The sequence below is a fragment of the Amblyomma mixtum genome, chromosome 1 (genome assembly GCF_055824585.1).
Source record: "Amblyomma mixtum isolate Tamu chromosome 1, ASM5582458v1, whole genome shotgun sequence".
In the NCBI taxonomy this organism is placed as follows: domain Eukaryota; kingdom Metazoa; phylum Arthropoda; class Arachnida; order Ixodida; family Ixodidae; genus Amblyomma; species Amblyomma mixtum.
The window spans coordinates 260,141,923-260,214,011 of record NC_143012.1 but is presented as its reverse complement, the minus strand read 5'-3'; positions in this window follow the sequence as shown (position 1 = coordinate 260,214,011).

Genomic DNA, 72,089 nt, shown 5'->3' with positions numbered 1-72,089 from the left:
AGCTGGGGATGAGCAATTTGTGTCTCTCAAGCTCATTCGGTGGCTGTCTGAACCAGCTACGCGTCAGGGCCGTGACGCACCGCATAAGTGCTGCACCACTGCGCCAGGAGTAGCATGAACACTCCCCTTGATATGTGAACCTTCGAAAGAGGAGTACTTTTGCGGGATAGATATTAAAGCAGTCGCGTTGCAGTCTTATGGGTAGGCTAGGCAGACCACTAATATTGATATTTATGCGTCTAAAGAAAATACTAGTCTACAAAATATAAGTGGTGATTCGTGTTTTAAGAAATTACAAACTAATTTTGCAATAACACATTTCTTAATGTTACTGCGACGCTTCTGGTTTTCTATACGGCTGGGGTTTTGGAATTCCAACATTTTCCTTTTTCTGCGCGCATATTATGTACAAAAAATTACTCTGATGAGTGGTCGGGAACGAAAAACAAAGTCGGCAGAGACACTGAAACTGCTTACGTGTGAGAAGGAGTAAGCCCGCCTGCTCACTCTGTGAACGAAGTTGCTGAGCGCTGCAGCGTGACGTAATCCTATGCCGCGCAGCTGGCAGTTTTACGTCTCTATGGCTCTACGCAACGGCCACCGCTACAATTCCGCACCCCTTCTTGTCTGCGCGCTAGCTTCTTCGCGACAGTTTGCGCCCTACCGCCACCCGGGCTTCGTCTTAAGGTTATGACGCCGTAAATAATGATCTAATCCCCATATATGCAGTTTTGGTCTTTCTCTACTTCAGGTTCGCCGATCCCTGGGAGTCCTCAGATCACTTCTATGCGTCACTGCCCTGGGATGGCAGGTGCTGCCACCGGGAAAATTTGTGGGACCCAGGTTGCTCTTCCCGAGCAACCTCGCGCGAACAGTCTTTAATTTAACACCCACCTGTCGGGTCGCACGTGGAAGCCACCTTTTATGCTTACCATCTAGCATGACAAAATACGCACTCACACAACACACACACGGATTTTTGTTTAATTGAGTAACTAGTGCTTACACCTTAATAAACCCCGGTTTAGGAAATTCCAACTACCACGCCGGAAACAATAAAATTGCCCCCTTCCTACGTGGCGGATGCAACTGTTGCTTCACACTGCCTATACTACTGTGGGATGAGCTGCGATTCTGGAGTATGCCGGAGTGCACACTGCACAATAAATTCGATGGATGCGACGATGATTGCTTCTTTTATTATTGACGCTAGTTAGTGCTACATTTGGCGAAAAGGAAGTATCACCGAAAACGACATAAGAGGTGTTTCGTGTATTTTAAATATTACGCTATGGCCGCCGCAGTGGCTCGGTGGTTATGGCACTCGGTTGCTTATCCGAAAGACGCGGGTTTGATCCCGGCTTTGGCGGTCGAATTTTGATGGAGGAGAAATTCTAGAGGCCCGTGTGCTGTGCAATGCAAGTGCACGTTAAAGAAACCCAGAGGGTCGAAACTTCCAGAGCCCTTCACTACGGCGTCTCTCATAGCCTGAGTCGCTTTGGGACGTTAAAGCCCAAAAACTAAAACAAGTGATACGCTCTGAGGGGCCTGCTGGCGGTACGAGTTATGCCGTCGACAATCGTGCTTGGTCGGGGATAAGAGAGGCAATTTTTTTCAAATAATTCACACGCATGCACAGCCACCCTGACGAGTTCCACGAAAACCAATGTAGTAGTAATATCATTCGCTATGAAATGGTTCGTAATGTCCTCTTTGTATATTTCGCAATTTTTCTTCGCGCAGAGGTTGGTCTGTCACTCAAACATGACATGCAACATGCCCTTATGATTAGAGCGACCAAGATCCGCCGCAGCCTCACTACACTGCTCCATGTTATTTGCTGACCAGATTTCAAATATGCGAAAACTGCTAACCTCATTAAAAAAAGGGACTCAAGTTAAAAGAGATAGCCGGAAGACTGTAAAAGAAGGTGGAAGTTCGCTTCTAAGATCTTGGTTGATGTGTTACGGTTGGGTTGTCAAGCTGCGTTAACCAGAATAACCGACTATATCACCTAAGCAGATGATGATAGTGACGAAACAGTGCTTAGCTAGAAGGCGGCGAGGAGATTATTCTTCCCTTTCTGGAGAAGAGTGTAAGCTAGGGAGCAATACCTAAAATCGCAAAACTGCGGTGCGTGTTCTCTAATACCCTCTTCGCATCATGTCCCTGGGCTGCATACCTTTCTTTTCAAATTTAAGTGCGTCTAACTAGCAATCACCAGCCTGCTGCCTATTCCTTGGATGTTGAAAATACTGACTTTTTTTCAGTTAAAATCAAATTTCGAACAGTAATTCGGAGTGCTTTTATCGATTTTTTTTTCGATTTAAACCGCAAAGTCAAACCCCTACTTATTAAGTACCTCAACTTTCTTTTCAGCGCAATTCATTTAATTTGTATAGTAAGATCTTGTAATGGCATCTGACTTATGTTCCGACCAAGCAGTCACAATTTATGCAACGTTTTTAACACTTTTCAATTCCGCCTCTGTACGTGTGACTTGACGCCTTATCAACCAATCCGGATTTCGCCACTCAATAACAACGGACACCGGCGGGATGACGCCGCCTTTTACTCTGAACGGTATCCTTAAAGGGGCAATGAAACCCCTTCTGATCAGAGTACTTAGCTCGCTGAACCACTACATTACCTCGTCGTGAAGACCTAAACAAAATAATACTATTCTGCATGGAGCAGAGAACCCATTCTCGCGTGCGAAATTTGCCAAGCCCTTTGCGGAGTCTCTTTCCTGCTCGCGCTCACTCCCGTCCCATGTTCCTGCGTAATTCAGTTCAGAGGTAGCTATTGATTACATACTTTCGATCGTCACGCCACTACCATGGCCACGGCCAGTCAGCAGCGTTGCTGTGGAGGCACGGGAAGCTCCGCCCACCGGAGAATTCCCGCGCTTGTCGACGGTGGGTTCGGCGCAGGAGCGCCGACCTTTCAGCGTGCAATAAGTGACGAAAGAACCGAGAAAGGCGCGAAGATGCTGAAATGCAAAATTTTAACTTTGGGTAACTCAGCTTCTAGAAAACGCTTTAAACAAAAAAACTTGGTGGAGGTTATTCGAGAAGCGGCGTCGTTTAACATCCCAGAAGTACCGCATCTTTACTGAGAGCCCCTTTAAAGCAGTGAGGTTAAAAGCATCAGAAGTTCAAGCCCGTAAACGACCTCCTACATGATGCGCGTCGACACAGAAGTGGGTATGTGTACAAGTTTCATTCACGTGGTGTTCAGTAAAGCAAAGTTTAACTAATGTGCAGGATCAATTTTAAATCCTCAAGTAATGACTTCATTGCGGTGTACGCATCCTGTTAAGCAGTTTTCTTTTCTAGAACAATCAATCTTCAAATTCGCGGACGATTCATAACGCCACATGTAGATTATTCTGTGTTAGAAAGGGCCGACAAGGCAGTCCTAAACGCTCTATCTTTCAGCAAGATATCGATGAGTCTTTTTTTGCGTTATTGAGCTAAACCGCTCAGCAACGCTTTTAAGTACAACGTTCATAATTTCAGAACAAATACTCTAGAACCTCTAAACACGCATATTTTCTCAGGCTCGAGAGCACTCGAGGAGTAAATATCAAGTGAATTGGCCGTAGATTTGAAAAAAAATGAGTCAATCTATCTGCCACCGGTTTCATGAGACCAGTCAGCGAAAGGAAAATTTTGAGCTAATACAAGTACTGAGCTCTTCATATGCCGCTGGTTCGAATTAGTGTCCAGTGATCTTTTTTTAGTTTGTTTAGTTGCTGGCCTTCATAATGCGCTTTCCATTCGCGTCTGCATGGCACTCTGTCTTTCATTATGAAAGCATGGCACTTGCCATACCTAGAAGAAAAAACCAAAGACAACGGTCTTCGGAATAAGTGGAACGTGCATATTTAGTGCTGAATTAAATCATTACTGGTAAACTGTTCCTAAAAAAAGTGATGTCACGTGTCCTAAGATGTGTCCCGCACGTGCTTGTCACTGCTCCCTCATCAGTTCGGAAGTTACTTCACCGGACCTGAAATTGTCACTTCAGGTAAAGGCCCGCACTGCTTTTAATGTTGTCGCATTGCCACCAGGACGTTTATTGATGTGGCCCTTGATATTTATGTTTGTTAACTTATTTCTGTAGTTAATCTGTAACGACGTTGGCATCGATCGCGTTGACATCGTATGTTTAGGAAAGAAAAGGAATGGCAATCATGTCAAGTATACAGCTAGTAAACTGAATCTCGTTCCAGTCACAAGTCCTACTCCTGATGCTTTTGATCTTACGTCGACGACACTGGCACAAATATGTCGCCACACCCGTTCACATCCTAGCACTCGGCCAGAGCTTCCAAACGAGGCTTCCGTATTCATGAAGGACAAGTCGTCCCCGATATCCTAAAAACACCTTGCGCTCATTCACTTCCTGAACACTTTTTTTTGTTTGTTTGAGACAAAGTTCATGGATCCGATGTTGCTGCTTGCTTCACCTCCAGGTCCCACTGGTTATTCCCGATCGGTGCACTCATCTCGGTGTCTTCACAGCAGCTCTCATCTTCGGGGTCAGGCACACGCTTCTTTTCTTACTTCTTAAGCTATCATATGCGCGCGGTAGTAACAGGTCCCGCGGCTTGTCACATACCGCACATGCTCAAGACTTCATTAGTGTGTGCCGCAAGTCCTATCCATCATGCTAGCGGAATGCGTACGCCTCTGCACGACAAGGTCACAGTTGAGCGATGAGGAAATAAGAGGCGCTGGCTGACAGCCAGCTCCAGGCCTAGATAAGAAGAAAAGCTCAGGCACGTGCTGCAGATTTTAAGACACTTGAAGGACAAACGAGAAAGCACGATCCCGTCTACAGCCGAGTTTCAGGCCGTCGGCTTACGGCTTGGATATCTGATCTTAGTAGTGGAAGTAATCGTATACGAATGCTAATGCGTCTGAAGAACCATCGTTCAATTGCAGGGTTGTTCTTGATGTAGTACATGATGTGATTCTATTCGTAAGTACACTTTTCCCAATAGGAAAGGACATTTTAAAGCATTGAATGCATGGAGGTTCGAATTAAAACAAATTCACGTAAAGTATAAAGTGAAGCATAACTATATAGATAAAGCCAATAGTAACATATTTCCCACTATATATATTGCAGTAATATTTTCTCATACTTAGCTCCAGTCAGCACAGCCACGCTTTAAAAAAATGGCAGAGATATAGCGGTGACATTCGGGCTTTTGCGCAGCCTATCAGTCGCTGTTTGGAAGAATCAAATTTCGAGCTAAATGAAATAAAATGTAAGTTTTCACGTAAAAAATTTTTGAGAATTATTTATTGCTAGACGCACACCCCGCAGAAGAGTATATCTTGAATGCCACACTCAAACTTAGCCCCCTGTTCAGAGTGCCACTCTAAATCAATTCAATGTGTGCCTCCCTACAGTACGCAGCTCAGTGCATAAACTGGTTCGCTCGGGTGTATATAGCTGAGGTCACCGTACCTCTGTTAAAACAGTACCGTGCTGTCCAAGATTTCAAAGATAACATCGTAATTTATTTCTCAGAGGCCGCTGTATCTACTCATCGACATAGCCTTTTTACGAGCAAAAAGAAGCTATTACGTTAGGAGAAGGTAAGTGACGCCAACCAAGTAAAATACAGGAAAAACACGACGTTTCGGGACCGGCTCGGCCCCTTCTTCACGGTGTGACTACGGGCGAGCGCAGCTTGGCTTTTTAAGCCCCTGTGTGGAGGACCTGCGGGTCAATGGCCGCAGCCCATGGACGTAGGATGAGGGGAGAGTCCCCAGGGAACGATTAACATTCTCTCGTGTTTGCTGTATGTGCCACGACTCCTGTTTTTCCTGTATTTTACTTGGTTGGCGTCACTTACCTTCTCCTAACATTAAATTTCCCAACCAGACAGACTTCTGTCGAATGTTTTCTTTTGAGAAGCTATTACGTCTATGTTCTGTATGTGTTTTAAGTGGTCTCAGCTGAATTAGTTTTAGTCATCACTATAAGTGCAGGCCAAAGACGTAGGATTCATGGGTAGAACAGGACACGGCACGTGTTTATATGGATGCACTTTGATAAAAAGAAACACGTTGTTAAAACACTATGACACACACTTGCATCCACTACTTCTTTGGCTTCCCCACTTAAGTACAATGGTGAGATCCCTCAGAAATCTATTTTATTGCGAAAGCAATACTGCTCGCAGTTTGAGCCATTCAGCGTCGTCCCGGCGGTGTAACCACGTTTGACCTTTAGCATGACCTCCGCTGTGACGTCACGCCAGACAGAGAGAGAGAGAAAGCACCAACTCGTCTCGTCGCGGTCGTCCCAGTGTAACCACGGTGCGCCGAGCAGCAGCTGCGCGGCGCTGCCGCGAGGAGGCGCTCGCTGTAATGACGTCACGCCAGACAGAGAGAGACTCGTCTCGTCGCTGTCGTCCCAGCGAAACCACGGAGCGCCGAGCAGCAGCTGCGCGCCGCTGCCGCGAGGAGGCGCTCGCTATGATGACGTCAAGCCAGACGGAGATATATCACGCTCCGACCCAGCTCGTCGCAGTCGTCCCGGCGTAACCAGCTGTGCGTTTCAGCTAGGCCATGACGTCCAACATGCACAAGGCAAGGCTGCAACGATTCGCTCAAGCTGGGAAACGACGGCGGGCTGAGGAAACGGATGAAGTTGCTTTCGCAATTTCCTGGCTTAACCAAGCTGAGCCTCTGCCAATTTTTTTTTAATGCGTCATATGTGCTTTTTGCCCCATGCATGGCACCTGATTTGGCCGATCTTGAAGTAAACAAGTTCTAAAATAAGGCAATAACTCCTGAAATGTTACTCCCAAAGCGTCGTTTATGATAGCCTCAGTTCCTCTAATGCAGGCGTACCTTCTCTATTTGTTCTCTTTTTTTTTGAGTTGCATTCACCTCAGCAATAGCTCTCATCTACTCGCACGAAGAATAAAATTGCAGTTGTCCACGTGTCTATCGATCTAAAGGCTACTCAAATATATAAAGTCGCAAACGGAGGCAGTGCGCATCAATGCTTGGTCATTTTAGCGCTCAAGGCAGGTAAAGTTGGGTCAGAGAAACCGAAAAATATGCTGTTACTATGTGGATGGCCCTAACTCCCACAGCATATGCTGGCATTCCACGACTGGCATTAGTGACTTTATGCAGTGGCTCAATTCATTTCTGCTTTTAAGTAATTTGTTAGATATATTTGATTAGACAAGGCACTTGCACAAACAAATTTAGGATTGCTGGCGCGCGCCGCTGATCTGATTTTCAGAACTACAATTCTTCTGTATGCGGACGATATGGTGTTAATGACATGTGCGGCCTTCCACAAAGTTGTGTCCCGTATATTTAAGGCGGCGTTAATTCTATCTCCACGTGGGACGTTAACTGAAGAAACAGAAGGATATTTTTTTTCGAGGTTGAATGACAAGTTTTTTTCATTTGTCGTTATTAAATTGCTTTTTCTTTTTGATGAGAATGTGGTATCAACTCTTTCCCTAGCGTCGAAAATATCTTCGTATTTCTGGGTCTTTCATTAAATTGTGTATATTTGTTTCTATGTGGTAAAAAATATAATGCAATGACTTCAAAGTAAAGCCTAATAAACGCGCGTTTTAAGAAAAATATTGTGACGCCGACCGGCGTTTGCACCTTACGAATTCAGATCCGCGGCGTCACTTTCCCCGGCTGCTTTGCTGTGCTTCCTGAGTGTTCTAAAGACCTGATTCTCGGTCTGGATTTCCTACAGGAATATGGGGCTGTCATCGACTTTAAGGAGCTGATCGTCTCGTTTGCCGCACACCGTACTGTTGGCGACGAGCCGCAGCAACGCAGGACTAAGTTTCGGGTCTGCGATGATAACGTGGTGATTCCGTCGAGAACCACCATGCTAGTAACTGTGGAGTGCGATGACAGCGCCGGCACTCATGGCATCGCCGGAGAGTACGCGTTGACAGGGACTACGAAGTCCGTGGAATCAACGAATGCTCCGGTTAAACTCGACGTGAACCCGAATCTCCTGCCTAGTCAAAAACGCAACCTGCAGACTGTCATTGACTCTTTCCAGGACTGTTTTGCGTCAACCTCCAGAGATAGGCAAACGCCGATAACAAAACATCGAATTATCGTTGATGAAAGCCAAAGACCATTACGCCAGTCGCCGTACCGGATATCTTCAAAGGAACGGGATGCAATTCGAAGGCAAGTTCAAGAAATGCTCCGCGACGACGTGATCCAGCCATCGAAGAGCCCGTGGGCGTCGCCTGTGGTCCTAGTTGCAAAGAAAGATGGGACCCTCCGGTTTTGTGTTGATTACCGACGTCTGAACAAAGTCACTAAGAAAGATGTTTATCCTTTGCCGCGCATTGATGACTCCCTAGACCGTCTGCGCCTCTGGGACCTACCTCTGAATTCGCCAGAGGTCGACGGGCGGCTGGGAGAAGAGAGTCTCCTGGGCGATGGGGATCGAGACTGGCGTCGCGGCACGGTCTGAGCCTGCACGTTGGACGTCAGGTATTGTTCAATCTCCTGGGGTCGCTCGCCGTAGCGTGGTCGAGGAGCGTCTGAAGCGAAACCCCTTAAACCCATCCGACGGTAGGGGCAGTGGCGCAGGATGTGGCCGGGCTCACCGCAGTGGTAGCAGAGTGGCCGGTTCCTCGGCGTTCGCCACATGTCCGCTTTACGCATGGCGGGCCGGAATTCCTGCGGCACGGTGGTGGGCACAGTTGGACGTGGGTACTGCGCAGCCGGCACAGGTGAAAAAGCTTGTGCCACTGCCGCAGGCTGTCGAAGTGCCTCGCTGTAGGTCATGATGTAGGGTTGCGGCTGCAGCTCCGGAACAACTGGTGCTGGCTGCACCACTCGACGGATTTCATCCCGTACCACGTCCGACAGGGCGGCGACGCTGGCCTGTGGAGCTTCGAAGCGGAGTTTCGCGAGTTCTTCGCGAACGATGCTCCTTACAAGGTCTCGAAGATCTTCATGAGGCAGCGTCGTAGGCGTGCAGGTTTGAGCGGCTGCCATACTAGCCTGCCGGCCGTACTGTGCACCGCATTCCTGCAAGGAGCGTTCCATGCTCACTGCCTCCTTCGTAAAATCGGCCACTGTCCTTGGAGGGTCGCGGACAAGTCCAGCAAACAGCTGCTCCTTAACGCCCCGCATCAGGTGCCGCACTTTCTTTGCCTCGGCCATAGCAGGGTCGGCTCGACTGAAGAGGCGCATCATGTCCTCAACGAACATGGTGACGCTCTCATTAGGCTGCTGCGATCTCGAGTGCAGAGCGACTTCCGCCTTCTCTTTTCGTTCACTGCTGCCGAATGTCGCCAGCAGCTCGCGACGAAAAACCTCCCAGGTGGCAAAAGAGGACCCGTGGTTCTCGAACCAGATCTTTGCCGAGTCCTCTAGCGCGAAGTAAACGTTCCTCAGCTTGCGCTCACCGTCCCACTGGTTGAAGGCTGCCACACGGTCGAAACTGGCCAACCAGTCTTCAACATCCTCGAACCTGTCACCGTGGAACGTCGGCGGTGACCTGGGCGCGTGAAGTACGAAGGGAGTGTCAGCTCCAAAATGTTGAGTGGTCTGGCTAGCTGTGGTTGATGTCATATCTCTTGCCGGTTTTGTCAGGCCGCTGAACTCTGGCTGTAGGCCTCGCAGGCGGCGGCTCGCTTTGTGGACGGGGGTTGTGTCCACGCACTGAGGGCTGGCTTCAAAGGTGTCTTCAGAGTCAGTGTACATGGGACGTTACCCCGCACCTCCACCAAATATGTACTCCCGAGCCGAACCCGAAGAAAAGACGACGAAGAAGCCCCGCCCGCCACCATGGCTAAGGCTAGCCAGGATGGCGGTTGAGACAGTTCGGCCAGGAGACGGCGCCACGAGAATGTCCAGGAATGTGGCAATATGCTCCATTAATTGTTTTGCATTTCGCTACCAAATTATATTCATGAAATGAAACTTTTAGACAAAATATCAAGAAAATTTCTAAAGGCATTCTTGTATTCACCCGCCGCGGTGGCTCAGTGGTTAAGGCGCTCGTATATTAGGCGGAGTACACGGGTTTCAACCTTACCGCGGCGGTGGCGTTTCAACAGAGGCGGAACGCAGAAGGCGCCTGTGTGCTGTGCAATGTCAGTGCAGGACAAAGATCCTCAGGGGGTCGATATTATTTCGAAGCCCTCTACTCCGGCACCTGTTTCTTCATTTCTTCTCCGACTCCCTCCTTTATTTCTTCCCTCACGGCGCAGTGCTAGTGTCCGCCGGGATGTGAGACAGATACCGCGCCTCTGCCTTCCTTAAAAAACCAAGGCATTTCTTCTCAAGCGAAAACATTTTTGTGTATTTTAGTATTTCAAAAGCAATTTTTATTTTCAAGCCATGCACAGTGCAGCTTGCATAAATTCCTGCAGTGGTCCAGTGGAGTGTTTTCATCAATACAGTTTCAAATTTCACGGATTTATATGAATTTTAATTAAACTTCAGAACTGCTAACTACTCACATATTTGAGGGTATTGGTTGGTCAAGGCTGCGAAACCAGGCACAATCACCCAATTACCCTCTTCCGGTGTTTTTAACATCAACCTGCTTCGGGAGGCTTTCAGCGTTGCCTATTTTGGAACAAAACTCCTGCATCACGCAGTGGCTAGTTGAATACTGCTAGTGTTGTGAGACGCCGTACATATATGCTGTTGTAAAAGTTTGCCACATGAAAACAAAAATTAGCCCCAACTCCTGAACGGTTTTCGTAATGCCATTCAACTGACTTGCGGTACCGATAATATCTGGAATAGATGCCGTACGGGGGTTTCTATCTTAACAGCGAAACGTTAGGCGCAATAATTTGAAGAAAACATTGGTTAGGCATTCTTTCCAGCTTCAGGGAATTATGAAAAACCATGTTTTGCTTAACCCTAAAACGCCCACTGCGGAAATGCATTGCCTATCAGTATTCAATTGTTCCTGCAATGGGAAAATCGCATGCGCCCAATATAGCCGCAAACTTTCTTATTTCATCTCCACCTCGGTCTCCTGTTGATGTCAGCAGCGGTTCTCAACAATATGAATTCATCTGTTGCCTTCGCAGCGCCACGTTTTAGACGGCGATGTATTTCGGGTACAGTGCAATTTCAACACGTTTTTATCATGACAATTGTTTTGATATTGTAAAAGCCAACCATCACCAAATAAACTTCCTCCTTAAAGTTATATTCAACTATAATGTGAGGTACTCTAAAAAAGTACATTCTGCCCTAGAAAATTTGTCTTAAATGTAGATAAAAACGCGTCGTATTCACTTAATAATATTCCTGGCTATTATGAATCCTAACCCGTTAGATATAACAGGTCCGACAAAACAAAGGTCAATCTGGATACCGTAGAACAGCCTGAGGTGAAACTTTTCACCTCAAAAAGCATATTAGCTCATTATACCGAGTACTGAATAATAGCTCTTTAGGCTGGCTACCCTATATTCATTTCCTACAAGAATGAGCTTGAAGAAAACAACGGACGACAGCACGGTGAAGACGGTGCAAGCGCTGTCACGTTGCGCCTCACCTTACACTCGTCCGTCGTTCCTTTTTTGATGTTCTTCGTCGAAAATCAATCATAATTGAATCACCCCACTTTTTCTTTATTCAACCACCCTTGCTTTGCATCATCTGCGCATGCCGACCCTGATTATCGCAAGATGGAAGCGTGGCTGAAGAACGCCCCACGCTTTTGATAGCTATAGAGTCGATGCGCAAATTCAGCATGTAGAACCAGTAAAAAAAGAAGACAATAAAAGAAGAAAATTCGCTGATATTTTCATGATATGCAATTGCCATTAAAACCTACGTGTTCAATTACAAAGTATGTTATAGCCTTTGACCTAATAATCTTTTCTTGTTAACTCCACTGATTACAAGAAAACATTAAGTAAGCAAATGTATAAAGCACGATACTTGTGAAGTGCAGTGACAAACTCTAAAGAACTGAGAGAAAAAGACCCCAGCGAAAGCACTGGCATGTAGGCACTAAACCGCAGCGCAAGAAAAAAAAATATACGTAAATGAAGTTCGAAAATAGCACAGATCTGACGAAAGAAAAAAAATAAGGAGCGGAATCATGTTCTTGACGCCTTATAATGCTGCCGAAAAATCATTGCAGGACATGAATGGGAAATGAGGAATATGAACTCCAGCACTGAATGGAAGAAATCCGCCACACAATATTACGATCATGGGGAAGGCAGCACTACTCTTCATTCTGACGTTAGGAAGAAAACAAGAACTAAAAACACTATAATTATTCATGAATATTTGGGTAGGTAGGTACGCTGCGACAATTTTTACATTCCCAGGAAAAAGAGTAATGGCAGCGCGTATAGCCGCCTAAATGACAAAGCCACAAAAGCCCGCTGCCTAGATTTGTTAGCACATTCTGTGTTGCTTAATATAGGGAACTACAGGTCCTAGGGTCTATTGTATTGTAATGTATTGTATTGTATTGTAAAGTCTATTGTAAGGTTTATCGTGACCAAAGCGAATAAACTACGAAAAGGCGATTTTCAGAAAGGAGATTTCAGGTCATGTCTCAGTCGGTGTCCTCACGTATGCTGCCATGTCCTTAATGGTCACCGCGTTTTTCCCGCGCAGTGACGCGAAGAGTGTTGGCAACGACCCCGTTGTTGGATGTTCACGCTGCACTATAGGATACTGTGGTGCACAGAAGGGACCGACACTGTTGTCTTCTTTCCTTCGCCAGCTCAAAAGGAATGCCCTGTGATGAAAAGCCTTAATTTTGGTTGCCATTGGTGTTCAATATAATACTCACTGATGCAGCATTCCTACGCTCACATGCCTGCGGATCACTCCGGTATATGTATGACATGTTTATTACGCACGACTCTTGGTTTATAACCATGAAGACGAAGAAAACACGAGCTTAAGCATTCCAACGTCTCAGGAGTGAAAAAAAAATCCGACCGCGATGAAAGGAAAGCCCTTTATGCCATTGTACTTAACCTTTACGCAGGCGCGCGATATAAATGTTTTCACCAACCTAACCCAGTAGCGCCACGAACTTTGTGTTTTGTTGTCCACTAGAGTAGACGCTCCATTTGGCGAACAGAATTAGCCAAAAGGAAATTACAATGTGTGTGTAGTTTAATGTATTTTGTGTCAGTTTCGTTACTATTTTAGCTCCCTCTTATCATGTTTAGAAGGTTCATTGAAGATGTCAGTCATTTGCATATGATCCATAAGACACACTTTCCCATGCGTGCCCGTGCGCTGCAATAGGCCTCGACCGAAGAGGTGAAGCCGGGAGTTCCCTCTCTCTCCATTCACAGCAGTAAAGTTATCTGCCTCCTGCGCCATGTTAACGACCAGAGCGGTTTTTTTAAAAAATATTTTTATCCAAGAGATTTCTAAAAATCCTTACACCAACCTTAAAAAGTCGACAAGGGGCTCTAACAGCAGAGATATATCTGTGAATCTTTCACAATAAAAGTTGCTCGAAGATTAGCGCTTGCCCTTGTCTACTCACCCATCCTTGTCTACTCACCCTTTTTAAATGACTGCTCCCACATCTTTGTCTTCTTCTATAAAATAGCGAACACACTGGAGAAGCCTATCATGCGGTAATGAATGGAATAAATCCTACACATATACTAAAAATCCCACACTTCCCTAGGTTACGGTGTTTCAGACATTCCACAAGTGAATTTGGCCAGGAAACAGATCTTCTACTGGAAGAGAATAAAAACTGGTCGAATGTTTAGGGGAATCCCCCAAGGTGGAGTAGATTTGTAATAAGGGAGTAATTACTCATTGGCATCCACCCGAGCGCAGCCAAACGTCTACAAAGGAAAGCTGACAGCTTTCTCAGAAACTTCGTAGTTAAAGAAAAATTCGTCCTTCCAGAATAACTCCAGAATAAAAACTGTTTTGTACAAGCAACAGCTTCAGAGGTTAAGCTGAGAGGGCTTTCCGAATGACGTGATAACACTGGTTTTCAAGAAAATCCTGAAAAAGTTAATCATTTGGTAAGCATGATCCATATGTATGTTTTCCGTATGTTTTCGAAGAACCATACGGACCTTTCTGTAAAGATATAAGAAGCATGCAGTAATTACGTACGTCCATCAACTTTCCCACTGGCTTAACCAAGTTGGCTATAAATATGGGGTGAATGGTTGTTTTCGACTCCAAATAAGCTAGAAAAAATCTGTGCCCTTTTTTTTTGCGCTGTTCTAATCTGAAGTACGAACCAACACGCCCAGATCGCATCACTATATTGAACCTTATTTCTACTATGTGTTGCTGGTAACATGCCATAAATAAGCATACGCACTATACTCTTCTATTTCTCAGCGAAATGCTGCTACCGAAGACAAGCAGGTTTATGTGATTCATATGACTCACGAAATTTTAAGATCATTTCTTCGACATTCTTAAAGTTATACTGAAAAAATAGCTAACTTGAAAGACTGCATTTTAACAGTTGGTAAATGTTTAACTGTTACTGGTGAGACAACATAAAATATGAATGCGTACTGCGTAAGCAGCTTTATCACCTATGTGTATTTCCTAAAGAAACTACGACTGAGTGTGTTTGTATTGCTAACTTTACCGGTGCAGCTGGTGATATTAAGAATGTTCTCGAGATTGCCTTTCGAGATCTATGTTGGGCGATGGTAGTGTTGGCATATTCTAAAGTGAAAAAAAGACGCAGCGGCCACTTCATTTCACGCTACGGCGAGCATCTCCTGAACAGACAGTGTGGCGCCTAACCACTGAAAGCAAACCTATTTTTGTGATATAAATAGCCGAGCTTCCATGAGGCGGAGTCTGAATCGAGGGAAGTCGCCACCACTCGCATAGCAGGCAGCGAAGACAAATGTTGCTTTGGACCCAAACATGCTCCCGTTCCACTGTGGAATGATAGGGCCATCTCACACCGCCTAATGATCCCACCCGGATTGAGAGAGAACTCCGGAAACGAATGCTAGCTTGGAGTAGAGCACATTTTTCACGTGCACTTTAACTCGCCATGCGTAAGAACATGCAACAGGAATTCGGGTGAAAGCTGGAGGCCTAGCTCAGAATGTCGCCAGCAAATTTGTCGACGAACTATGCTGCGTAAACGCCTTGTTGCGAGAAAAATAAGACTTCCACATTTTAGCTAATTGTAGTTTTCTGTCGAAAACAATCGGTCATTCAGTGAACGTTATATCAGAACAGTTTTTTCCCCATTAGACGTTAGATCTTAAATGATTCCAGTTTAATAGTGCGACTCATTGCCTTGAGGCGAATCTAGATTCTGCCCGAAGAAAAATGAAGACAAAAGCCCCGAAGAATTTTCTCCCGCATTTTCCGTGCATCACACCGATAATAGGCTTTTCCATGATCTAATATGATATATGGGGAATACGTTTCAATCATCTACCGTAACTCTCCATTTTCTAGGGAGAAACGACAAGGCAGATGATGCTGCAGTAACGGATTGCGCAATTCTGGCCGCCACGGTGGCTCAGTAGATATGGTGCTCTGCTGCTGACCCGAATTACACTCGGTCGATCCCGGCGGCAGTGGTCGCATTTCGATGGAGCCCAATTGCTGTCCGATGCCAGTGCATATTGAAATACGCAAAGCGCTGGAAATTATCCGCAGTCCTTCAGTACAGCGTGCCTCATATGGTGAGTCACTTTGTAACGTCAAACCCATTAACCAAAGAAAACCACATTGCATAAAGCCTAATATAGTGCGCAATGTCATGGCTGGCATAATAATTTTTCAGCATTTCATGATGTATGAAAAAATTAAGGGAGCCGAGCACGTAGGAGTAAATTCAGCGTTTTTAGGGTCGTGTATCGTTGATATTGTCACGTTGTAGTGACGGCATCCAGCGGTCAGGAAGACACCGGCGAGACTTGGAAACGAAGCTCTCTATTTGTGCTGACTTAAGCCCGCAAAAGAACTGAATCACTCGGCGGCGGCGTAAGCAACAAACGTGCTCATCACTCGTCGAACTACGTATGCCCGCTGCTCACGCCATTGTTCCATTTAAAGGTGCACTGAAGAGGAATCTGAACTCGTCCTTTTGCCGCGGGAACTCGATCTACACGTTCTGAGCATTCTTAGAAACTTCGATTTACTGCTCTGTGGGGCTGATTTCCCTAACTAAATCGAATTAACGTTCGGCTTCCGCCTTTTCTTTTTAATTATCCCTCGTACGGTGGGCGGAGTCGACCAACGCGTGGAGTGCCTTGCAGCCAGCTCCGTGGAGGCTTTTCTTTCGCTTTATTTTGCTTTTTAGGTTTCCGTGAATAAATAGTTTCATTCGCAGATAATATAGCCGCGAAATAAGCCCGCAGAAATAAAAATACGCACGGACTATTTGCTTCTACGGACTACTACGTATTACTCCGCCGATGGCAGAGCGGCAAGCCGCCGCGGGACTGGCTGAAAGGCACTCCACGCGTTGGTCGACTCCGCCCACCGTACGAGGGAGAATTCAAAAAAAAAAAAAAAAGGCGGGAGCCGGACGTTAAATCGATTTAATTAGGAAAATAAGCCACACAGGGCAATAAATCGAAGTTTCTAAGAATGCTCGGAACGTGCAAATCGAGTTCCCGCGGCAAAAAGACGAGTTCAGATTCCTCTTCAGTGCACCTTTAAAGCCAGCAAGGAAACTTCGAGATAACAAGTCGAGATCATCTAGAGTAATCTGGAAACACGTAGATGCAACTCTTCATGGCTGTGATCAATCCAGATTAGTCCGGTCGCTTCTCGCGTCACGAACAAAAATGATAACAACCCTTTCCTGCGGCTTTGCGCGAACGAACGGGCACTACAATGATACGTGGCACTACCCCCCTCCCAAAGAAGCATCGTCTCGATGCTTTAAAATGAACACGGAGAATGCAAACTTCGAGTCCTTGAGCGTTCATAATATGGCTTCAGGCGTACGACATGTACGACTTCCGGGCGTGTGTGGCGTCGCTGAGATGCTGTCGTGCCGTCGGGGATGACTTCATAGTAGAGGTCACCGATGCGTCGGAGAATCCTGCACGGGCCAAAGTAGCGTCGACGCAACTTTTCTCTCAATCCACGGCGGCGAGCTGGCGTCCATATCCAAACACGATCACCTGGCTTGTAATACGTGTGTCGTTGGCGCAGATTGTAGCGTCGGGCGTCGGTGTGCTGCTGGTCTTCAATGCGAAGCCAAGCAAGTCTTCGGGCCTCCTCGGCGCGATGACGGTAGGCGGCGACGTCGAGGTTGTCTTCGTCGGAAACGTGCGGAGCATTGCGTCGAGTGTTGTCGTGGGCTTCCTGCCGTATACCAGCTAGAATGGGGTAAGCCTGGTTGTCTCCTGGATGGCAGTATTATAGGCGAAGATCACGTAGGGCAGAATCGAGTCCCACGTCTTGTGTTCAGCGTTGATGTACATGGAGAGCATGTCTGCGATGGTCTTGTTCAGACGCTCTGTGAGTCCGATTGGTTTGCGGATGATAGGCAGTTGTCCTCCGATGGCTTGTCTGGCTGTAGTTTAAAATGGCTTTCGTCAGCTCCGCTGTAAATGCCGTTCTTTTGTCCGTGATGAGCACTTCGGAGGCGCCGTGTCGCAAGAGAATTTGTGGGACAAAAAATTTTGCGACTTCTGTTGCGGTACCACTAAGCAACGCTTTTGCTTCGGCGTAGCGGGTCATGTAGTCGGTGGCCACGATGATCCACTTGTTACCTGATGATGTAGTCGGAAAGGTGCCGAGGAGGTCCATCTCTATTTGCTGAAAGGGCTTAGTTGGAGGTAGTATGGGGTTAAGAGTCCGGCTGGTATAATCGGAGGCGTTTTGCGTCGCTGACACTCACGGAACGTTTTCACGTAATCGGAAACGTCGGTAGCTAGCCGTGGCGAATAGTACCTCCACTGGATGCGGTGCAACGTGCGAGCAATCCCGAGATGCCCTGCAGTCGGCTCATCATGACATGCCTGCATAATTTCTTGCCTGAAATTTTTGGGCACGATAAGAAGATGCACTGTCCTGTTGGGCGCGAAGTTCTTCTTCAGGCATGTAATGTCTTCTTCAGGCAGTCCAGCGGTCAGGAAGACACCACAGAGACTTTCAAACGAAGCTGTTTATTTGGGCTGACTTGCGCCCGCAAAAGAACTGAATCACTCGGCGGCGGCGTAAGCAACAAACGTGCTCGTCAGTCGTCGAACTACGAATGCCCACTGCTCGCGGCATCGTTTAATTTAAAGCCGGCAAGGAAACTTCGAGATAACAGGTCGAGATCATCTAGAGTAATCTGGAAACTCGCAGATGCAGCTCTTCATGGCTGTGATCAATCGAGATTAGTCCGGTCGCTTCTCGCGTCACGAACAAAAATGATAACACCCATTTCCTGCGGCCTTGCGCGAACGAACGGACACTACAATGATACGTGGCAATATTTCCGAAATCTACAAGTATATAGGAAGTAGCGCGACGGGCGTATGCTGAATAAATTACATATTAAGCAGCGGCTTCAAACAAGCATGCAGATTTAACTGTAAGCCTTCGCTTAGACCTCCCCGAAGAACTGTCACAAAAATGAATAGCATGAAAACGCCTTTTGATATCGCTCGCAAAGGCTGTCTCGTGCAGAGACACAAAATTTGAGCTTTAATGATAAAAGTATCTGTATCTTTGTGGAAAACAGGGCCGGCGTCCTTTACTGCCGCAACTGCCTTCATATCGGGAGCAAATGGCTACCTGTCATTCCTCGGCATACCCCTTGCGACATATGCGCCTCTTTCTACGCCGACCCCAGTATGCTCACGCTTGTAGGACCAACACTTACACACGCCTTCGAATTTGCTCGTGCTGCGGGGAATACACCGCTTTTCCGACCATACGCTCGCTCCTCCCCGGAATGCCAGCGCCACGGAAGCGCTCCTCTCCGTTCCACCTACACCGATGCAGCCCTTGCCCTGCCCCAGCTGCCTATTCGACCGCGTTGGCATCGATCTCTGGGAACCTTCCCATTACTCCGCTGGGTCATAACGCTAGTTCATAGCACCGCTGTGTGATGATGACTCTTCTGGGTCATACTGGCCGTGGATCTCTGTAACCGCTACGTTGGTACCTCATTCTTACCATTCTCATGTACGAAAACATTGGGTTTGTATCCGGCATCATCTCTTTCTGCGCCATGGTTCCCGCAAGAAAATTATGAGCGGCTGAGGTCGCCTCTTCCACTCAGAAATCATCAAAGCACTCCTTCGCCAATGCCGCATTATTCACCGCTCTACATCGGCATACCACCCTCAAACAAATCGCATGACTGAACGTTTCAACCACACATTTAGTGACATGCTAGCCGTGTATGTTGCATATGATCACTCATATTGGGACCGCATTCTCCCATTTGTAGCTTACGCTTACAGCATGCACCTGGTTTCTATCCATTTTTACTCCTGCATGGCCGCGAGCCCACGTGCATCGTAAATACTGAGCTGCCGTTTCGCTCTGATGTGTCCAAGTACCTGACCCTGTCTCAAGCAGGCACATGTGCTGAAGCAGACACATGTGTTGAAGAATGCTTCCAGCTTGCCCGCTGTTTTATTACGCAGAACCAGAATCGTCAGAAGAATCTTCGCACCCCCACCATTCCTGTTTCGTCCTATACCTGAGATTCACTCGTAATGCTCTGGGTTCCGTCAACCGGTCACTGGCTCTTCATGGAACTGCTTTAAAGGTACCAAAGCCTGTAACGTGTTATCTTCTAGACCTCTCGAGTGAACTACATTAATGAACCGATTTCGCCGCGCAAGAATGCATGCCATCGCTGCCGTGAAACAATGCACTTCGACCGCATTAAACCGTGCTACGATCCGCTCATCATGCGTGTTTGGTAAGTTGGCCAGGTGCCTTTCTTTTCTTCCGGATAACGGTGACGTAGCAGCACAGCTCAGACTTTTCAATGAAATAAAGCCAGGAACAAAGAGTGTGAAGCCCGATCGAAGCCGAAATACTTGGGCTGCACCGCTGTTGGGCTTTTTAAAGTAACATACATTCAGCTCATCTCTACGCCACAGCTGAAAAATAAATAAATAAACAAATATGGTTTGGTTTGGTTTATGGGGTTTAACGTCCCAAAGCGACTAAGGCTATGAGAGACGCCGTAGTGAAGGGCTCCGGAAATTTCGACCACCTGGGGTTCTTTAACGTGCACTGACATCGCACAGTACACGGGCCTCTAGAATTTCTCCTCCAAAGAAATTCCAGCCGCCGCGGCCGGGATCGAACCCGCGTCTTTTGGGTCAGCAGCCGAGCACCATAGCCGCTGAGCCACCGCGGCGGCAAATAAACAAATATGTTAATGAACTTCTTTTCCTGATTTTGATATTAAGATGCCGTCCAGTACCACAGATCGAGCACTTTTTGGATAAAATAAGGCAATAAAAAAATGGCTGTGGCTTAGCTAAGGTTAAGCCTGGATAAGCGAAAAGCTCTCGCTGCTTTTCAGCCAACTCCCAAGCTACCACTTCTGGATCGGTGTTTCTGCGCCATCTTCTTCTACTTCTTCGTCCTCTTTATAATGGAACATACATACGTGGGAGGATTGGCCAATATAAAGAGGATGAAGAAGAAGAAGAAGACGGTGCAGAAACACCGATCCAGAAGTGGTAGCTTCGGAGTTGGCTGAAAAGCAGCGAGACTGATTGTTGCTTCTTTTTCTCCTTACAAGGCGAGTGTCTGCGCCTGTTCTATGGGCAAGCGCGCCTTATATACCCCTCCATTCAGATGCGCACTGCGCACGGCTGCGGCGAAAGATTGAACGGTGGCGAGGAGGAGAAGCGGCGGTGCACATGCGCAGTAGCGAGGAGCGGCGGTGAAAGGTCAGGCGAAGGAGTCAGCGGCGGAGACGGCGGCCACCTGCGCCGTGCGTGACGTCGCTTGGTTTCGCGCGTGCGCAGAAGTGGCAAATCTGGCCTCCGGCTCACGCGAAGCGTGGTGTTGAATAGCCTAGTGAAGCTTTTCGCTTCAATATTTAGCTGACACTAGCCTTAGTTGTAAAGTTGTCATGCCATGTTCATTTCCTGTCCTTTTATTAGAAGTGCACACTGATTGAATAAAACATGAAAATAGATTCTTAAGTTGACTGCACGTCACAGGTTATTCAAGCGAGTCTTATTCCCTTCGCCTATTGGGCATTGGACCTGGTGAGCATCTCTGTCATTCAGCTAAGGCACGGCGTAAACAACAATGGCAGATTCATCAGCTGCCCCACTGAAGGAGTCACTTACGAGGTCTGTTAGAAAAGTATCCGTCTTTATTTTTTTTTTCGAACACTTGATGGATATGAGACAAGCGCGCTTGCATCAGGCGACCTTGAACCTTCATGCGCATGCATGAATTTTTTCCCGCCTGCCGATAGCGTCAGTCGCTGGGAAGCAGCGTTTGAGTGAGGCAGTGTGCAGTGCTCTCGTCGGTTTTTTATTGCAAGGAAAATGGCGGAGTGAAAGGAGCAGCGCTACTGCAACAAATTTTGCCATAAACTTGGCGACAGCCGAGTGGAAACCATTCGAAATATTCAGACGCCTTTCGGTGAAGATGCTATGAGCAGCACACAGTTTAAACAGTGTTACAATTGTTTTAAAGATGGCCGCACATCGGTGGAGAACGAGCCACGCTCCAATCGGCCATCAACATGCCAAAATGACCAGGTCATTGCCGAACTGAACGCTATGGTGATACGGGACTGTCGCGTGACTATCCGAGAAATTGAGGAAGAGGTGGACATGAGCAATTTCTCCGCACATGCCATTATCACCGAAGATTTGGCCATGGAGAGAGTTGCGGCGAAATTCGTGCCGAAGCTGCTCACGGTGGAGCAAAAGTAGCTTCGTGTTGAAGTCTCACAGGACATGCTGGATTCCGCAAACAGTGACCCCGACTTCATCAACATCATAATCACTAGTGACGAGTCTTGGGTGTACAGGTACGACCCGGAAACCAGGTACCAGTCGTCAGAGTGGAAGCATTTCACGTCACCAAGACTTAAGAAGGCCCGCCAATTGCGCAGCAATGTGAAAGTGATGCAGACTGCTTTCTTTGACACCCTCTGTGTGGCAGACCACGAGTACGCACTCTACAGGGTCAAACAATGACCAAAGAGTACTACAGGGATGTCCTCCGTTGCCTACGTGATGCTGTGCGGCGCAAGAACCCAGAGCTGAGGTCAACAGGAAATTGGCGCACCCATCGCGCCAATGCTCCTGCACATTCCTCGCACTCTAATCAGATTTTTTGGTGAAAAACCAGACTCCTGTAGTTCAAAAGACTCTTTACTGTCCTGATATGGCCCCTGCGATTTCTGGCTGGTTCCCAAAATCAAAAGGCCATTGAAAGGAGCGCGATTTCAGACAAGGAAGAACATTACGGCTGCAACGACAGCTGAGCTAAACTCCATTCCGAAAAGGGCCTTTTCGGAATACTTCCAACAATGGCAGCACCGCTGGGAGAAGTATGTGGAGTCCCAAGTAGACTACTTTAAAGATGACTAGGTTTGCAACGCTCCAGTTATGCAAGTTTGTTTTCAACGGCCAAAGGTCGGATACTTTTCTAACAGACCTCGTATACCTAGAGCTAAAAGAAAACACGTTGCTTGTAGTGAACGTACCAGGCAGGAACTATGGTTTCTATCATCTGCATTGATTCGGCATGAGATTTGATGCGCGCGCGCGTGTGTGTGCGTGCGTGCGTGCGTGTGTGCGTGTGTGTGTGTGCGCTCACGCGCGCGCGTGTGTGTGTGTGTGTGGGGGGGGGGGTGTTTGCGTGCGTGCGTGCGTGCGTGCGTGCGCGCCTCTTTCAACCCTCCATGCGCGTCTCCATCATTATTGCCGTTTGATACCCCTTGTGATGTCCACGACATGCAGACCCTTTTACGACCTCTGAAAGGAACAGGTCTCTAACGCAGCGCTATTATTAGTTTATTCAGCTTGAATTCTGTATGCGGTGTTATTTGTGCTTAAAGGGCAATTTTGTTTTATTGTACGCTTGTATGCGAGAACAGATAGTTTTCGCAACGTATAGTTACTCAGTAGCGCACTAACTTAACTTGCACGACTGCCTCGTATTGATCCCGAGTTATTGGCGCAATAATGGGAGATTGCTTCAGCAGCGTAAACAACCAGCCATTCTCTCTGCCCTAACAAGAAATTCCTTTGCTTGGAGAAACAACACCTATTCAGGTGAGTTACTCTGTATAACGTTCTAGTAAATCTGTTTTTTTGTTTAGGTTATTTTCAAATATATATTTCTATTATTCACTGCAGTTCGTGGAGTTACACAAAGCCCAGGGTGCAATTATCTTGGAAGTCCATCTTGTTATGCCTTTGTCTTGCTTTCCGTTCTCCACCTCGTATTTGAAGCACGGGTAGTCTGGGAGAAACGTCCTCCGCCAAAACAACGTGAAGCATCGTTCTAAATATAGCAGCTTTAATTCTGAAGGATATATTGGAATTAGGAATCCAAGAGAAATTGTGAAAGTATTGATAAGTGAACAAAGGTAGCCTACTAATTATAAAATGATAAAGCTCTTTGAGAAGCAAGCTGCTCAAAGTGAACTATTCAGGGCAGTTTTCTTGCGAAAACAAGTCCTAGCGCTTAACACATCTGGAGAGATCTGTTTTCTTGAAAATAGAATACAACCTAAGGTCGAAACCTGCCCTCACTGGATAAAAAGTTGTCCTAATTGGCTACCAGCCACAGCTATGTTTATTTACGCGGCTTCCAGCAGAGCCTGCGGGTTATTTTAATGGCCGCAGTCTCTCGACAGACTAATTTTCGCCGCAAAAATTAAGGTGCTGGAGTGTTAAGATGCAACGGTGATTGTATAGAATGAAAGGCCCAAAAGCGTAATTTCTCGTTTCCCTGCTTCTTTTAAACCACACTTGAAGTCATGCGTGGAAAATCTTACAGTCTTCAATTACTCTTACGGATATACTAACCGGCATGTCGCTTCTGTCGTGCGGCTCACTGCGGCAGCCCTTAACTATGGAGCCCGGTAACTCTGCAGCTGGACTGGAGAGCACCGGGAGATTTGGCCCAGCTGGCCCCTGGTGATGTTGTTTCTTAGAGCGAAATTTCGTTTGGATTGAGGAGGGCACTAGTGCGCAGGAATCCAGCAAGCAATGAGTTTGAGTGGAGCAACAAAACTGTAAGGAGCCACCCTAAAAGGTTTTGGGATCAAGGTGAATCTTAAGTACCCCCTTTACAGAGCGCTGCAGAAACTCTGACGGAGCACTGAGCTTCTAACCGGGATTGCAGGGTGGGCTGGAAAAGAAAATGCAGACATAGTTTTCGAGGAAACAGTGATCGCCAAATTTACTCTGGAGACAATAGAGAACGGATTCGAGACGGCACGTGTGGTCGCTTAGTCTGTATCCTTTCCTTTTTCATACCGTGCGCTGTACATCTATTTCCCAGCCGAAAACAGGTTTCATGTTCTTAGCCTTAGCCAAAAAATGTCGTACTCAACTCTCAAAGAGACTTATCCCGAAGAAGAAATAGATGTAGGGACGCAAGGAGAGAAGCACAGAACGGTGATATGGCCAATCAAATTGATGTAAACGGAACTTCCTCACTGAACATCTGCATAAGCCAACTGCAATGGCATTATTATGCGACTGATATGACCAAATTAATTCAGAGTTGCAATCTCAAACGAGTGCTCTGATGGAGTGGCAAGCTATGCATATTCCTTACAGCCGACGTCTGGCGGCAGTTTTATTGTAAACGAAATAAACTAGGTCGTAGCTGGCATGCTCTAAATGAGCTCATTGAGTAGCGAAAGCTAAATGTGCTAAACCACTCTGGATCATGCCGACAATACTACTGATGGCATCTTTCGAGGAAAGCCATTGAAGGAGTCTCTCTTTACTGAGGAAACATTTGTTAGTACCTGACAGCTTTGATGAGGGGTGGAAATTCTATCAATCAGAATCCAATTGAATGAAAGGGATAATACTTCCTTCAGAAAAAGACGGTGTACAGTCGCGAGTAAAAAAGATTAGCACAATGACGTCACTAAAGCGGCGCAAATTGCACCCAGCAGCTGGCGCGGTGACGTGTTTTGCGAACACACCCGGCTCTACTGTTATCGGCGTGTTCGTAACCACAGCGCCGAGCCTTGCTGTCTACCGATGCCGTGGCGCGTCACTAGTGCTAACCATTTTTATTCGCGACTGTACGTCTCGTTTGAGCAATGGTTTGCCGGGCTGGGGTCATATCCGTTGGCCGGCGCTACAGGAGCATTGTTTGTCCAGTCTCACTTCTGTCAGAGCGTGCCGCTTCCCTCCTCTTCTACACATTATTCTGCCTATCCTTTGCTCCAGCCACCACGTTATTTGTGATTGTTGAGAGTCATTCTTTGTTCAAAAGCGATTTCCCCAAAGTAACAGCTCATGCCGGCAATGGCGAACTAGCGTAAAATGTATTCGGGAAAGGGTCTTAAGGGCGTAGTTTTACCGTTTTAAGCCCTAAATTCAGTTTGGCGTATCAGTAACGCTTGCAGACTTCGGTAGGTTTCGTTCTGTTGTTGGGTTTCCGCATGCGCTATCTGTTTGGTACGAATTCCATTGTGTCTCAAGCGGCTTCCACATTTATAGAAGCCTCTAGTATTCGTAAGACTTAGCATCTCTATTTTTGCACCCGGTGTTCTCTGCTAAAGATGTCTCAGCCTCGCTTGGCAGTGGAAGAAGTTGTTGGTCACAGTTCTTTTATTAGACGCATTACTGAGAAATTCCATACAGGCCAGGATACGTATCTCTGATCTGTAGTAATTTTATTCGTGGAATAAATCAGACCCGCAGGCGGGAGTGTCTGTTCCGTAATCCGATTCTTCCTTTTCCTCGTTTCCTTGAACATTCTTATCAGATCTTTGTGGAAGTTGTATATTATGATAACCTTTCTTCTGGATGGCTTCCTGAGTCGCCATGTGTTGATATTCGCTGATTTCCGCGCCTAACGAGAAATATCAAAGAATATAAAATACAAGATGTAGATGATTAGGATGAATTTTAATGGAGCCAAGGTTGGTTGGCAAAAGAGCTTCTTTGCTCAAGGTGCTATTTGGAAGTGAACTCTTGCTTGGGCTAGTTTGTTCATGCTTGAAGATGCGATGAAAACAGCGCGACGATGGAGAGCAAAAGTAGACCACAAACAAGAATACCAGGCCGTCTGGTACAAGTCCTGTCGTTTGTGTGCTATGAGCCTACACAACGCAAGGAAAAGGCCTATTTTCCTAGCATTTAACGTCACATAAGCAGAACGAAAGGAATTAGTGATGCCAACTTCTTCCCACTAATATCGTAGTAAAATTTGACCCACGTAGGAAAATATTCGACATTGTCTTTTGGGATTGGCAACTTCAGCTGAATAAATCCTCAGCCATTGTGTAGTCCACCACAATAACTTCACATTAAAATAAGCAGTATTTGCTTATTTATTCCACACTCTGTATACAGACCGCTGGAGCGAATATCGACTCAAAAGTAGTTTAGATTGTTAGCAAGCTGCACACAATGGGTCAGCAGAAATTCCTTTGGAAATCAGTCAAGCGTAGGGCGTTTCATAGAGCGCAAGACATAACTTCTAACGTCCGTGAATATCACTGTCCTTGGGGTTCTCGCAATAACACATTTCAAGCACAGTGAGCCTGACGTCGTAGACGTGCCGTGTCTTCATCGCTTTCATAATCAGACACCTCTTTTGCCGTTGTTTCGAGTCCGCGCTTCGTAATGAGGATGATATCATCTTCGATACCTTCTTCAGTAGCCATATTGCGAGGCGCGTTCTTTCACCGCTCCCGGCGTCTTCGAACCAGGATTTTGTGTACCTGCTCGCAGATCTAAGCGTGGATTTGGATCCACCGTGAGCACCGTTCGCTTGCATATCGAAGCTCATTCCATATGGCACGTAATTTCACTACGTGATTTGACGTGGTAAAAATAGCAAGTGATAAAAGGACATCGGGATTTATACTTATACAGTGAAGCTAAAATTCTTCGTCTCTGATAATACCTTCTGAAAAATTAAATAATGTACAGTCCGCAGCTATAATATTCCGCGTCAATTAAAATAGCAGGAGATATAAGGACACGTGATTTTTACTTAGTGAGGCTAGAATTCTTCGGCTGTGATAATCCCTGCTGAAAAAGTAAATCATGCATAGTCCGCAAATATAGATATTCCACACCAATTAAAATTTCAGATTTAAACATGCATACTCCGTCGATTGTAGTGGGGAAAATACGGTATGCATCAGAATAGGATACCTGTTTATACTATTCTTGAATTTCGGGTTTAACTTCTCGGGATAAAGCGGGTTTAATGTTCCAGAATATCAGAGCTGGTAAACACCTATTACTATTCCGTTCTGTAGAGTTCGAGAATAGTTTTTGTGCGTTTACAGAGAAATGAAACAAAGAGCCACTATGGAAAGGAGGAAGTCATATATTGAAGATCGACGGTTATAAAACGCCAATTTATTCTCTGCGGTAAAAGCCAGGAAAATTGTGATGAATCACATGGTTATCCCTTCTGCCTCCTAAACGGACTTAAAAAACACGACGCAGCAGCTTGTTATCAAAGGAGGAAACTGCGCTATTTCTTTTTTGTACCTTCGGCTCTGAAAATACTTGAAGTGCATTGAGCCATCTCGTGCTCGTGTGCACAGGCAACAGGAGGAGGAAAAAGTAGTGCTCAAGTCTTTAAAAAGTACGGAAATTTCGCTCAGAGCCGGTTAGTACATTGATTCAAGTGGCTGCTTCTTTAATGCGCCGGACTTTACATTTGGTGAAATAAGCAGCCTTGGAAGAAATTCACGTAAAAGGGTATGAGCAGCAACAAGATATGCAGTTCAGAAATTGTGCAGATTAGGCTATATAGAGGACGATCGTATCTAAGACATGCACTTCTTAGATTGACGAAGGCACAGATAAAGACGACAAAATGAACGGTTAAGCGTAATCTACCAAGCGAGATTTTGTTCCGTCGAATGGAAAAAGGAAAACAACAGCAGTCGCATAATCTTGAGAAATATATAAAGAGAAAACAAAGAGAACACGAATGTGCAACACGCTGATAGTAAAATGGACTATGAAAAATGAAAAAAAAAGAAACATGAACACATGAAACACATGAACACAGCAGCTTAAGTGAAATGTCCGACTCATTCACATGCGGATGTGATAGAACTTGCACGTGTCGCTGTGGCGAAGCTGTTTTGCATGCTTTGCTGCAACATAGTCACGCAGATGTTCCTGACAGATTTTAGTGAGTGTAGTGCTTTCAGCAAGCGCAGATGGGAAGCGAACGCACGGGTCAGGCTTAGAGGACGACCGAGAAATATCATTACGGGTGAAGATGAGGTAGTGCTCTCAGAGGTAAAACGAACATCTGCACCAACAAGCCGTGGTAAGCGACTAACGAAAGGAAACACATGATCTTCTACGCTTAGAAAGAATTAACTATATCGTGCGCACTTCGTCCCTCAGGAATGGAATCTCTGTGCAATATCCAAACATTTCGGAGCACGCCTTTTAATGCTTTGAGAGTGCTTGGTTAAATGGGGCAGACAATTTTATATTAAGCCAGCCAAATGAAACGAAATTCAGAATGGTTCTTGTGTAGTTATGACTCTCAGGTGGGTTGAGCTTCACTATTTATATAAATTTTTGAAAATTTTTAGGATATCAGGACTGAAATCTTGAGTCCATTATGCAAATCATGAGGTTGTCGACTTAATTAATTCCTCTTTATAATGAATCGGTCGTCTATCTTGTATAATATCAACAAAATCAACGAACGGACTGTCACATACATGATATTTCTCCATTATATGCTCTAGAACTGATAAGCCTGATGAGTACCGTATCCTGCTATGAAGCCATCGTCCGCGCTGTTTGAATTAATCGCTCTTCATTAAATGCACAACTTTTCCAACACACGGGAACAACCTTTGATGTATTCCATATTGCTCCTATTTTGCGTTATTGTCCCGTATCCTTCCCAGAAAGATACTCCCACAGGCCTGTTGGAAAGAAAAATGACATTTTATTTATTTATTTATTTATTATACCTCAAATGCCCCAGTTGGGGTATTACATGAGGGGTGGGCTTATTACAGGCGTTACGTTATTCTTTCGATGAATGACTTGAAACGGTCTGGAAGAATGTGGCGAACTGCTTCGGCAGGAAGGTGATTCCAGTCCTTTGCTGTCTGAACGAAAAAAGCGTTGAGATGCGCAGTGGTATGTGTTGATGGCGGGTAGACTGCTTTACCGTGGTTAAGGCGGTGAGAGGCTCGATGTGCAGGGACGATGACACAGCTTCCAAGTGATGAGTGGTAAAACTTGTGAAAAAGGCATAGTCTGGCTATTTTACGTCGCGAATCGAGGGATGGAAGATGAGATTGCAACTTCATATTAGTGACACTTGAATGATAGGAGTAGTTCGAATGAATGAATCTTCCTGCATGATTTTGAATTAATTCGAGGGCGAGAGAAAGATTTGACTGATGAGGGTCCCAAACTGCACACGCGTACTCCAATTTGGGACGCACGAGTGTTATGTAGTTAAGCTGTTTTATAGAAGGAGGTGCTAGACGCAAGTTACGGCGTAAAAAACCGAGCACGCGGTTGGAGTCTTTAGTAATGTTAGAAATGTGGGACGCCCAGTTCAGGGAATTAGAAGTGGTGACACCAAGGTATTTACAAGATTCAACAGCGGAAATTACGGAGCCAGAAATATAGTAATTTGGTGAAACAAAGGACTGCCTGCGATGAAATGTAATTAACGATGTTTTATTAGTGTTTAAAGACATGAGCCATTTGCTGCACCAAGATTCGATGTAATCCAGGTCTGCTTGTAATATTTCGGAATCGCTGCTGTTAGTGATAGGCCGGTAGATTACGCAGTCATCGAAGCTAGAGAGCAATGAGACAATTAAGCGGAACGATGCAAGAATAATAACTATAGTTTGGAGGAAATTAAATTTTATGGTGAGTTACCTACAACGTAAAATTTTAACCGCAAAGGCGGACCGGAAAACTCGAATAATTTTGTTCATGAAAAATGGGAGCCTTCATAATTATTGTTCAAAAGGCGCTTATAACAAGAATCAACTCAATTTTTGGTGTTCCATGCAAATAAGCCGGCTATGTGTTGCCAACACTAAAAATTATCCCAGACTCCACTTCGCTTCTATAAGCTCCGTAAACCAAGTGATGTTGGGATCGAGTTAATGAAGAGAAATCCTGCATTGTAATGGCATGTAAATAGCAACATTACTGAGGTTATTCCCACTTAGAAAATTAACATATTTGGAGCTTTGAGAAACACTGCATATTGGGACGAATGAATATCTATCATGCTTTTCTTGCAGAGCTACAGCAGTTTGCCTTTAGTTTTCCTCTCCGTAACACATGTAGAATGGCGCGTGGCCATACAGAGATATTAGCGAGAATGGCGGTACAGCGAGTGCTGTATTTTTCTGTTCGTGCATCTCATCCGTATTAGTTTTCTTTTTCTTTGTGCATTTCTTGACACTACTCTTTTTTTGGTAATTTTCATGCTATCGGTGTGCTCCCGCTAGAAAACGTGGACCGTGCATTAATTAAGCCTATTGCGGCGCTGGCGGAAAGCACAGAACTACGTACCCTACGCACCTTCGCTTCTTTTTACTCTTTCTAGCCAAAATACGGCCGCAAACATAAAGCCTTACCGATACCGGAAATGGGATTCGTTTCAGCTTAAACGTTGGCTCCTGTTAGCTGCAATACAGCTTGACTGAAAGGACAGGGTAGAAAAACGAAACAATGCACACGAACAACAATTCGTGGTCTCAAGGTGGATGGCAATGGGGTAGTTAGGTAATGCTGCTGATGCGCTTCAGCCAGTAGACGCAAGGTTAGGTGCCTGTTTAGCCAGTTTAGCTTTTTTAGTGAATAATGTATTGAGTATGTTGTAGCATCAAGTTTTCTGTTAACTACTTTCAGGAATAAGAGAAAAAAATAGAGCTTGAATCATACCACATCTCTCTTGATGCTTACAGTTAGCCTTCCCGTGTTGAAAGATCACCAAAAAAATAGGAAACAAATGACCGTCACGTTAAGATATGCAATGAGTGTGCGTGCAAATTATTAAATCAACATGGTCGGACTTTATCACTGTTCTGTGCGCCCTGTGTTACTTTTAAGTCATTGGAAAGAGAATTTCAACGCACCCGTTCTTAGAAAGCACGAACAGCACTGTGTTCATTTCTGCCCTTTCTTCTCTGAGTCTTCGTTGGTCAAGAGCTGTTGAGCTGCTGTTCTATGAATACGTCCCAGTTAGCGGGACAGTTTTTTGTGAAATGTCGCACAAATATTTACGAAAGAAAAAAAAACATCAAAAGGTAATTGTAGACTACACAAAAGTGATGCTGTCACTGCTAAGTTGTGTTGACTCCAGGCTCAGCAAAATGATCACCATCATAACACCCAGAGCGAAGCCGCGCGGTAGAATTGGTGGAACCTCATAATGTTCCGGACGAAAATCCGCTAACTGTTAGTCTACCATAAGGCTATGCTCTGGGTTATGAAAAAAATGTTGGATTCGACATCACGGTTTCGCTTTTCAACTGACTTTTTAAACACGTTACGAAAAAAGAATCGTCCGAAGCACCAAGGCTACTTCTACTTGCCAGAATTGTATTAAGTCATGTGGGCATCACACCCACGTTTGTTGTCATTATGGCTGTATTCCAATGTGAATGGCCCAGAGAATCTTTGTGGTCAAATAAGCGTGTTAGTGTTTGCGAAAGAACTTCCATTTCCGTCTCGTAGAAGCCAGCGCATTGATGTGGGTCTCAACAGTGAGCGGAGCTTTCGGGAAATCTCTATCATGAAAACAACAAAAAAAGAGAGCGCTTGATTGCTTCACGACTAGGTTTTGTTCTTATGAGTATGCTAGCAGCTCATCGTTGCGCATTTATTCATGTTCATCTACCCACACGCGGCCAAGTTACACCGCTGAAAGTCGGTCATTCATAAGAAATAATAGAGTACCTGTCTTAAAAAAAATGGTGACCAGAGAGTAACTGTCATGAACCGCTGCAAAAAAAGAAAGAATATTCTGTGTCCTGACCTAAAAAGAAACCGAGGCAATGCGCCAAAAAAATTTCGTTGTTTTAATAGTGGCTTCTACACAATGAAATTTGTGATGAATACAGTCTGAGAGGAAGCAGGTGATAAAGATAGTGAAGTCAAATTCACTAAATCACACATTGCGCTACACATGATCACAAATTTGTACCAAAAAGTGATGTTTTATAACATCCGGATGCTCGTGAGTATTTCGCTGTCTTCTATTGTCAGTCACGGTGAAGACGCAGCTTGTGCTCTACAAGTCTTCTGTTCTTCAGTAGTTTCCTGCAAGAAAACAAAGAAAAACTAAAGAACACACAAAGAAGAGCAGTACACATTTGTCCCCCCCCCCCCCTAAAAAGCGGTTCCTCTCTTATATGCATAGGTGTTTCCTGAAAATTCATGAAGAAATATAGTAAACCTGTCGTCAGCAATAAGAAAAGCGAGTAAACCTGTGAATGGGGGTTTCCTAAGGCTTTAAAAAAAGTGTGAGAATTTTCGTCAGATATCCCTCAAGACCACGTTTATTCTGTTGCATTTTGCAATACACAAGGCCTCATTAAAATGACTTCGACAGACATTTCTGCAATCTGTAATAGTCATAACAGCAGCTCAGAAGTTTGGCAACTGGAATGCTTTGCCGAATCTTCATTCGCGGTACTGGCAGGTAATTTTATGCCAGACTGGCAGATTAACACAGAGTTATGTTAGGAATTATCTAGGACATGAGCATCGGTGAGGATGCGCAATTTCCTGCAGCTATATTGCGTCAAGAGTTAATGCTCAAGATGTGAACTTGCGTCATCAAGCTGGTGTTAGGCCACGGGACCCAGATTTCATTGTCAAATTGGGATTAAGCTTTACGAACGTGGTCATCCGGAGAGTAATTATGTACTCGTGGAGGTGCTAGTAGAGAAGCCGTCAAATAAATTAGCTTGGTTGTGAATGAAATAACCTCACTCGTCATGGTCCAACTTTTTCCCCTTTTTGTATCTTTTTCTTTAGCATCCTTAGTTAGGGACTTTAAGGCAGTTCGTTCACGCATTGTTACTGAGAAGGGTTCCTGCTCTCTGTAAGGAGAATGCTACACTTCATAATGATTTCCTTGATCCATATAATTTGGGAAATATTCAAAATATTCCCTCTACAACAGTGGTGTATTTTTGTCCACATAGCGCGCAGTGTGAATGAAGTTTTACAGCAACACTTTCAAGATTGCAGTTGTTTGAACATAATGAACAAGGCTCATTTTATAATTTCATTTTAGCGCATGGGCTTGAAATAAATAATAGGAAAGTTTTCAATACATTTTAAAGCTCATACTCTGCCCACTTGACACATCATGGCCATTACGAGTGAGTGGAAAGTTATCACTATCTGTAGCACCACATGGTCCCAGTTTACAAAGCGCCTTGCTGATATGAATTGTATTCACTTCGCTACAGCACTGGCTGCGAAGCTTGGTCAACGGAAGTCGTGGGACCATATAGGACAGAGCGCGCGAAACACATTTTCAACTGCGACAGTAAACATTCCGAGATAACTCATGCAATACGTGTGGACTTCGTGGGGTCTTGCTTCCTAGAGTGGCAACCCTATAATTTTAGGTAATTGTAGCCGCACCATAAGGCACGCAATGCTGAATGAATAGAAATCTCCTCTAGTGATGATGATGCTGACTGATTTTATTTTTGCGAATGGGCATCTGGGGCCAGGGACCACCATGGCGCAAGGTGTTTTCGTCTTCTCAAGGTGGAGTCAGAGACCCATTTCCCACGCCTTTCACCCCAAAGGTGAGTACACGAAGAATGATTCTTCGAAATCGTTACGTGCCATAAGAGTTTATTGTCATTACATTGCGAACTGGCTATGCGCTGTTTCATCAAGCAGTGAACCTTCTCCTGACCGCATGTTCGCACACGGGGGAGGAAAGGAAATTGACTTCATATGATTTGTGGAAAATCAAGGAAAGCTTGCTTTGAACTAAGCGCACTTTGATATAACTTAAGAGACCGGAGCATGACATCTTGGTTGGCAATTCTTTCACCTATAAACTTTTGTTATTTGGAGGCGTTCTACACGCGCTTCTACATCAAAGCAATGCTGTAGCTGGGGGGCTACTGATTGTTAGAAAATATACAATTCGGTTCTGTTCACTTGCACAGTTTCTGAGGTGGCAAAATAAATGATATTTGCTCACCGAACACGATAATTCAGATTTATTTACGAATGCAATAGCGTTCAGTGCAAAACAAATTTCCCTCTCTCTTATGGATAGCGATCTGAAAGCAAGAACTTCATGTTATCGCTTGCCAAAGCGGAAACTTTCGGCGCCTGCAGCTGACAGATAGGCTATACAATGTCTTGCGGTGAGCCGCACTCAATGAACGGTAAACTAATGCAATGCGAAACATGCAGCGGAACTTATTTCCGTGGCTTTTATAATAACATACCCGTAACCTGGTCTCTGCTGAGTCATGACGACAGCCGATGTTGCCGCGTGCTCTTGACACTAAAGTAATGAGTTTTGCGTTTAGCCAACTGCATCCTCTGACGAGCGAACATGCTCCACTGCTGAGTCGAAACGCGTCAGGTGCTCAGCTCACGTGCTGTAGCCCCTTTTCGAGCAGATGATATAGCAGTAAAGTGGGTTTCCGGGTGTGGTCAATACTAGGTTGATGCCGGAGAAGGTAAAAAAGGCACGGATGAAGTGGGGGGAGGGGGGGGGGGCGAGAATTGCAACGACAAATGCACTTTTTGTTCGGACTGGATGGTATACGTAATTATGATATATCCTGAAGTTGCTGCATAAATGATTCACGCTACAACCAAGCAGCAGCGAACATTATTTCTTAGTGTCTGGGTCGACGCTGGACCACTGGCGCCACTTTTTTCTTCACTGCACCTGAGCCTGTTGCTATTTAAACGCCAGAGATGCTGTTGGGTGGGCCATCACTGGAAATCGTCGTGCCTAGTTCGCGGTCAGAGAATGTTAATACACTGGCTGAGGTTAATGTCCTGTCTGGAGTGTTCATTTTATGAATTGTTCATAAAATGAATAACTTTTTCATAAAATGAACCAATGAAATGAAATGAATAAAATAAAATGAATTCATTTATTAAACTTGACTTCACCAGGTTTATGGCAGTGTGCGAGAGACTTGAATGGGAGGAGCTGTTGACACATTTCAACTTAATTTTGTCCTGAGCCTCGACTTGTCTTGTCCAAGTTAAAAGAAGCTACATAGTTACCCGTCCGCTCTATGCAACATGCCGAAAAGAAAAAAATTCAGCATGGTTCTTTTCCTCTTTGAGCCTTGCACACCGAAGCCTTTTTTTTTAATGTAGGAATACACCTCATTCATTCACGATAGATTGGGAATTAAGTTTTGCCCTCGTTATTCGTGAAGCCTATAACAATAATAAGATATTTAAAGAACTTCAGGTAGGCTGGCTAGCCTTTGTTAGCAAACTTGAAAAGTGCCACCCAAGTTAGCAAGCAAGGTAAAGAATTGAGACGGTCATCCGGATTCACAACAGTGCAAAGCTACGACAATGTGGGCTATAATTCACGTCGTAAAAGAGTAATCGCCACTAATTTATACAAGGCAAGGTTTTCTACCACACACTGAATTCTTAGTGGACGGGCGTTAAGGAGAATAATACTGAGTGTAGAACCCACTAACACCATCCGTGTCCGGGTTTCAGACTACCATGCGCGCAAGTTGTCCCCCATTATACCCTGAGGCCCCTCTTGTTATCTTGAACTCCAGTGCTTTCAAGAAAAAAAAAACGAACTCACTTCTTTCTCTTGCGCATTGTGCCTATAGATTTGTTACCGCTGCAAGTGTTCGACAAAAGAAGCGGCTAATAACACTTTCGTTGTCGAAATTATGTCAATGCTTCCAAACAACACAGTCCGTCGCGGCAGCATCAAATAGGAGCTTAAAAAACTAGCCGGCAAAAGGTTACCATCTACTGAAGACCGCGCATCGTTGGCGAGTTCCTCCTTACCGTCACTCAGCGCTACGCTTTGTTAATTATGCCGCGTACGAAACTCGGAGAAAGCCTGTGGCTGTGGAGCCTTCCGGCACTGAAATGCGCTGGCAATTTGCGTCATGGATAGCACTAACTGGACCCTTTAGCGCGTACTTTCTTGTGTCTTTGAAGGCCTCTTTCGTTCTCATTCGTGTTGCGTTTCCTGGACTTCACAAGAGAGGACAACCTCGAGGTAAATTGGCTGAAGCGAGGCTGGGGCTTTTGCGACACTGCCGTAATCTAATAATGATGCCGCGGAGGCCACGCGGGTAATTGTTTGCGGCTTTTTGTAGCACAGTGGCGTTGGTTACTTCGGTTCTATATTTGCCTTGGAGGCAGTCTAGGCGGCCGAGTACTTGGCATTATTAGGAGTGCAGGTAAACATTAAGGATTGGGAGATGATCTGGAAAATTACTGAGACATCGCTACAGGACAATCACTGGGATGTTTACCGCAGCACAGCGTCGCGATGATGCTTTGATGGGATAAACAGCTGCCTTTAAAATAATCACGTTGCCTGATAAGTACCATTCGCTTCTCTTTTTATCCGCTCTTGACGCGTGTAAAGGATAAAAAGCGTAAATATTCTGCTCGAAGATGATTAAGCAGGGGTAACAAGAAATTGTCTAATAGAGACCATTATTTTTCACTTTCGTGCCTAAATTGCAAAAAGAAAAAAATCATCACATTTATTATTCTAGCCAATGTACCCATATTCAAAAGCCTGTGTCAAAATTTTCTAACCACAGTTAAACACTGAGAGATCGGTATGTTATCAATTGCCAAAAATTTCATTTCTTCTATTTAGTGCAGCTTGTGGGAGTTTTGAGCGCGACCAAAACCTAGGCCTACAATTCCGAGGGAGCAGAGAGAGAGCGAGCAATACTCTTTTTCCGTCGGATATCGTCTTTTTTGCTCGAAAATTGCCAGTAATTGAGAGAAGAGTCGTTATTAAATCCAGCAGGAAGATCCTACATTCGCCCATCCCTTTTTTTTTTGTCACACAGCTTGTCACAGTTTCACTAAATATTTTGACCGTAAGGCGTCTTTCAGTGCAAAAATTTTTGACATCACACGTATATTGTAAACTCCATTTATTAATTATTACATGGCGTCCAAACAGTATGCCGGAAATTCGCGGCAGGGGGCATTAAAGGTTTGAAGTATGACCAGTCTCTCTAGAGTTGTATATTAGGAATGGTCTAGAAGGATTTCTTCTTTCACACTGTTACGGAAGTAGACTCGTGGCCATCTGCATCGGTAAAAGGCAAATCATTGCCATCTCCATAGCTCCATGCGTGTCCTAGGCGCACATAGCATAAACACTTAGGAGCAACTTAGAGGACTTTGTACCAAGCTCTTGTGGTAGAACAGCAATGAGTGCTGATTGTGGGTCTTGTTCTCGTGTTATCTCAGGGATAGCTCAGGGTGTTATCTCAGGTATATATCTATGAAACAAGCTTCCATGATGCCCCCTTCTTTTCCTTACAGCTTGAAAATGGTTGGCGTCTCCATTTTCTAGACGGGCGCCAAATGTTTTGTTTTTTTATGTAGTTATGTTTCACAGCATTCACTTTTTTTGCGGGACACACATGCACAAGCCGACAAAGACAATGGCACCATATATACACCCATTATTCTTTTATTTTTTTATTCTCATATCTCCAGTAGCTTTTCTGGCGCTGCATTTGGAGACTCAAATGAAAGGAGGAGAATTAGAGAACAGACGATATCTCAGAATAGGTTTGTCGTGAACATGAAGACTGAAAGAGTACAATTGTTTACAGAAACTGCACCTTTCAATCACACATTAGCAAGGACCCGGACAAAGCGTAATAAAATTAAAGGCAAAAATTTTAAATCATTTAAAACAAGTGTCAATCTTTCCTGAAGATTTTAGGAAGCCAAAAGAAAATGTACGTTGGCAACCAGCTTCAATCTTATGCGTGTCTGCAAAGAAACTCTATCTGATCATGTGTGTTTGAAGTCTGGTTGTGTACTTATAAAGAATGATCCGCACGGCGCATATACATAGGTCGGTTTTAAATGTATCTTGTTCATAGACGACTGTTTTAGAATTTAGGATATTATATATCAGCGAGAAGCCCAGTTATAACGATACAACCTGAAGCTGTACTTGTGCGTTAATGTTGACTAGACCGACCACTGCATTTTAACAGAGTACAGATATTAATTACCTTAAACCAGTTTTCGACAAGCATGGGCTAGAGCTACATGTCACACCAAATTTGAAAGCAATTAACCGTGGTAGCGTGTGAAACATTTGGCTGACATCTTTGTTTTCTACCACGTGGTTCTGCTCCGACCTGATTTACGATTAAACGGACACACACAAAAAAATAAATGATGGTGCTTGATATTTCAGATATTCGACAGCATTTCGTACCCCTTTAATGTTAACATATTCTTTACTCTTAAGGATCCTCAAGAGTGAAACCGGGGTTTTTAGAGGCTCGGTACGGCTGACATAAAAATCGGAACCGCAATTTTTTATACATATTCACTCGCTGGAAAGATATCGTACAGCCATAAGATCGAATAAATTTTAAATTCGCGTCAGTCTACTCTGAAAACAATAACACAAACATAGAGCTACCGCTAATGCTGAGACAACAACTAAATATAACAAAGACAACGGAAAAAGAAAGGAAAAGAAATCGAATTTTTGTTGAATGGGAAGGCTAAGAGAAAAGAAAGCCAGGTAAGGCAGTTCTCTAAACAGGTGTGCCAGCCAGCTGTGACAGTTAAAAACTAAGGAACAGGCACGTGGCTACAAAGTTTCACTGCAAAAATTATTATGGTTGATTTTCACTACAAAAATCCTTACATCTGCCTCAGCTTTAGTTCCTTACTTTCTCCTCTATTTCCTCTCTTCATTGTTTCCATCCAGCGATTAACGACATTTTCTCTGCACACGTAGTGGCATATACAATTCAACCGTTCCAAGCACCTAACAAGATCTGTTTCGGAAACCCAGCGGCGACGCGTAGGATGTCAAGTAGGATGAAGAACAGGAAATAATCTATGAAAACTTATAAAAAAGTAGGACAGAGCGTAAAGAGGTAAAGCAAATCTCCTTAGACTTGTAAAAAGATCTCGTGACGGCTAATGTTACCCTTTAAGTGGGAATACTGCCGCGTTTTTTTTTCTCATGAAGTCCTCATTGCCTGCTTACTCAGTCTGGGTTAGCGTAATTTCTGCCGATCGTACTCACAGGGGGTTCAGCCTCCATTTTTCTGAGAAAAAATAGAAGTCTTGAAACCGTCCATCAATTTTGTGATCTAGGCGCTGCTGAGCACTTACCCCTCGTACTTCTACAGGCGTGTGCACATACTCATCGTTGTTGTTTCTCGGGCTTATCGAGCGTTAAAAATGAAAAGAATAGTAACGGGGCCCCAAGATGATCCCACTTGACTTGTGCTCATCGCTTCTTTGCTGTGTTCTTTGCTTTTGGCAGGGACACAAAAATTTCAACTTTACGAGCCTTTTATGTCCAAACACATCAAAGGAGAATTTCTAGGAGCTCTGAGCACAATATGGAAAGACAGGTATAAAAGGTAATGTTGGCACTGATGCGCTCAAGCCACATTCTTTTAACACCTATGGTGGCTGAACCTGCAGAAAGGGCAAATATTCAAGGCAGACAACCATAAACTTCGCTGTACACTTTCTATAAATAACGGCTGTTTTAAGCGACACTTAGCGTGCCCGTTATGCTTGTTGTAGAGCACACACTAAAGCGGTAATAATTATTTAAGCATAGCATAGGAACAGCAGAACGCAGTAATCGCGCTTAAGTAAGCGGATAGAAATATGTACACAAAGAAGCATATACCCCAAACATCGCGAGTGTTTCCTTCCGCCCGTCATTTTTTGAGAGGCTGTGGGCGCACCTAAATGAGAGGAACCACGCAGTGATCGAGGACTCTTACCCCTGACGTCTAGAAAAGGGCAAAAAAAACATGCTCGAGAAACTCGTCATCTCCCGCTATCATTTTATTTTTTTCAAATCTACGGGTTGTTTGTCCTCTCGGAACGAGCGCTTGCCTTTTGCTTTCTGTCGAATAATATCGGTGAACAAGCATTTTCGTTATTCTTGCGAAATGTTTAATCTTCCCTTTATTGTAAAAGGGTCGTGGAGGAGGTGGAAAAGGGGGATGGTGAATCGGAAGAGAAAACTGGTTGGATATTCTACTCTGGGTGAAAACAATGACACCATATAAAGGTGGGAGAGAAAAGGTCGTAGCAAGAATATGAAGTCAGTATGCGATGCCAGCAAGGGTTCGGTAAAGTAACAGCCAATCGTGCATGCTCAACGGTCTCAAGAAGCGGTGGTTTGCCTGCGAGGTCCTCACAGCAGCGATCACCGCGGCCAGTGTCTTATAATCTTCACCTGCGTCAGCGGGCATGGATCAAGAAGCTCCAGCCTTACGGCAGAGAGTCTGCCTTTCGGCACTCAATGAGTGAAGGGCATACACAAAGTAGAGTCTCGACGCAACCGCGGACGGCACATGCTATTGTGAGACATTCCAGCGGCTAAAAAGACAGGGACGAAGGTGGACGAGACAGGACGAACGCCGGACTTCAAGTGAGGTTTATTTCACAAACTGCTATAATATACAAAAGGGGGCGCAAAGAAAAGTAATCCGTGACAAGATTAACCCATAATCCAAAAAAAAATGCAGAAGGCGCCTGTGCCATGCCACTGATGTTTGCCACATCGGCGCACCTGCTATTTATCGCCTACCTGGCTGAATCCACCCGTTTGACTTCAGGTAATCTATTTCTATTTTGCGTAGCGCCACAGAACGGCTGCTGTCGCAGTTTCCTTTATCATTGAAAATGCTGAACGCTTCAAAAATTTCTTGGCTCTTTTGAGTCTTAAACTTACGCATCACACTTGTTCTTTCTAAAAACGCCTTGCATGCTGGCTTGTGTGAGCAACGGCGAATGTGGTCAACTAGGTGACTTCGGCCAGATAACGAGTGAGCTGTCCGGCGATGCTCTAGCAAGCGTTCGTTGAGGCAGCTTCCCGTCTGTCCGATGTGCCGTCTGCCACAGGCGAGGGGGATGCTGTATACAACACCAACTTCGCATTCAACAAGAGGTTTGATGTGCTTAATTTTGAACATAGGCCTCTTTTTGGCGTAATTCACCAGGCGGCACATGCGTCCCAGCTTTTCCGGGGCCGAAAATACTACACGCACGCCACACTTGTCGCCGACCTTCTTGAGGTGTTGTGAGACCTGATGCCAGTAGGGCATCAGTTGTTTCCTTCTTGCTTCAATTTTCCTTTTCACGAATGCCTCCGGCTCTGTTTCTCGACAGCATTCGTACCAAAATTTTGACGTAGACAGGTACACCTCCAATTGTATCCCTTCCCAGGCTCTTTTTCCTCTTCGCATAAGGCGTGGTTGTCAGACCGAAAGGAAGCAAGTGACTGAGTTATTTCCTTTCCTCAGAAACTAATTTTCTTATAATGATTTGAAGCAACCGTTCACCGTACATGTTTCCGGGATGGTGTCATACGCCCGTGTGTGTGTGGTTTCTCACAAGCGTTTTGCGTTCCGCCATACGCGCGTGTTTATGTGGTGGTGGAGTTATACATCCTCGTTGGATTTCACTGCTGCGGTTTTGTGTGTGCTCGTGGAATTAACAGCGAAGCGTCAACGTCTACAGCTTCGGCATTGGTAACCGAAGTGAAACGCGATGCAGCAGAACACTTTCAGGGACAAGTTGGTGCATAGCTTGAGTAGACGAAGCGCACAAATGACAGCACACCGACAAAGAATAACACGAGGCAGGCGCTCCTGCTTAATTATAGCAGGAACGCTGTAGTGGCCCGAAAATGAAACGCAGTGGTCCGCGCAAATACGGAAATTCCTAAAAAGCATGACAGCATTGTAATGTTTCCTCATTCCCTAATGTAAATTGAAGTATTTCATGAAAAACCGCTCAATATCAGAACACTGATTTTTTTTTCGCGAAGCATGTGTTAGGTTCTCAGCGTTGAGAATCAGTGATCCGCGGCGCATTAATTAAGAACCAATATGTGGCCATTAAATCGTACGAATTGAACGGCTTATCGCAAAACCGTCATATATATGAATCTTGTTTTTTGAATGTGATGTGCCACTGGGAGTTAGTGGATATAGAGTTAACATTAACAAACCCAGAAGAGTCAGCACGTGTTTAAAGTTAGAGAACTAGTAAAATATTGTTGTTTTTCTAATCCTTAGTTAGTGATTGCATTATCTGTGATGCAAATGCCAAAACATCTTTAATCGTGGAAAGTCGAGAGTCAAAAATTTCTTACAAATATGTTGTTTTTCATGCTGTGCAGTCAATATAGAATGCATGAAATTATATTGTGATGAACAAAATTTAGTTATTGTTAAACAAAGAGCAGGAATTAAGCGTGTGTAGTTTATTTCACGGAGCGCACAGCGCTTTCGTATCATGTAACTTAGCGCATGTCAGTTCTTGAATTAAGCGCTTTCTATTGAAGTAAGTGCCAACAACCTAACTTTAGAATGTTTATAATTAATATAAGCCAACTGTTTGTAGTGTGCACAGTTGTAAAAGATGAGACTAACGCTCGAAATAACAAAATTATTTTTTTTCTGGGATGAGTTATTACGTGCCTTGAGTGATCTGGGATCTCCTGAATTTCACACTTCTGCTCTCAGTTCCCCGTTTTTGACTCTGTGCTCCGGTATTGCGCTCGCTATGCGCTTTTTTTTTCGTGTTGAAAAAGATATTTTGTTCCCGGCCTGGCTTCCTGATTCGGAACAAAAACTGTAAGGGGAAGGGAGCGGGGAGGGGGGGGGGTGGCATTATAAGGATTACTAACGGCGAACATCGCTTTGCGCGTGGATTAGATTCAAAATTGCAAGAAATTCCAAGCCCGCCCCAGCTCACCAACAACTGTATTCAGATAGTGTTCGGCGGTACTAACCGGGTTCATTTTGTGACTGAGTCTACATGCATTCGAAGTGATGATTTGAATTGGATTTGCTCGTATCGCTAAAGTGAGTTCGTGTGTCTTGAACCTCCAGATATTCACCGCTTTGGCGAACATTCGGCGAACCAACAGCGTCAGAAGTAGTGACAGAGGATAAGCAGGAAGAAAAAGTGAGGACTCTGAACGTTCGCCTTGCTTTCCTCTTTCACGCAACTGGGAAATGAGTGCTCCTTCAAAGTCTACACACGTTGCACCTCTTGCAGAAATGCTTCGGAGCTTTCCAGGATGCAGTGAACGATGGCTTTAAAGCAGGCATGATCTGGATTTTTGTGACGTGGTTGGGAAAAGAAGGGCGATATACCACTGCTTACCTGAGTGAAGCTTTGCTTGGCACACGTTTTTTTATTTGCTGTTTTTTTTCTCAATTTCTTGCAAACAGTATCCTGAACTTCACGCCTCAAAATGATCGCCTCTTTCATCCCTTACTACACTTGGGTGTAAGACGTGCGAGGACTTCGAAATTTGATTTCTAAGCATATCAGAAACCACGGTTCAAGTAACAAAAGAAATAATGGGCATCAAAGGGAGCGCAACGCATAAGAATGTTTTATTTTACATCTCTGCTAACTAAGTCTAGCACCATGTTCCCTGGATGCTGAATGCTTGAAGAACGTAAAAAAAAAAGACGGCTGAGAGGAAACGAATATGTCAGTCTTGGAACAAACTGAAAAAATCTTCTAACCTGCTGAGAAAAAATATTTATCCTGCAGCGCAATGCAAATTTCTATTCCACAAAGAGAATGTACGACGACTGAAATCGTCTGTCCTATAGACAATAAATTTTGTACATCTTTGTTACTCCTAGTAATAGAGACTTGGCGAAGCAAAAACAGAAAGAAGATTAAGTAAAAAATGTAACAAATTAGAGGCAGTTGGTAAATTGGACGCCTTCGCCAGGCGCCAATGAAACCTCTTTATACGCAACGAAACTGAAAAATGTTATAGTCGAAGGAAAAACCATGTTTGGTATACAGTGGAGATGTTGGAAACTGACCTAACGTATTTGTTTACCCTTTATTCCCGCAAACCATACACTTTAAACAGAGAGGAGTAAGAAGGAAATAAACTGTCCCCTAGCGCACTCTCTTTTTAAAATGGAGTGTCCTATATGATACACCACTCATTTTGCGCCCAAAATAGGCGTATTCGTGTTTAAACTGTACCTCACCATCTTGCACACCGAGGCGAGTACCTTAACGGCAGTGTATTAGGCGGCCCTGTATAGAAGCCTCGAGGCTTCCTGAAGATTCGAATGCTTTCATTTCCTCTACTACAAGGCTACATAGCATATATGACACGACTAAACGATAATGCGCTCACTGATTTCGCCCTCTCCTGTCAGTCGCCGTGAAAGATAGCGTGCATAACACACTATGATGCGCACACGCCCAAATTGTTCGTGTCTGTTCAGTTTTCCTGCTTTTTTCTTTTTGACGCCAATGTGCCAAAACATTCACTCACAACGACAAAAAAGACGAGATGATCTATGTTGCAATCCAGCCGCAGCGATAGGCTTGCCGTGTTGGAGAGCGTGTGAAGAACCCGCCCACGGCGTTTCGTTGGCTTCAAACGCTCGCTTTTATCGATCCCAGCGTCTCCCACTCGTCCGCGAACTTTTTGGGTAGCGATGATTTATGACAGCTGGCGGTAGTGCTTCTTGTTTCTGATATCCGCATTTTCTCAGTGACTTCAGCTCCTACCATTCTTCGTTAACTGCAATGGTGAGGGCTTTGCTGAAGCTTGGAGATGGTGTGAAGAGAACTTCGCTCGAAGCTATTCCGTACCAAAGCAACGATATCCTTGACGCATAGCTGTCGTTGAAAGGGTTTCACATAAGTGCTTATCTTTGTTCAATGGATGTAGCTTCGATAAGAAACACGAACCTTGTACTTGTGAACGAATTGTATAAACTGCGTCGCTTGTTGATTATTTTTTCCGTTTCTTTCCATTTAAACTACACTCAAACAACTTACTTGTTATCCATGTATATGTGCGCGCTGCTCTTGCATAACTTTCCGAATGTGTACCCTGTGCACAGGTTGTGTGCGTCCGGCAATTTTATTTTTCCTTTTAATTCTTAATATTCACAATGTAAATGCTTTTTCTGGTATGTTACTCGAAACGACAACTCTTTTCCGCTCATTTAGAGAAGAAGTCTTACTTTCGATGCCTCGGCGATCTAGTTCACAAGTTTTTGCAAAAAGAAGGGAATGCAAATTTTTGCAAAGTGTCTTTTCCTGTGTCTTCCGCGGTCACTTACCCACTTACTATTTTGTAGTGCGTGGGAGGTGCATAAAACATTTAAAATTAACATTTATTGTGTTAACAGCTTGCTCAATCACCCACAACCAATATCGTTGTTGGCAGCATGCTGAAACAAACCTCCTGCTCAGCTTTCAGTGAGCGTTGGAGCTTCTCGCTCGAAGTGATTATTGCGCTTCGAGCTCTTTATCCCTCACTAAAGGCATCTTCTGCAGCTGACCTTTGAAGTGCACAGGGCACATTGCCATAAAATACAGAGGTCGATTATTTGTACACTCTAAGAAAAATATTACGAACCCTGTATTTTAGAGACGTTGCGGTCGGCAGACCTGTTTCCATGAGCATTGAGGTCAAGAAAAGGCTTGTGTTGTGTAATGGGCCGAATTACAGCGTGTTTCACAGGCTGCTGCTGAAAAAAAAAGGCTTAGCTCTTTAGACGTGAACCACGTAGGCGTCACCACTAGTTATGATCGGAAGTTACTCAAAATAGGGATGGAGGGGTCATCGTAACAAATCTAGCTGTTAACCATTCTTCCCTGAAATTATCTTTAAGAGAATCACTTTCTTCCACGACCACACCTCCAACGCAGCCCACATCGGCGTTTAAGAGCTACAACATGCGAAATTATTGCAAAAGATATCCGGGAGTCTTTATACGCTTCTAAATATGATGACAGAATGACGTCAGCGATGATTGCCGACTGTACGAACTTTAGAAAAACCCACTTGCACAGTGAGATGCTGCCGCAGATGCGATAAACGTTCTCAGTGGAGTTGTTTAGAAGCAAGATCAGAGGTTAACTACGCTTGCATGACTGTCAGGCTGGTATTATTGCGAAAGCCCTTGTACGCTCACCAACCCCGACCATCAATCTTGCCATCCGATCTGATGGTCTTGAGACGTTGCCTAGCAACAGTGACGCCGCGTCAAGTTTCTTGTGTATGAAATAAATGAGCAAAATAAATATTGCCGCGGCGGGGATTCAAATCCACGGCGGAGCGAACAGTTAAGCTTCGCTTATCATTGTCCCCGAGCCATATACTATCACCGCAACCCATGACGGCTCCTGTCAAACTGCAACACTCTGTCGCGGTGTGCATTCCACATCCTCGTATTCATCAACTTCCATCTCTAGCGCTAACAGATCAGATCAGCTTTACCTCAATCAGAGCTTAACCTGAGTCTAATATCGTCGCTAGACAAACCGACGGTCCAGCAAAGCAAAGCCATGAGCCAATCAGGCTAAACACATGCTTTCACACGTCTACTCGGTTTAGGTTAAAACACTACAATTTTTCTTCCCCCTGTCCACCGTCCGTTTAGTTTCACATTTTAAAACATTGCCATAATGATCAGTGAGTGGTGCGCCAAGCGAAAAACAATGCTGAATTATATGTACATAGTAACTGACACTTTTAGGATTGACCAGCAACTAAACTGAGGGCAGGGCAAATGGTACCCAGAATACTGAAACCTGTGCATGGAGCGCAACCATGTTTTTTAGGACATTGAGCCACGTTGCAAATAGATAATGGCTTGCCAAGCTGTGCTTGAATCACTGTTTTCAACAGGGAAGCAAAAAACTAAATAGGCTTTTTTTGCCCAGTTTAGAACGGAAGGTGCGACGGGGTGAGATGCCGTATCGGAATGCATGACTTCTCAGTGCCAAAAATACGACAGGCAACTTAATCCTTGAACGCCTGGGGCGATACTTAAGGAAACGAAAGAAAATATGCCCGGTACTATAAGTTTAAGATTCAGAAAGAGAATGTGTATTATTTTCAAGAACTTTGCACCACTAGGAATTCACTTCTGTTGATGAAAAAAAGAAGAAAGAAAGAATATCAGACATCACTCATCGAACAGGCTGGTGGCAACACGAAAGCAGCATGGAGTGTGGTGAATAATGTTATTGGCAAGCCTTCTATATTACATTTATATCGCAGTGCAATTGACAGTGGCACGGAGTTATGATTTAACAGTTACTTTACCAGCGTAGGGCTACAGCTGGCAGAAATTGCTTTCTTTATTCCATGGACGATGTATTCAACGCTCACAAATATTAGTTGTCCATTAACCTAATTTGAACTTGGTGGAATCACTGGTATCATTGATGATTCCAGCAGTAACGAAGCCGCAGGGCCAAACGGAATAAATGTTAAAGCGGTAAAGGATAACGTGCAAGTTTTAGCACTAATTTTTCTCGATATTTTTAGTCATGCAGTAGAGGGAGGTATTTATTCCGATAAGTTTAAACAAGGTGAAGTCATCCCTCCATATAAAAGCGGCGATATTAACGATCTGCAGTTGTCATCCAATATCAGTGCTCAGCTTTTTAAATAGTATTGTTGAGAAATGAGTAGCCCTTCAACTGCGCCAGTATTTGGGAGAAAATAATATATGGTCTGAATCGCAGCACGGATATAGGTCAAATAGATACACTTCCACGGGAGTTCTCGTACTTGCTCCGCCTCTATATACCTCTCTACACAACAGTGAACTTCCAGTAGTGCTATTATTTGACTTAAAGGAAGCTTTCGATACAGGTAGTCCTACTATTTTTTAAACAATTTGAACAGCGCGGCTTGCGTGGACACACACTAATTCTTTGCCAGCAATATTGCAAGCAGAAAGCGATCCGTTTGCTTCACTGTTCTTCATCACCGTATCTAGCATTCTTAACTGCCGCACCTCGAGGCTCAGTTCTAGGCCCTATTTTATTCTCCTCATATATGAATAGTTTTTCAAGCATTCTAACCTCACCTCAAGCTGTCTTTTTAAGCTGAAGAAACAGCAGTAGTATTTTCAGGCAAATCAGTGGCAGAATTGGAATCAACCCTTAACTCTGAGATACGGTGAATTAATGATCGGTTCAACGGCAATAAGCTTAAACTAATTAGGTTAAAATCAAACTATGTTCTGTTTCTTACGAGAAATAGATATATTGACTCTTCTAGCTTGAAAATTATTCTCGATGAAACATTCTTGGGGAAAGTAGATTGGATAAAATACTAAGGCATTGCAATAGAAGACTAGTTAAACATTAAACAGCACATTACAATCGTGTGCTCAAAATTTACTTCGACCTTCTATGTTCTCTTTCGTACGCGAACATAATTGAGTACTGCTATTTTAAATTCAGGCAGTTCGTAATAGATTATTCTCATTTAATTTACTGCGGCGACATATGGGCATTCACTTTCAAAAAGACTTAGATCTTAGCATTCGTCTGTGAAAGAACTGTAGGCATAATCATGTACTTATATTGGCAATCCTCGAAACCATAAGCATTCTCAGGAGTCCGGACATTCCCCTTAACTCTTGCCGCAGAAATGGAAGTGAGTTTTAGCATAAATCCGCTTCCCCATCCATTTACACTCTATTTTATACCCACTCGAAACATTACAAGTGGTAGTAATGTAAATATCAATTTACTTGTCACTCGCTATTTTTAGGGTCAGCGGCTTATGCAATACATTGACACCAGAATTTGGAAGCCAGTGCTTCTTGAAATTAATAGGTTTATGTTTTCAATGAATAGATTCTAATTCGGGAGTTTTTTTCATACTTATAAAGTGCTACAGAAGGTTACAGGGCTGAATTTTTTCTTGCTGTTTTAACATGTTTCATATTTTCGGTTTTAGCATTGTAATCCTGATGTACTTTTTGTTTTTGAGTTGTACAATTTAAAAAATTATGTATCAGTACGCGCCCTTTTCTTTTTCCTTTAGCAATTTTGTTCATTTTTTATTGTGTTACGGAGATTCATCGTGATGTTTTCTTCATGTGCTCCCCGCTTGTATTCACTGCCAATGATTCATAAAATTGGCCGAGACTAGATTAGCCTATTGGCCAAGCATTTTGATGTAGTTATGTCACTTCCATTGAAATAAAATGAAAGAATGAATGAAAAACTGTGGACAAAAGTTAAAAGAGATCGCCTTCCATTTTTAATCAAAAAAGAAAAATGAGTGTACCAAAAATGACTTAAACCTAAAAACTAAACTGTGGAACCGAGGCCTCACATGAAAAGAAAGATAATTTTTCATATTATCAGGAATGGTGAACAGTTTACGGAAAACAGGAAAGTATTGGTATATATGAGGTAATACATATATCTGGATCAAGCAGTGACCGCAGTGCGGGACCACGATAAAGAGGTAGCAAGAAAATAACAATGGGTTGGACGGCATCTGGCAGGCACTGTTTTATATAGTTTTTATCTAGTTTTGAGACAGTTTTTATCCTGCAAACACTAACCTCTGGGGAGAAAACTTGAACACCGATGAAGTTGCCTGAAAACAAACTGACGATGGCACAGCCAGCTATACAAAAAAAAATGATAGGGGTAGTGTCTTGGGACAGGAGAGAGCATAGTGGATAAGGAGCGCGAGTTAAATGTGCCCTTGGTGAAATTAAGAAAAGGAAACAGATATGTGTAGGGCAGCTAGTGCGCAGAACCGTTAAGTGGTGGTCGCTTAGCATAAAGGTTGGTAATTTATGGCAAGGCAGGCAAAGCACAGAGGGCAGAGGTTCAAGAATGCGGATGAGAATAGGGACTTGGGGAGGACAAGGTGGGTGCAGCTGGCACAGGGCAGGTTTAATTGGAGCCCAGCTGAGAGGCCTTTTCTCCTACAGTGGGCGTAATAGGCACAATTGTGGTAATGAAGAGCGCCACTGTGTACTGTTCCGATGAAACAAATGGTAGCGTGCGAGACCTCGCACACATTGCACACCAACAAATCAAGACGTAGCGAAGCAAAACACGGGAACTTAACTTGTGCACATGTTGCAAACCTTGAAATAATGACACTGTATCTTATCAGCATTCGTGTTGTTTGGGTATGCAAGAAGACTTCAACTAGAAAGAAAGTTTTTACCAATACTTATAGTAGGCTCTGTTTAAGCCCAGGATTGCAATCAGAATTGATGTTGCACCACGCTGGTTATTCCTCAGATAATGTACAAATGAGATACGTTTTTTATGAACACAATGCTCGTGAAACGTAAAACACCAAACACTTTTATTAAAAAGCACGTATCACACTTCCTCATTGATGAGAAATTCCACACCTAGTTCTCTTCTGTCCGTCAATCTACGATAGCACAGTACGTGCCAGCCCTGCAGCGCTGTGTACGCTTCAGTTTTCCTCCTAACCTAAGTCCTATGATATGCCGTTTATTACCTGCTGGTTAAGATTAATAAGTTAGCGAGGATAGAGTGGCCGCAGCTGGCACAGAACAAGGTTAATTGGAGAGATATGAAACATTCTTTTGTCCTGCAGTTAGCGTAGTCAAGCTAATGGTGACCACACTCAAACAATACGAAGTATTGCGAAGGCGTTCAATGGTTGTTCGATTTCCTGCGGCTCAGAAATAGTTCACTGAGTGCAGCTTCCACGTTTACCGAAATCAGTGGGACCTTAGCTGCCTATACAAACACACGTCTGGGAAATACTGAAAGGTTCTTTAGCTCAAGTTTTCCGAAGGGAGGCTCAAGCTACCTTTTAAGCCATATCTGCGAGGAATGTTCCCTTAGGTGACGGAAGAAGGTTTTGTTAAAGCCAATTTTGATAAGTGCCCACGCCGCCGAGACATTTGGCGTAGCCTGAATCGCATTGTACTTTCTTAATTGCCGCTACAGCCCGTTCAGAGAAAAGGGCTGTGGTGCTGGGCTAAATATCAGATGTAGCCTTAGGCGAGTTTTGTTTATCTATAATAAAGCTTAAGGCTTTCCTTCCAAAAAAAGATCAGAAACGTAGGCGGCGTTGCATAAGCATAGCAACATCAGGTGTCCAGAATTCTAACGTTTGTGTTAGACATTTTCGAGTAGAGCTGATTTCTTTGGAGCATTTGTGAATGCGGCATAACAAACAGACTACAGTCCCATTCGCCTATTTGTAACTTGCTTCTTATGTCTCTTCTACCATTCAATCTATGTTGATCTCGAAAAAAAACGGTCAGAATTGCTCGTGATCACTTTTGCCTAATGATGAACCCGCATGTCGTGTGGATTACGTGTGTATATTTCGCGGCATTTATTATGGCACGCTTATCCTCCAGCCACTCCTATTTATAGAGGTTGTTAATTTTTAATTCAAAAAGTTTCCTTCATCATCAGCAAACTTACAGAAATCAGCCGCTCAAGGATGTACATAAACGAAGGTTTCAGAAACTCAAAAGTTTCTCTCCCATTACGAAAAACTGACCTCTTCATTTCGCTTTTAGATTCCACGATAAGTGAATTCAAGCTATTCTCACAAATAACTGGCAAAGCTTGTTGCTCACGAATGACCATTACAACTGCTGATCACTGTCTTCAGGTAATTTTTATATAATCATACTCTATGAGAGCATCAGAGTGGTACGGAGCTTACAAGGGTAGACGTGCAGGCTATTTGGTGGTTCATGCTACTTGAGACAGCGCAAAAGACAGGGACGCAGACATCGCTGTGTGTGTCTCTTGTGTCTGCGTCCCTGTCTTTTGCGCTGTCTCAAGTAGTGGTACTGAGGTCGAGAGGTGCGTTTATGAAAACTACAGAGGATGCCATGAGCAGACACATAGCTGCATGTGTAAAATATTACTGGTGATCCTTGCGATTGACCCCGAGTAAAACGCGTTAGGTTGTTGGCTAAGATTTGTTTAGCGCATTGTCCTCACGAACTGAGTTCACTCTCACCCAGAGCCACTAAAATTCGTTACACTGCTGTGGTGGTGGAAATATGCCACTTTTCCGCGTGACCTTCCTCATGCTCGTCAGATGACGCTTCTTTCAATTGTTTCTTCTGACTTGCTTCATGCTCGTTAGATGACGCTTCTTTCAATTGTTTCTTCTGACTTTCTTCATGCTCGTCAGATGACGCTTCTTTCAATTGTTTCTTCTGACTTGCTTCATGCTAGTCAGATGACGCTTCTTTCAATTGTTTCTTCTCACTTGCTTCATGCTCGTTAGATGACGCTTCTTTCAATTGTTTCTTCTGACTTGCTTCATGCTCGTCAGATGACGCTTCTTTCAATTGTTTCTTCTTACTTGCTTCATGCTAGTCAGATGACGCTTCTTTCAATTGTTTCTTCTGACTTGCTTCATGTTCGTCAGATGACGCTTCTTTCAATTGTTTCTTGTGACTTGCTTCATGCTAGTCAGATGACGCTTCTTTCAATTGTTTCTTCTGACTTGCTTCATGCTCGTCAGATGACGCTTCTTTCAATTGTTTCTTCTGACTTGCTTCATGCTCGTCAGATGACGCTTCTTTCAATTGTTTCTTCTGACTTGCTTCATGCTCATCAGATGACGCTTCTTTCAATTGTTTCATCTGACATGCTTTATGCTTGTCAGATGGCGCTTGCTTGCGCCCTCTTTTTGAAATATTTCGTTGGCTCCAAGTGCCCGCGACTCTTGCGTTTGGACAGACTCGCGAACAGATGAGAGCTTATGAAGGGGACGATACCAAAAACACATCGCAAGAGTCTGGCTGTTTAACACGCGGGGTAAACTGGACTCAAATTATGCAGCTCGTTAATTTGAGGCACAAATTTGTTCCACTATGTCTTTTTTTGACTCTAGTTCCATGCAATAAAGAAATGTTCGGACATTGGTAGAATCACCTAAAGCTGTGTTAAGCTAAGGTGATCTGTTCGGAATCCCACTCTAAGCAATATGTATGTTTAGATTTTTTAATGTCGCTTCCAGTGTGAGGCATCGACGGACGACAGACGGTGTTCGCATTCGTAGTGGTTGTCAGGATAACCCATTAAAATAATTTTATAGTAACCGATTAGACATATTCTGTAGGTTTTTTAGTCACGTTAACTTCGAAGTGCTTAGACCTATACTCTACTTACTTACAGCCGCAAGCGCCATTCAGCTTCTTGCTGCAAAATATTTGGAAAAATGGAGAAGTCTCATGCGTGCATCTTTGAGAATCAAATTAATTCTTACGTGCGTTTTGATTTTTAATGTGTGTTCGTTCTGAACCAAAGGTCCGTATTGCCGCAAGAAAATGGTCAGTTGATTGGAGAGCCGCTCAATATGACAGCACTTAATTTTAATCAATTTGCCGCCACTGAAGCGAGCACAAAAGTCTTTACCCATTCTTTGATACTTCAATGTGAGGCAAAGTGGAAACAGCAACCCTTCTCTCAAGTATGAAAACCAAAAAGGGGAAGAAACAGCAATTTAAAGAAAAATAAAACTTCCTGTTGAATCCTATTCTACAAGTAATGAGCATGTCTACCCTTTTCTTTAGCGAGTGTAGCAGACATTTACCGCACCTTAAAGTAAGGGCTGCTTACCAGGTATGCGCACTTATAGTGTTTCTGGTACATTCGATGCGTTTTACTAAACCCTCATCTTTGAGCACTGTGTTGCCTGCCACGTTTAAAGAAGGGTTTCATTTATTTCACAACCGGGCTTCCAAACTGGTACTATATGTGGTCATCAAAGCGCCAATATATTTCGTCCTGGCTGATAATCTCTCCGTTTCCTGGCTGGCAAGCAACCTCAGGCATATTTTAAACTTGTCATTTGCTTCAGGTGCACGTGGCTGCTGTTCTCGTGAAAGAATTAACGTGGAAAGATTAGTAAAAGATAAAAAGTCTCTGCGAGATCATTACGCGGCCGAAGATCTGTGTAAAGATATTTAAAAGGCTACGTGCGTCGACACAGTACATAAAAAACTCAGCATCAAATAAATACAGAAATCAGCATCGAATATGTAGAGCAATATAGTTAGGAATCGGGATGTTATTTACGTGTGCCCGCAAATTTCTTATTTTATCTTATCGGGGTTACCGCGACTGGGTGCTTTGGTGATGGTTAGCAAATTTAATTAATCTGGGCCGAACAGATAAGTAAATCTAAACATTTCGAGATACGATGGTCACGTACAAGCTCTGTAGGTGATGAAGTGGAAAACAGGATAAGGAAACTCTGGCAGAAAAGAAGCATTTTCGAGTTAATCAACGAGCAGCGCTGAAGCTAGTTTCCACATCTCTTTTGTGAGATCACAAATGCATTCTTGTTTTGATTTTACAAAAAGGTTGCAATTCAGAAGAGTCTTCCACAGTGGAGTTCACAAACATATATCAGGATTATGAAATGAAAGTTCGCAAGGATACTTTGTTCTAAGCTGTGGCACCTGAGATCAAATCGTTTGTTTCTTTCTAAATTCCATTATTACTTTCCTTTCCTTCTCTCGTTCGTTCGTTCTTTCTTTATTTCCCATTCTTTATTCTTTCATTCTTTCCCTTTCTTCATTCTTTCTTTATTTCTTTCTCTCTTTCTTTCTTTCTTGCTTTCTTTCTTCCTTCCTTCCTTCCTTCCTTCCTTCCTTCCTTCCTTCCTTCCTTCCTTCCTTCCTTCCTTCCTTCCTTCCTTCCTTCCTTCCTTCCTTCCTTCCTTCCTTCCTTCCTTCCTTTCTATCTTTCTTTCTCTCTTTCTTTCTTTCTTTTCTTCTTTTCTCGCCTGCTTCCTGTCTCTATCTCCTTTCATTTCTTTAGTCCCATCTTTCCTCCTATCTCACTTCAGTTCCTCCTTATGGCGCTTTTTTCTCCTTTCTCTCTTCCTTTCTTTATTTAACTTCTTTCTTTTTTGACACAATTGTGCCATGAAGCGCACTCATGATGAGGAAATTCCGAGGTAGCCGGATACCAAAAGTCATTGCACATTGAAGATATCTTCGACTTTATGAAGCAAGGTCATCTACACCCTGCAATCGTGATAAAATAACCGCAATCCTCGCCTAGTGTCTCAGTTCTCTGTATTCTTGCGAAAAATGTTTTATTGCTGCTTAGTGTGAACTAACTTGTGCACTTTTTAGCCTCACTGTCAAATCGTGTTCCATTTCCATGTTGCCACGTTTTGAAACTTGTAATTATTGTGTGTTGTATTACTTTATTTGTATTCTACTGAGTGCCTCCTGCTAACTATTGTATAACGTTTTTCTTCTGTCGTTTTTTTGTTCTTTTGTGTTTTTTTCGCTGTTCTCTAACTTCTATGTACTGCCCCACTCACACAATGCTCCAATGTAAAGAAGCCTGTGAGTAACTTGAATAAATAAATAAATAGACGCCCTTCATGCAACTTCAACAAAGAATGGATTCTCGCTACCATGACAGGAACAAATATGATGAGTGCTTAAGGTATTGCTCCATACCAGGAACGCGCGTACAAATGTGGAGACAACCTAACTCATGGCACGTTCTTAATGAGTTTACTTTGTTCTCATGTGCGCTTTCTGTTCAACATCGCACTCTTCTGCCCCAAGCGTCAACCATTCTCCGCCGAGAGTGAGACTGTTGACATCGAAATCCATCGCACTGCGTTCTTAATACGCGTGCCTATGCACTTTGTAAACAAAATCGGCTTTCTAAAGTTCTGGTTTCCCTAAGAAAAGACGCCTGGAGCCAATCGCCTCCAGACCAGTTAGGTCAGGCCCCTAAAAAATGGCCATGCGCACGGAACGTCTGTAACAGTAATCGAGAGTCATCACTGCTCAGATTCCAATAAGTCACCGTCAAAAATGTGCGCGCTTTGCGCAGGTATGAAAGCGCGCCGGTCACAGAGAAAAGGTAATGATGAAGGTCCTGATTTTCACCCAGGGATTACGGAAGAGTGAAACTTAATCTATTGAGGTGCTGTTCTACTCCAGCTGCTTGATTACTACATATGAAAACTACATTAATTATTCAGCATGCCGACTTATTCTTTCAGGTCTTATGTTAGAAAACTCAGAGCTAGCCACATTCATGCCCTTTGAGGCATCTCACAGTTTCATTGCTTCTATAAAGTCATCAACATAATGATACTGCCATACCTGGCTTCATTATACTTATAACAGTATAATAAATGTTCATTTGAGTGCCCCTTAAAGTTAGTTTGCGGCATGATACCGTGATTGAATTCCCCTGGATTTCTTTTAAGACTATCAGAGTCCACTACTTCAACTTGACATCACAATGCTATATTTATTGAGCGGTACGGAGTGAAAAAAAGGGCTTTATGTGTATTTTCGAAAAACAACCTAAACGCGCTTTATGTGTTAAATTTAACTACTACGCCCACCTTTTCTACGTGTCATAGGAGTGTCCGAACCTTTGCCTCAGCGAAGTACTGGAACATTTTGAGGTGGCTCATAATGTATCGTATAACGTTCGTTAAATGTAAAACATATTCAGTATATCACGCTGTACGATTTCGGCCTGATAACTTAACGCTGAATCAGACAGACTAACGCTGGAAGAGTGCCGTCTCGTATGCCTGTGAAAAGACAGGCACTAATTGGGGACTGCAGCTGTGTACCAAAAGTGCACCGAAACGACACATCTTCAGAATGCTCTTGTTTACTTGAAGTTGTCGTGGCCACAGAGCACTGAGCAGTGCCCGGAACTAAAATCATGCCAGCGTTAAGCGCTTACCGATCTGGTGCGGAACTTGGCGGACAGGGCAGTCATTATCGTTTTTCATGGACGCAGAAGTTCATGACAGGTTCACAGAGTAAGCAGTGGTTGCCAGTACTAGAAATTCTGTGTAACTTCTGTAAGAGAGGAAATATTCTCTATGTGTATCTGCTGTACACTGAAGTCGAAACACACAACTGCAGAGGAGGCCCGCACTTGTGGCTACTGAAGGATGAATGGGAGTCCTCTATTTAGAACTACTTCCTGCGTTCTATGGATCATGGTGTATTGGTTGTCCTCGCTCTGAGGAGAGCCTAACGGCCGTGTTCGACTGATACCCTTTTAGCGCTTGTGGCGTTTCGATTTTTTTCTGGCGCAGAAAGAAGCCTCCTGATGGCACTTGCCTCCACAAGCTTGCAGCGAACGCGCTATGTACAGCTGTTCTTTTACCGGTTCGCAAATTGCACACCTTGGAAACTTACATCCAGAAAAACAGAGTATTCCTAAGGCAGTGTCTATAACTGTGCATATTTTTGTGAAAACCGTGCCCCATAACCTTTAAATGCAGCGTTCAAACGCATCTCACAGCTTTGCATGCGTAGAGATTAATGCCAATCAATGTGTAGTCGCAATGACAAAAATCCTATATTGTATTCAGTTCCATCCAATGCAGTGACTTCATCTCTTCTTCTGTCCCTCCCAATTTTATCTCTTTCCTCCTATCACAGTTTAGCTATTTGCTATGAGTGGGACAGTTACTGCGGCTTTAAAAAATCGTGAATATCGAAGACTATAAGTGGTATTTCTACTTCGATATATTGCGTAGCAATTATAAAAACGAGAGTCCCAGTCTCTTCCAGTAAGGGCTCAAAATAAATTGAAATTTAAAATCCATTAAACAAGACCGATTTCTCAGCGGCAGTGAAGATTGCTTTTGGCATTGTATAAAGTGTATATTAGTGTAAAAGAAAAAAACCTTTGTTGTGAGTTAACTTTTGTCTGCGTGATCCTGTCCGTCCCTCGTGTTCCCTTTGCGCTATATTAAATCATGAATGCACAGCAACTCGCCCAACAGTCGGTAATGTTTTCAGTGAATTCTGTAATTTGATTGTGCAATGAATTTCAGATAAAAAAAATATGACAACTACTCAACTTTATTTTTCTTTAAATGGTTTGTTTACAAAGAGACAGAGCACCTTCTAACTAGGGCAGTTATGTAACTCAAAAACTTGTATTGCAAAATGAGGCTTGTTGTTTGGAACTGGTTTCTCGTTCATTCAAAGCAAGTTGAAAAGTACACTAATGTGTCTAATAATGGTCGCTGTCTTGAATCCGTAATCCGTCGATGCTTGATGTTGCCTAAGTCAAATACAATGTTTAGAGCAAGGAGCAATCTGAGTGAAAAAAATCTCAAATTAACAAATAAGAACGCCCAATATGGAAATTTTTGATACCAACGAAAACCTAATGCTATGCAATACAGCGTATTTCACACCAGTGCTCAGACCGCCATATTTAGGGACAATTGTGATGCCTTATTGACAAGCCAGCTCGCCCATTATCGAGAGGTTCCACTCTCCGATCAACGCATTATTAATGACTCAGGCCCATAAGGCAATTTCAGTGGCTGGAGCTACTGCGGCAGAAACGTTCGGGGGAGTGCGAAGCTGAAAAAGTTGTAAAAAGACGCAACCCGCTACTCCGTACAAAAAGTGTCCATCTAATGGTGCTGCTGTCGTACAGACTCACAAGCGCTTGAGGCTGAGACGTGTTTTCGTTAACCACCTTTCATAGTTCCAGGCGCTGCACGACACTTTCAAAATGTTTTAACAACCGTTCTCCATTCTGCACATGCCAGAAAACCCGTACCGAGATGATGAATGATGAGAGGGCGCCAGACGTTGGCAAGTGTGCCACAGTTGGTGCTTCTACGAGCTCTCTTGCGCACAGGAACGTAGAACACAAAGTTTAACGGCATTTATGCGACGAATTTTTACTTAGTGACCATGATAAATGGTGTTTCAGACTTGTGTTCACTTATTCCTGTTTCCATACCGGGAACCTTGCAATACAAGCGTCATTCATGAAGGCCTTTTTAATTACAGCTCCCGTGTCTTGGGTGAGGACTTTTTTTCCTGCATGAAGCGAAATGATTACAAGCGTCTAGTAACGACTATATTCATGGAATATGTTAAAGTTTCACGAACTGCGGCTGTCACACCTAGCGCTACGCAAGTTTCAGTTATGCACCGTAAGTGTTCCTTGTTGAGCCACACTTTTTCACTACTTCTTCAGGGCCGCTTAAACACCAAACGTGCAACTAACGTGACACATTAACGATTCTATTATTGAGATAGTTTGATTAACCTTTTATACCAAAGCAGCAAAAGGCAAAAGTAGCATAGAGCACAATATTTGTTTATTAGTACAAGACGAGGGGCAGGCTCAAAAGCACAAAATCTTCCTTTTTTGTAACTTCCCTATTTCAGAGAGTAATTAGAAACACAGGCCCATCCCCTACCGCAGGGTCACTTTTTAGAAAGACCATTCCTCAAAAGTCCCGGTGCTGGAGACAGCAGCCAGCATAGGTCTTATACAGCCTGCAGTTATTGAAGCGTCACTTTTCAGCAGCAGTACCTGCCCTTGTAGGCAAACACGAAACAAAACGGACAGACTGTGTACTTATCCATTCTTCAAAAGTCTTATCTGCAACAATGGTTCAGGAAAACTCGCCCATTCTTCAAATTTCTCATCAGCGCTGATAGTCAAGCAGAAGCTTTTCTATTGAATTTTTGTGCGACTGAGTTGACTATGGCGCACTTCGAAATTTGCGAAAGACCAGCACTGCAGATGTTGTCCTTCTCCTGTTTATTTTACATAACACAGTGTACTGTAGCAGGCACGTGAAATCTTCTGCATTGCCTGCAAAATCATGCCTCAAGGTGCTCGTGATGGTTACGATTTAAAACTAGCGACGTTATATATTGGTAGTTGATGCACTAAAGTACGATGCACCGAATATCCCAACAATCTACGCTTCTGCTATCCCATGCACTACTGGCTTCCTTATGCCGTTGCCTAGTGCCGGCATGCTTGCAAACCAGTGTTTGTATTTCATACAGTAAATAGATTGTACTGGCATGCAAATATAGCCTTTCTCTGTAATTCTGTGGTTGTTTTAATTTTCAGGCACATCCCTGGTTTCTCCTTACTTTCACTTCCCAATCAAATCTTGATTAACGCCCAACTCGCGTCCTCTCAAATCTCTTGGTTTCTGGACTCTCGACGAAACAGCGCAGTCCAGCTCACCTTTTCAATGGAGCTTATTTTAATTTCTTGCAGTTCAGCTTGCAGCAGCTTGCAGTTCAACTACCGTGCAAACACTTTCCAAATCGAAATAATATGACTCCGAATACACCGGTATTGTTTCTCCTTTTTTTTCTTCCTCCTAGATTGGGTAGATGGGCGCTACCGGTCTGTTGTAATGCATAGTGAGAGCTTGGATCAGAAGCCCCATGAAATAAACAGAAAGAAACTCATCGAAATCCCGAACCAATTTTTGCGCATGTGTGCGAAAATTATAAGTTACGAGAAACGATAGCATGCGCAGAGAAACGAAGTAGCCGGGGCGGAAGGGTTAGGCAGCGTGTAATTGGGTTTTCTACTCCTAACTCTAGAGGTACGACGAGCTTGGAATGCAAGTGGAGGTCGAAGAGCTGAGCTGAGCGCGCAACGCCGAGAGTCATCGCAGCCGCTCGCTTGAGTGGAGCTGGTCGCCTAAGAACAGCTGTTCTTGATCGGTGAAAGGCGTTCCTTGTTTCGTACAGCCCTTTTTTGATGTATTGTGCCTTTGTGTCTTTGCCATACAGTCCGCTTTTGCTTTGATAGCTTGCTTGCGTCAGAAGCTTTTTTTTTTGTGCAGCGCATGGCGTTTTGATTACTTTGCTTTCAGGTAGGGGTGTGCGAATATCAAATTTTTCGAATACGAATCGAATACGAATACTTGGTTCCGAATATCAAATCGAATATCGAATAATCAAGAACAGATGCATTTAACCACTACAAAACGTTTATTTGAGCGCCCAAGAACATCACAGTTTAACTATCAATGATTAAATGAACACAAAAGGTGTGCGTGGCTGCACAAAAAGCATCAAAGTCTCGAACATTATTCTTAGAAGAGTGGAAATATCAGAGAAGATGGCTAGTACACAGCACTGATTAAGACTAGCTTGCCATAAGCACAAAAGAGCGTTGCTGAGATGAACATAAAAGGTTATCGAGAAGGGAAAACCCGCTGCTCCACATGGTCAGGCAGAAGTAGTTCCCTTAACGACTCCTCTAGCCACAGAAAATGCACTCCCACTTGGCAATGAACTGGCACGTATTGCGAGGCACTTCGTGCACAGCTCTGACTATACCAGCTTCGCAGGTATATCCAAAGAAGCTCGTCAGCGCAGTCAGCTGCGGCATGGCCCAACGTTACGCATTGCTCTAGGCGCCGCGTGTTGCTATGTCTCTGTCGAAAGGACATACGGACCGATATGAACGCCGGTGCTCACAATAGAATATTCGGCTAGATACGTATATTCGCGTCGGATCGAATATTCGAAACAACACGAATACTTGAATTTCGAATCGAATACGAATACTAAAAATATAATATTCGCACACCCCTACTTTCAGGTTCTAGAGTTGAGGTTAGTGTCCGATACGTCACTATTTATATCATAATGAAACTGAGTTCTCACATAAAGCGTCATTAACTTTTCTCGCCCATACTGTCGTAAATTCAACTTTCTCTCTCCAATATGAGGTGAAAGTAAAGTGGAATTAGCTGAAAACACGCAATAAGAGCAGAATTAAAGATTAGGACCCAAACCGGAGGGAAAACTGATCTCCGCAGCTTGATTTTCATATGTGCAATCGTTTGCGAATACTTTCCGTATAGTGTCCAAATAAGCTCCGAAGACCAGATGGAGAGTTTTTATTTGTAAAATGCAGTAATGAAAGTGCATATTTCTTGACAAATAACATAAAGTTTTGTAGTCACCGTTAATGGTGCTACTTCACTTACAAAAATTCGGACGTGGTTTTCACATGTTTATGCCTAAATAACTGTCTGCTTAGTTTCAAACTTGGTCCACTCATGGCTAGTGTTGCAAAGAGAGTAAGAGAGTATGATTGGAGCGAGCCTAAGTGGACTAACGCCCAGTTCACTGCTCTATACCTGGCAAAAGGAGAAAATAAGAAAAAAATATAGAAGATATGTAGAGGCAGAATTCAGAGAAAAGAATGCTGGGCGCACAAAGCTAGGGTCGTGTTCACCGAATTTAACATCCCTTCTTGATTTTCCTTTGGAGCAAAAGGTTTTATGATCTTTTGTTTCTTTCTCGCAATCTTGTTAAATTTATTTACCCCTCCTTAATTGATGTTTGGTAATCAGCGGCAGTGTATTGCACCTAATGCTGTCGATCTCTCTATCATTATGTACCCAGGACACATGTCCCAATTTAGCATTCTATTTTCGGCAGTGGTTTGAAATTAAATTAATGGATGGTTAAATTTCGAAAGCCGTTATAGGTTTACATACTAGTTAGTGCTGAACATTGACATGAAAAACAGCTTACAGCACGACCTCGGTTAGAATATAAGTAAATGTGGGGGTCAAAGTCTTAACCGCTGGAAATTCCGGCTCAGGGGTGCGGTTAGGCATAGTTTTCTGATCTCAGCCGAAGTGATGCAGTGCGCAATGGGATACAGTCCCCAGTGTAGGTCTGCATGCCAACAAAACAGCGAAGGCGGTGTAGCCTAGGTCGGGCCGTGCACATGGATCAGATTCAAGAGAAGAAAACCGTTAAGAAAATTCGCAACAACAAATCACACGTTTCGTTTCTACACACCCACGATAGCATGCGGTGAAAAGCGCCTTTTTTTTCACAGCTACCCTGACCTCTCATTTTTTCGATGCGACCATGCGATAAACCGAGTTATTAAACTTACTCATTCACTCATTACTCATTTAATTTTTTTCAACCGTGAAGGATACGTCGGTACGGTCTGTTCAGGTGTACTCTAGAGGAAGACGGACATTTTTAAGCGACTAAGGGCAGTTAAAAGGCTATTTGACAAAAGTACATATTCAGTTTTATTGCTTTGTTTAGATATCGAAATTATATTCTGATTTTAAATGCGGTAAACTGCGAATCCCTCACACAGCTTTTAAAATTTAGTAACTGGCATTTTGGTTCCACATATGGAATGTAAAAAAGACGCTTTAGAAAATTTGGTAAGTGGTTTGTGGCGCACTCGTCAAATGCACTCGCTCCAGTGTGCAATATAGGAAATACTTCTGGAGTTCATGTACGTTATGGCGTAGAAAACGTTACCGTTGTTTTCGCGGTGACACCAGAAGCAGCGACGTCATTTGATAAGCCGAGCACATAAGAAATGCATAGAAATTTATCTTTTGTGCATTTTACAAAAAATTAGCTCAATTTCGGCCTTAAAGACCTTCTGTTTCACAGTACGAGCTTGCGGAAAGAACTAAAACTTAAATTCCCTTACAAATTTTGATAAATAATCGTGTCAGTTCCATTATATGCTAAATGATGTCCTATTTTTCGTCCAATCCGTCCGCACAGACAGTACCGGCGTATGTTTAACTAATTTGAAAAGCAACGTCTGCAGCGAGTAATTGTAAACGCGATTCATACTTCACTCCAGCCCTGACGGCGACGTGCAGCAACAGCAATCGAGGCGTGCAGCGTACAGAGTGCGGGCTTCTCTGTCATGACGAATCGGAGTGCGGAAAGAAGCTATCGTGGTCTCGTGTGTTTAAAAAGTTTTTGAGCTTCGAAGAGCGATGACTGAAAGGAAATCCATATTGAACAAACTGCGTACGAAAGGCATTACGTATAAAACACAAGATTTGCCAGAAAGCCGGTTCTATTTCAGGCCTACCTTCCAGTTCCATTTCCGGTTCCTACATCATCAAGTACATTTATTTCCTAGGCTTAATAACAAGGGAATAATCATACTCACTTGCAATCTCTAGCATTTGTTCAACAAAGCAGTTGCTGTTCATCTCAAGGAAGCGCCCGAAAAAAGCAGAAGGAAGAGACGAATTTGGTAACGGCAGCCTTTGGCTGAAATGGCATTTTTAATTTAAAGTGTGATGGTTTTTTATGTAATACATATTCACTTATTGAATACTTGTTCTCCAACGTGCACGTGAGTTCTTTGCAAACTCCATATATGCAAGATGCTTTTTTTTTTTCAAATAAACTGTTTGTAGTGTCGCTCGTCAAGAATTTTTTTCGCTAGGCAAGTTTCTCACTAGAGATGAATTCCTTGCTGTGACTGCAACAGCTTGCAGCCCCATTTTGAAAGTTCAAACTTTGTTGCAGGTTTCCAGTATAATTGCGCCCAGTGGGTTCATTCAGGAAACTTTTTTTAACTCATACATGCAGTGGTTAAGGCGCGGTAGAAAATGTTATATACTCTCTGGGGGCAACGTCACGCTGAAACACTTTATCACTGACTTCGTCTGAATGCTGCATATACAAACGGCTTGCGATACCGTTTTCGACAAATGAACAGTCCGCATTGTGACAACTGTGCCTCGGTAGAAACTGTGGAACATATCCTGCTTGAGTGCCCTGCGTATGCTAACGAGCGTGCATACTATGAACATTGCATGCAGAAGCTCTGCCCAGTGCCCCTAACAATGGACAAAGTTTTAGGTCCCTTAGCCTGCTTCAGGCAACAGAGACTTGCAATGACCTTTCTTTTTACATATTTAAAAGACATTGGACATCTCGATAAGCTCTAAATTCACTTGCACGTTACCTTCATGCCTTCTTCATGCAGTGAACTTCGTCAGCCCATTTGTCGGACTATGCACTCCATCATTCCATAGGTCACATCAATACTCGCCATTGCATCCTTAGTACTCATTTCATGGCCGCATTTTATCTTCGTTTTTTTTTCTTTTACTTCTTCCACGCTGCTCTCCTTCAGTCTTCATCTCCCAAATTCCCCTCCGTACGCAGAGTAGCATGCCAGCGATATTGAAACGCCGGCTAAATTCTCTGTTTTTCATTAAAGAGTCTCTCTCTCTCTCTCTCTCTGGAATACAATCGTATGTTGAGCCACTCGTACGTTTTGTAGACAGTCCGCACACACTTCCTAATAGGCAAGCAGTAATTGACATATGAACTTAAGGCACCAGGGCTCCCAGTGCAGCAGCAATACTACAGATTACGCTGGTTCCCGTGACAAGCCCGGAAGGACGCAATTTAGATGAAAGAATTGTGTTGATGTTGGCGTGGTTCCTTGGACATTTCAATCAGGTAAGAAAATTCAATCTAGGGGCATTAGAGGACTGAGATCAGACAGTTTTGATTTTAGAGTCCCGACTATTAGCCTGCAACTCTTGCTGGAGTTTGTTGTTATACACTACATTCAGTCTCGCTGATAGTGTGAGTAGTTGTGCAGACTCTGCTTAGTGCGTCGCAAAAAGTACTGCTGCTCTTAGCAGCCGGTATCGTTAAATCTGTTAGAGTGGCTGTCTACCGGTTCCGCAGTATTGCGTCTATCCGGTCGTACACACATTACTGGCTTCCTAAGCCTGATCCAAATTTATTTCTCCCAAGTAGGTGGTCCATGGTTGTCCTGAGCTTAATATACATGTCCTCTTTCTAATAACTACCGATCCGCTCAGCAGTGAGTTTCAGTAGTCCTAAAGGGTCTCGTAGCCAACAGTAGAAATGTGGCCAAACTGCAACTGTAGACAGCTTCGTAGAGAAAGAAGTTTTGTTGGTGATGACAGAAACCAGAACGCCCAAACTAGCGCACAAAAATGATGCAAAGGGACAGCGTGTGCTCATGAACTGTTCCCGTCGGGAGCAAAAAAGCGCAATACGGCTGTGTGTCTCATGGAATGAAAGCCGCAATCTATTAATGTGTCCCTCTCTTTGGATACCAAAACTTTGAATCTCGAGAGCACTGAAAGCCTATGTAGGGTGTCCTTCCTAAGCCACACTGTAGCCAAAACAGGCAAGAATGCTTGCCGCTTATGAGGCTGTTGAGGTTGCGGTGGCCGGTGGCACTTGCAGAAGAGTAAAAAAAAAAATGGTCATGATTTCAGCGTGCTGTCTGCGTAGTGAGAAGGAGAGTTTATTTTGTTTGTTTGTTTCTTCCACTTTCCCTGCCACCGTGGTGGCTCTGAGGGTTTTTTTTAATAACTTATCTGTTATGAGTCCCCCAGCTACACTCAGCCGTAATGGAAGCGGATTCTGTCTGCATTGGTTTACGTGAGAATTGGGTATGTAGTGCTTTATTCTCGAGCAAACAAAGTCACCACCGTTTAAGCATACACGCGGGTACAAGGACAGGCAGTAAGAAACCGCGAACGAAACTAAGAGTAAATGCGTTCTCGCGCAAAGTGGGCCTTCTTTTCGGGTGCGCAAATTTCGTCAGGCGAATGCTGGGCAAGTAGCTAGCTCCAAAAGTAGCGAGGCGGAAACTGGATTCGGCGAAGAAGCCTTTGTCGTCTTGCGCAAAGTGCCACGCCAGACCCCAGTGAGACATGACGTCGACCGCGCTTCCTCGCGCTAGTGTGACCAAGACACCACTGCTGCCTCTGGTGATGCATTAGCCTTGCTTCTTTTATAATTGTATTTTCTGTAGTCGTCCCTGATAACCGTGGAGCTGCGCTGAAGCCCTTGTGACTTCCGCTATCTCGGATTTACATTGCGGATTCCCCTTGCCGGAAGGCACGCACGTTACAGGCGCTTTTCTCGATCCGGTTACGTCTCAGCTGCTCCCGTCCTACGCGTCTGAGGACGAAACACCAGCAGTTATCTCATGGCTTCAGACAGAGGTTTACGATTGGTTTTCTGTTGTATGCCAGGCGTCTTTGCGGCCTGAACTGACCGCATGTACAGAACAGCCATTGCTTCGAAGCAGGGAGGCAAACATTTAGGTACGTTCGGAAAGGGAGAACATTAAAAAGGCTAAGGGTGAAAAAAGAGTCAACGGGTAGAGCTCTTTTCCAAAATGACGCATTTGCCTCCACGAGCATTTATTTATTTATTTATTTATTTATTTATTTATTTATTTATTTATTTATTTATTTATTTATTTATTTATTTATTTATTTATTTATTTATTTATTTATTTATTTATTTATTTATTTATTTATTTATTTATTTATTTATTTATTTATTTATTTATTTGTTTATTTATTTATTTATTTATTTGTTTATTTATTTATTTATTTATTTATTTATTTATTTATTTATTTATTTATTTATTTATTTATTTATTTATTTATTTAATACTGCCAGCCTCAAGCTGAGGCTGTAAGCAGCAGCGGGCGATATGACAACACCGAATTTTGGTAACAATGGAGTAAACCACATCAAGACACAAGAAGAGTTCTTCCACAAAGCGAGATAAACAACAGACGAAAAACGCTCAAGAAAAACAAAACAGCAATTACAAGGTTCTGTGCAAAAATGAATAAAGCACATGCAGCAGCTTTTAAAGCACCTCAAGGATTCTTCAACTCAAGAGCTTTTCCAAATGGCCCGGCAGTTGGCCATTCTACAATGCTGTCTAGTAGCCGTCAATATGATAGGAATAATCTTTTAATTTTTATTATGATGCGATATGGCTGTTCGCCCGCTCACTGGCTCTGTGCACACCTGTTCGCGCAAACCGCATCATAGCTGTACTAACATTGGTGAGCTGGCCTGAAACTGGAAAAAAAAAATCCAGAAACAGGCGTTTTTGAAATCCCAGTGTAATAGGGCACGAAGCGTCAGCCACAGTGCACGTCAAGTGACACACTCCACTCAGGATGGTTCCTCAAGAGTCCTCAGGTTTCGAAACTCGCTCGAGTAGTGATGCTCGCGGCTAATTAAACTTGGATGAAGAGTAAGTACTCTCCTCTTTCCACTACGCCAATCCTTTCCCCATTCCATAGGCAAGGATGCAGCGCTCGCCCAGACGTCACGAGGCAGCACTTGTGGCTTTATATACGTAGAAGGTCTGTACTTTTTTTAGTGGCTGCTGGCGATGCCTGACCAGAAGTGATTCCAGTTGCCGAGGAATTCGGGAGCGACGTCTACTAACGTATCCCTTAGAAACGCAGTTCCATGCCAGCATCCTGATAGATGGCTTGTAACATTGCCTTTACACCCGTTGGGTTCTTCGGCAAGCTTATCTCTCATACCGCGTGGTAGCTTCACGAAATAAGTTCCGCGTTCTGTGTGTGTTTCCACGTACTCGCTGTGCGCCGCCGGTTAGCTGTCAGTAGACGCTGTCGTCACTCGGAGAAATAATACTTTGGCGATACTGTCCTAGAACAGAGTGAAGCGAAATTTTACACAGGACGTTGCAAAGTGCATATGCGGGAAGGGAAGCTCAGCACCAAGCTGAAGACAGCTACTCGCATAAAACGGGTGCCGCATAGAGATCTTCACTTGTGGAAAGACCACAGAGGGAAGATGGTTTTGTTTTGTGGGGTTTTATGTCCCAAAGCGACTAAGGCTATGACAGACGCCGTAGTGGAGGGCTCCGGAAATTTCGACCACCTGGGGTTCTTTAACGTGCACTGACATCGCACAGTACACGGGCCTCTAGAATTTCTCCTACAAAGAAATTCTAGCCGCCGCGGCCGGGATCGAACCCGCGTCTTTCGGGCCAGCAGCCGAGCACCATAGCCACTGAGCCACCGCGGCGGCAGAAAGAAGATGGGGGATGAACGGATCTACAGGATGGTGTTCTCTGAGGTGCCTTCCATGGAGCTTCAGCGATGAACGTACAGAACTACATGGGCGAGCGCTTTGCTTAAGCGCAGTTCATAGTCAATGGAAACTAAACTTGCGTCAGCTAATCGAAAATAAGCGATTTTGTAGACGTCTGCGACGAAAAGACCCCGACGGGAATCGGCACCCGTGCTCACGAAAGCCAATATTACAACGACCACGAACGCGGCCATTGGCGACATTTCTCTTATACATATATATCATGGTGTCACCTTGAAGTAGGCTTCTGAATACAGGCGAACGTTTCGCCAGCGGTACGCTTTTTAAGTGCAGCTAAGTAGAATGCCTGTGTTTCCTGACTTCCCTTTCGAACATTAGGCTGCTTCGCCTAAGAAAACTCACGCGTGAACGTATATCAGACTACTACAGCCTTTCACTACGCCTAAATATTTTTAGCTCTCACAATGTGACACCATCAGAACCTTCCTGTTAGCTGCAATGCAGAACCGCACATACCATACAAAGTACACATACCCCTCATTACCAATCAAACAATGCGTGACTGCCGAGAGAATCAATTGCCACAAACTTCTTTGAATTCTAAAGAATATTTCATTTATTTCAATTCAATCAGTTGCCCTCCGTTGTCCCCCTCAGAGACAGCCTCTTCAGGCACAAGCCCCAGTCGGATTAGTCTGCGTATAGTCAAAGTCAGCGTAGTCTATGTCCATGAAAATTTCAACGTTGTTGTCGTAAGGGTCGAATTCCTTCTGTTCTAGAAACACTGTGTGTTCTTCCTTCAATTCCTCATTTTCACTTGCTGATTGTCCTTCCACCTTCAACTGCAGCCACCCGTGTATCGCTCCACACTTGGGTAACCAGACTAAGGTAGCTAACCAGACTCAGGTAGCACATTCCTTTGTATGCCTCAGGATCTCCTCCTTCCATGTTGGGTACCTTCTGAGTATCTCTATGCCATCCACTTCCCGGACTCGTCCTGGCCTCTCTCGCAAATGGAAAGGGGATTTTCTTTTCCGCACTTTACTACTTGCCTACCGTCGGAGGTCTTAGCTGGCTGTTCCGTGCACCAACTTTGGCAGATGGGCCGGTGTGGGACACTTCTGGCTTTCAGTCCTAGTGAGGCTCTTGTGCTGTCGCATAATTGATAACTATGTTCGGGTTAACTATGTCCGCACAGCCGTTGAAGGCTGCTGGAAATCTGGCGTCTCACCCGCCTGTCAGCAGCTACAGCAGATGCCTATAGGTCTAGCTACTGTACAATAGCTTGGACAAAGACTACCAAAAGGCCATAAAACAGACAAAACATGAACTTGCTTACACGAAGTCTACTTGTGTGCGAGGACATAGTGATTAAATTCATTTCACCTAGGTCAGTTTGGCAGCCGCTTGTTGCCGCATTTGTCCATAAAGAACTGGTGAACACGACGCATTGAGGAAACAGTGGCAGAATTTCATTGTTCTGTAATTAAAAAAATTTGGGAGCGGTCAATTAGATTGATCTGGTGGAAATGCGATATTATTCTTATTTCACCCACCAATCTATTCCATTTCTGATTCCGTTCTAATTCTGCTTCTACTGCAATTCTGACTCCAATATTTTCCCGCCTAATATATCGCAATTTTGATTATTTACCAATTCCCACTTCACAAACTAAGCAAATGCATGATATGTTTAGGTCGCAAGAAGTCCCCATAGCAATACCGGAGCTGTAGCGCTGCTATTAAGCGATGCTTCACTGCACTAGCGGCTGGATGTTTCAAATACAGCCGTCGTTGGGGCTTGTGAGATCCAGGTTACTCTTCCCGGGCAATGCGAGAAGGAATACCTCCCGCAGGCCCCATTTTTGCACACACCTAGTTCTTAAAGAGGCTGTATATTTTGCACGTAGGCCTGCAATTGTCTGAGTCAATTTCTTAGTCATTTTCGTTTTTCTTGAGTTATTCTGCTTCCGGTGTATCCTTCCTCTCTCGTGCAAGGGGAAGGGGGACGGTTGGCAGGCGACAGGTGGAGAGAGGCAAATTCCCCTACACGACCTAGCAGGTGTAAGTTTCCCATAGATGCGAACGCTGCACACGCACGCGCACGCGCGCGCACGCACGCACGCACACACACACACACACACACACACACACACACACACACACACACACACACACACACACACACACACACACACACACACACACACACACACACACACACACACACACACACACACACACACACACACACACACACACACAAACACACACACACACACACACACACACGCACACGCACATACACGCACACACACGCACGCACGCACGCACGCGCACATACACGCGCGCGCACACACACACGCGCACACACACGCGCGTGCGCACACACACACACACGCACGCACACGCACGCACACGCACGCACGCACACGCACGCGCGCGCGCGCGCGTGTGTGTGCGTGCGTGCAACCGCGTTAACCACACTTCTGCCGCAGTAAACGACAGCATCGAATATTAAGCTGCGGGTTGAACGGGTGAAGAAAGAAAGCTATAAAGAAGGCAAACTCGCCGGCCGCACAACCACCTCCGAGTTACCACTGGTGATGAAAGCCGCGCCAGCAGCGAGAGTAAAGCGCTAAGCTCCCGGCGCCGCCGGTAAGTTAGATTTTAAACCAGTGACGGCGTTCGCTGAATCTTACAACTAACGCATTTAACCAATTTAACGCATTTAATGCGTTTAACCAATTGTTTCTTTCTTTTAGATTTACGTTTTGGAGGGAATATCAGGCTGCCAAATCCAATTCTCAATTTTCTTGGATATATGGTCAGCCTCGCGGCAACGGAAGACAGGTGCAGAGCGTCATATTAGTTGCAGCGACCGGAATTTTAGTAGGTCATAAAGAAAATAATTAAAATGACACCTACCGAAATGCAGCATAAACATCTGAAAAATGGTGAATGAATCGAGAAAAACAAAACAAGCAGGAGGAGGAAGAAAGGAAGAAGGAAAAACCGAAAGAAAGGTAGTGTAACGAAAGCCATCGCGCCTCTGCGTAGTTCGAAAACATATTTCGGCCGCGCGTTCATACAACTCTGCACATCCAACATCTTCAAAGCAACAAAGTCATTTCTTGCTTCCTATCTCATTCCTCTTATTTGGTTCTTAGGTTTATGTTTTTAGATAGCCGTCTCTGGAATGAACTAGTTGTCACCTAGGAACACTTGAAATTCCACAGAAACTACAGCGATCATAATGTGCATGTCATAAGACAAGTGTGGAGGAAACCCGAACTCTTGGTTAAAAAATTGTGGAATATTTGTCCTTCACACTTTCAGTCCTTCCAAATACTAATGGTGAATTTTCCCCGACTGGGCAAGCCCGAGCTGTTCAAAAATCA